Here is a 71,236-nt window from a genome sequence, read left to right as displayed (position 1 = left end):
AGTAGAATTAGCAGAACAATGACAACTAGAGGGATCGAGACTTCCACAACTGACAGCTTTAACTGAAGAAAACCAGCGGTCAGATTATTACTCTCCATCACCCACAGCAGCTACCTTGGCAACATGGTTGGGAGCCCTCCCATAAAAACGTCCTCCTCGTCTACCCTGATTGTGTCCCCGTTCACGGTACTTTGAAACTACAGGAGCTTGTGAACCAGTATCCCGTGTGTCCTCCACTTCAGTGGAATTGTGCTGAAATGAGCTTCCATGCCTATGAGAATCACCACGCTGGTATTCAGGTGGCTTTCGCTTTTCACTGTGTGGAGGTACTTGATGCTGCTGCATGCTGCTATCTTGTCCCTGACTCCAGTTGCCATCATGAGTTTCTTCAAGTGCTCTGTTATGGAAACCTGAACTATGCTGTCCATGTCTGCGATTGCCTGCACGGACTGGCTGCTCCCATGTAGCTTCAGAAACTATAGTAGACTGGTCAGGCATAAGTTGTCTTGTAGTTTGTTGCCGACCCTGCCCTCCAGTGGAAACATGATCATGCAAAACGGGTCCCTTCATTTCTTTGTCGCTCTCCTGATGATGAATATCTGTGGGAACTCGGGCTTGATTAGGCTTTGTTTGAGAAATATTATCCTTTTCAATGTATTGTGATTTTGCATGTGAACCATGATACTTATCAACATGCTGAGAGAAGTATCCTGTACCCTGAGATGGAACCTCCTTTCCATGGGAAGGTGCAGCTTGTGCAGTAAACTTTTGGCTGCCCATGCCTCTGCCACCAGCCCGGTTGCCTTTGTGAGAAAAATGAGTCTTAGGCTGCCATTGAGAAGTCCTGTGCTCAGGAACAGAATGAGGATTAGCTCTTGAGCCACCTCTCCCTTCAATTTCTGTGGCCTTGAAAGCCGAGGATTGTTTATCAATTTTCTCAGACGAAGTGTTCTGAACCACCTTATCCTCTGATTTTTCATTATTATCAGCACCACTTTGCAACCTTGTTTGGGGTTTCTTCTTACCATCTCTTGAGATGTTAGAAGAAGATTCCCCCCGTGGAATAAGCACATCAGGGTCGTGACTAGAGCCAGAACCTGAACCCAGGTTATTCAACACTGAAGCATCACCAGAGCCCCCAGAATATTGCACCAATTCAGTGGAAGAGGATGTTTGAGGCTTAGATAAATTATGCACATCCGCAGCCTTTGAACTGTTCTTACCTTGATCAGAAGCGACATGTTCACCAGAGGAAGCTGACGGGCAGTAAGATTCAACTGCACCACGCTGACGCCAAGATGTATGAGTTTTCCCATGCTTGTGCCTGCCCTCACCAGTTCTCATTTCAATCCCAGATCCTGTTTTAGCAGCATTGGCATCATTTTGGTGTCCTCTTTCACTATCATGAGCACTCTCTATCTTCAGGGCATGCTGACTTGATGCAGTCTGCGGAGAAGAGGAACCTGAAGGCTGCTGGAGAATCCCTTGCTGAGACAGTTCTTTGACAACAGGCTTTGGGACATAGCGCTCCATCTCAGCCCTCTTACTTTTGAAAGCACTTTGAGTATTGACATGAACAAGTTTGGTTGCTGATTCTCCTTCATTATTACCAATATTCTGCTGATTTGCATCTTCAGACAGCAAATTTTGACTAGTCAGACGAACAGGTGCCCAAACAGCTTCACTTCCATGTAACCTCTCACCTTGTCTTACAATTTGGGAGCTTCTTGATGGTCGTCTGGTAGTTTGATTCCTCCAGTTATTAGTTCTTGCATGGGGTTCATCAGAAGCATGTAAAAATCCTTGATTTTCTGATGTCACAGACATTGGCATGTTTTTAGGTTCTAAATCCTCAGTAATATTCTTTGCTGTTAGTGACGGCGTGGAACTAACTTCCTGTGGGCCCTGAGATAACTCAGGTCTAATAGTTTCAGATGTAGCATTGGATGCAGATATATCCACCACCCCAGATGTGGCCAACCCCGCCATTGAAGCCTCATCCAGCTTGTGCTTGTTCTTCAAGGCCTTGCTGCCTTTACGCTTATGGGAAGTAATGTGTTCTATATTATTGCCAATCACGTTGGGCAGATTACTAGAAGCACCTTCATCTGCCACCACCGTTACCCGAACATCACTTGTGGATCCATTAACAGAAGGTTGGCTTGAAGTACTTCTGTCATGTGGTAAGTTTGGCCTTCTTTTGGCACTGACAGGCCTCTGCCTGAACATGCCATTTTCCTCAGGCTGCATAGCATCTCTATTGAGTGGTAATTCATTAGAACCAGTCTCCGTTGATGTTATGATGGATGAAGCACATACCGCCTGTGGCCCTTGAGCAGAGGTTAAAGTATCAGATCCCACATCTTTAGATGCATGACCAGTGGAATCTAGCCTATTAGCATGATCTGCACTTATCCGGCCCTCCTCTTTTGTGTTCAGAACATCACATACAACTGGAGACTCCTCCAATTTCCCCCCCTGACAATCTTGAACTTTCACAGTTGCTTTTACATCGGCTTTCACAGACATATGGTTGCCGGATTGCTCCACTATTTTATGTTTTGTAATGCTGCTCTCCCTTGAAGTTTCATCTGCATTCTGAGTTGAACATTCTGATGCAGTACGCCTATTCAATTCTTCCAACTTTGCAAGTGCCTTAGCCTTTTGCTCTCTTATTCGTTCCTCCTCCTCCTCCAGGCGTTGCTTAGCACGTTGCACAGCAATCTCCTTCATCCTAGCACGCTGACAGGCAACCAGAAGTAAGGGTATAAATATCTAAGGGTCAAGTGAATAATATCAGTGAAGGAGGTCATAAAAAGAAGATGTACCTGTGCTTTGTAGTCAATTGAGTCATTAGAGGATGTGATATACAGTTCTCCTCCTGCCTTGACATTTGAAGGTGGTTCTCCAACCTTGGTGACAGTACTAGATGGCTTTTCACTAACACCTTGAGAAACTCTGTTATCTTTAAGAATCTCAGATGTTACAGTGTTGGACTCCATATGCGTGCCCGGTGTCTTCAGCTCCAAAGCCTTCCTTCTCCAGCCCTCACCCTCCTGAATATGGAACTTCCCTTTTGCACGGTGATCACCTCTACCATTTGCACCATAGTTTCTCTTATAACTTTGAAAATGAGCCCTTTCAGAATTTTCTGAAGAATCAAGCACCTCAGAAGTAGAAGATTCGATCTTAGATGGTTTCTGGTCAATTGGTAGACTGCCAGGCAAGTCAGATCTCTTAACCCAAGATGATACTTCAATAGTTTTGTCATGTGAAACAGCCAGCCCTTTACTAGAAGTTACATTGGCAGAAACGTCTCTGGATGGATAATCTCGCTTAGCTGTTGCAACCTTTGGTTTTCCTGAATTATCTTCCTTGGAAAATGAGGACTGTACATCAGAATGCCCATCAGAAGTTCTAGATTTTACATTTATATAATCTGTTTTGCCTACTGATGTATCATTTGTTGTGGAAACTGGGAAGGGTTGATCGTGTGATGATGACTTCTCAGCCACAAACTTGTCACTAGCTACATGCTTGGTACCTTCATGTGGATGGGTAATCACAGCATTATCTTTGGAAATACCAAATGAATCGTCATCAAAGGCTGGCTTTGAGAAGTCCATTGGTTCATTAATGCTGGCAACTGAATCCCAATCATTTTCACATACAGATGATGACTGTGAAGTAGGTCTTCCAGAATGCTGGCTGCTTACCTTTAAATGGTGATTTTTCTTCTCCTCCGCATCCTTCCCTACCACTTCGTCTCGTTGCTTCAGAAGGACCTTGTAAGGACCTTGGGTTTCCTGTGCACGTCCACCATGTTCCCTGGAAGTCATCACATTAGGACCTGAGGGTGCCGGAAACCTTGCATTGGCACTGCCTAGATCTGGCTGTGTACTTTGACCAGGATACCTGGCATCATGTGTGCTAGGTGCAACACCTGCCTCCATTACAGAGGCATCTGTCTCATCAGACTTGCAAAACCCAGGGGAAGGTCCATAATACCCCGGTGCTGGACCAGGATACATGCCTGGCCGAACAGGGATCAGAGGGTGACCAGGCATCATATAGGGATCAGGTATGAGAGGACGATGCACTTCCCCATTTTTAGAGTAGCCAGGACCACCTGGCCTTGCCATTGTCGGTGGGTAAGGAACAGACCTTACAGCCATTTGAGGATGATAGTATGTCGATGGATCAAGAGGATAGCCACCTGGGCCTCCCATTGGTGCGTAAGGAGCAACAGGAGTGGCACCACGGAACCAACCTCCCTCAGGCTGGTTTGGAATTGGACCAGCATACCAAGCATCGAAATGTTGTGGAGGCATGTGCATGTTAGCATATGGTGTTGTATGCTGAGGCTCCCTCTGCCATTTCTCAGGTGCAGATTCGCCTCCCCTATATGGAGAATGATCCCTTTTCCATGTATTCACGATTCCCTTATCTGCTGCCACATCCTTTGATTCTTCTGAGAACAGAACAAGATAATGAAAGCTTTAGCCATTGTATCACAAAGGAATAGCTGAAGGCAAAAGCAATTCTTCTCTTTTTTTTTCCCCTTTTCAACAGGAGAAAAGAAATGGCTAGGATGATCATACACACCACTTGGAGAGCCTTTTTGTGTTGAAGGTCTATCAGATGCAGAGGAGGGACGCCCATGAGAGTTATTCCCTTCACAAATATCATAAAAAAGACTAATATAAAAAATGATGAAAACTTTTGTAGGCTTGCAATTTGAATTAGATGAAGAAACATGCAGAGAAAAAATCATCAAATGCAACAGGGAGAATGCAATTAACGCAAAAAATTAAAATCACAGTGCATTTAATCATAAACAGGAATAATTTTTAGTTGGAATAGAAGTGAAGGAATGCACCTTGTTGCCCATGCAATTCAGAAACCTTCTCAGAACCTAGAGTAGGAAAATCTCCAGAGGAAAGTGTGAAGCCACTTGTTTTTGGGGCTCCGATTCCCTGAAAGAGACGGCAGAAGGACAACTTGTTACCATGGGAACAAATGAAAATAACCTAGGACCACCAAAGAGGATAGATTGAGGAAATTATATTCAGTTGAAGGAGCAAGATCTTTGAACACAAAGAAGTTCAGCTAAGTAATAAACAACGCCTTACCAATCTTTCTGATGTCCCTGGCCCCCGCCATGCAACTGAGCCCTCGGCTGAGGAATCAGCAAATCGAGAAAGTTGAGAGCTACCTGGCCTAGTATCAGCACTTCGTGGACGAGCAGCTGCAATTGTATTATTTCCTGCCAACACTCCTGATGCTGATGAAGGGCGGGAAGAAGAACTCCATGCACTGTGTGCTGGTTCACATGACTTCTCACTACCAGCAGTCGATGGACGTGTGCCACTTCCTCCTGATGAAGGACGACCAGTTAGATGGCTTCCACCTGATGAAGGGCGACCAAGTGCAGAAGCAGTTACTTCCGCATTAGGAGAGGATACCCCAGAGGAACCCCAGGAGTCAGCTGAAGTTGATGAACGATTAGCAGGCCCCCAGCTAATGGTACCTCTGAAGAGTGGAGACAGAAAAATATTTAATCCACTAAAACAATAAATTGAATAAAATTTATCCAATAAATTCTTTCCAGGATTCTGTGGATGCAGATGCACCATATGCCATAAGAAAGGCAGGATTGTGTAGCCTATTCTTAATTATCAGAGAAAAAAAATTAAGAGAAAACCAGCAAGGGCATTTAATATGAATAAGCAACTACCGGTGCTATTGTTGAATAAAACAATCAAATTTTAAAGAGCATAGCTGCAATCTGGAGGAACCAATTGTTTGGCTTCAACTCGTCTCAACAGAAAAGAAATTAACACATAAATGAACTCAAAAATTGCCATACAAGGAAATTTTCGAACCTTAGCAGATCCCTCTTCAAATGTGAGCCTCAGCGGTTGCATGAAAAATGACATAGCTCTTATCAACTACGCATGTGGCTTTGTGCCCCCTTCACATATGCAAGAGAAGAGACTTTTCCCAATACAATTGGATTAATAGTTGGATTCAGTTTATCTGTCTTTTGTCATATTTGCTCCATAACATGATAGGTATAGGCTCGACATGAATTTGAATCACTGATATCACGATATTTTCGAAAATATCAAGATATTATTGTCAAAAATAAGAAAAAGCAAAAAAAGGTAAATTATGCATCTGATGACACATCTCCAATGGTCATTTTTATTCTCTCCAGCAACAAGTAAGCCAGTTCTTCTTTCTCTCTCCCTCTTTTCCTTAGTTTCTTCATCTCAGGTGTCTTCCTCCCTTTTATCAATATTTCTCTCCTTCTTTGTCGTAATCCTCTCCTTTTCTTCTTTCTCCTTCCACTTCTTTTCTCTCTGACTTCGTGTCAATTCTCTTTTTGCCTTTTTCTCTCACTGCTCTCTTTCTCAGTTTCTCTCTGTTTATCTCCCTCTCCCTTTCTCAATTTCTCTCAGCAAGCTTGTGCTGATCGAATGGATGAATATGCTTGTCCAGCCCAAATGGGAAGCTGAGATGCTAACTATATATATCACTCATTTATAAATGATATGAAACCAATATGGCATTGCTCTTTTTTGTGCATTTATTAGTTTTTTTTTCATGGCATGCAAATGGTATGCTATGTTACACTTTCGTGTGCATTAGTGTATACACAAATATGTTCTTGTGTAAGTACATTTAAGTGTGTATAGTGATTTATGTTATACGTTTACTGCTCTAGAAGATTGCACTTTGCAGTTGGCAGATCTGCTGATGCAGACTGGTAGGAGTTGAGTGATATAAATTTGAAGTGTATTAAGTGATGTAATTTTCAAGTGTGCATCTGTGTGTGTGTGTATGCACACATGGTCGTGTCCCCATACCCAAATTTATTTGAAATTGCTTTGCACCCATCTATGCACATAAGAAATAAAATTTTTCATACAGCATATTTCCGAGAACAGACTAAGCACATCTGACTGCAGATAGATTAAGATACACACTTCACAAAATAAATACAACATTATTATGATGACTAGAAGCACTTACTTGGGAACAATCTCGACATTTGGGTCTAGACCATGATTCTCTGACTTTTGGCTGGGTAAATTGACAGGCTTAGGAACAGCAATCTTTCCTAAGACTGTCATGCCCCCTCTCCGTGCAGAGACCCACCTAATTCAGTAATAACAGGATAAGCAGAAAGGCGATCGGATAAAATAAAATATTCAAGTGAATGCGTTAGTTGACAGTTTCAGCAATTACTATTCTAAGTAACAAAAATAAAGTCAGCTAAGTACCTTTTTCAGCTAACCTAATAATACACAATTTACACTAAACTTTTGACTGATACAAATGACTGACAACACACACAAAACATGCAGCATGTACAGAACAATTTTATAAAGTGACCAGTACACTATGAAGCATTAGCTAATGATAGCTGTTGATTCATGCAACTATCTATGGAGGTGATTATATGTATTTGTTGGTGGCAGAAATCGTTAAGATTTTATGGTTTAAGAAATTAGTAATGATAACCATGAATAGGTGACAATGAGAACAGAATGGTGGCATCTATACAAATGCATCAAAGAAGCTCAAATGAACTACTGTCCTTTCCTTCTGTCAGTAATAAGACAGCAAAGCAAATAACAAACTAAGCTAGAGAGGGCATAGCAAGTTGAAGGTAGAATAGGATTCCTCACTTGGCATAGCTGTGTTATAATTGAGCTTCCAGAAGTGGGACAGTTGTAAGACACACAAGCCCACTTGATTAGCACCAAGACATTGCACACAAGCTTGTGAAATTAAAGAGGAAGGTGCAAACAGACCAGCAATCCATCTTGAGTGTGACACATTGACATGAACTATAAGCACTTGGATTGATCGTGTTACTTTAAGTTTCCTAACATCTTTGCTTGTATGTGCTAGTTAATCAAAATGAAAAAATGAAAAAGGAACACCAAAAAGAAGTGATATTTTGGAAAAAAAACCCATAAAAATAAATATGCCATGTTTTTATTGTGTTGTTTTCGCAGTTTTTTTTTTTTTGATACTTTGGTTATAACGCAAAAATTTACTATTTACCATGGATACTTATATGAAACTGAAAGATGCATAAAATATCAAGGTATCACTAACTGGGAGATCCACCAGATTCCCAGAATAAAGGATTTATTTAAAGCTTCCAACAGTGACTAGCAACTACCTTAACTACTTATAACTATTTAATTGTTGAAATTACTGCACTTCACATTTCAGCTCCAGAAATGCTGCATAAAAATCAGCATGTTTTACAAGCCAAATTTCTTGGAAATACATGGCTTCAAATGTGTAATGAGCTAAAACTAGAAGACCAAAGAAAACAATTATGAATTATGTACTAAAATGTGAAGGTACGTGTGATTAAACGAAGATAACAGTAGCCAAAGGAACAAAATATAAACAAGTGAAACTCGCTATAATGAACTATAAGAAATTTTTGGGCGTCAGAATGTGCAACTTATTATAATAAAAAACAAATGAATCCAACAAAATACAGCTACTGTGATAACAAACATGCACAGTTGACTATTCAAGAAATCTAAAATTTCATTGAATGAAGTTTGATTCTGACATTTGAAATGTTAATGACCATTAGATCTTCTGTAGTCAGGCACCACGTAGATTTTTATCAGATTCTTAACTCCTTAAAAACAAAGGAAGACCATGACATTACTAATCCATACCACGGAACATTGATCAGAGAAGTGCATGACATAGTTCAGTATTACCTAATATGAAAATCTCTGTACTCCTTTTATCATCACAAAATCAAAGGAAAAACAGAGGGAATATGGCAAAGTACCTTCGCTCTCCTGTCATTGTACTTGAAGCCATCTTCCTTTGGCAAAAGTTGCAAGATCATTCAACCTTTTTAGTCTAGCATGAATACCTAAGGCTGGAAAAGGAACTGCACCGTTTATAATTAGTTGTTAGACAATACTGGTAATGGCACCAAGCGAAAATTATTGAATTCCATGTGGAGTACGAACAAAAATAAAACCTGTTCCAAGTTACAGGCCGAACAGAAACGAACCAACATTTTGAAAAACAAGAACCATGTGAGTCAGTTTCTAGAAAGATAAAGGGCAATTCAATGAACCAATAAGAAATAAAATAGATACCTTTCACACCAACTTCAGTAAGAAAATTTTCCAATTCTAGAAAATGTTACCAAAATTGTTAATCTAAAATAGTGCAGCACATGAGCCATCAGAATCTTATCAATTAGTAATGATTTTCCAACACAACAACCTTGCATCAGTTAACAAGATCAAAGTTAATAGAATTGAGCTTGCTAAAAGATAAAAAATCAAAAGAAAACGCTACATTAAGAGCCACAGTCACCAACATCCTTTTCGCAGCTCAACAAGAAGGTATTCCACAGAGTCCGGTTTAAAATGTGATTTTTTGTGAAAATCAAAAAAAACAAAATGTACACTGTACAGATCACAAGATTATGAGTTCTCTAATATTTATTTACGACGACATACACAGACATTCACAAAGTCAACAGATAGATAATGATGCCGCTTGATCGCTGCTGAAACCTTTCAAGCTTCAACATCATGAAAAATATATAATGCATTTAAATCTGTTCTACAGAAATATTCACATGTGTACTATCCCCCCACAACTCTAAACAGTGTTCGACCTTCAAAAGTCTGGAATCAACATATACCGCAAAAGCAATGAGCCAGCTGCACGGTTGAGATTCCGGGAGGTATCCAATCTGCCGTACATTCAGGTAGATTCAAGGGTTTCCATGGCAGAAATTGGTCAGATTGGTGACACAATAACAACCATGCTCGTTTACAGCGCAGCCATCAAGAAATGGGATTTGAAACCTCCAGTACACAGGCACTCTCAGGTGTAATTTTGTCTTTACGAACAGCATGAACGTTAATACATTCTCTAAGTCATCATATGAGGACAGCGTAAACACTTTCTCTAACACAATTAAGAATCAATTCATATGGAAATACAAAAAGAAAGGAAAAGATAACAATGTTGGATTTCATGAGATGAAGCTGATTGAGACGCCAGTTAGAACTTATAATAATATGATCTGTACGAACGATCCAGGAGGTCAGAGAGTCCGGAAGGGTGGGGGGTGGGAGGGGAGAGAGAGAGAGAGTTAATTAAACAGACGGCCAGACCATAAGCATGCAACAGGCTAGCGTGTTTGTTACGTACATAAACTGTAATGAAGTTTCTGCACGAATCTCTTGACAAACAGTAGTGGCCAGATCAAAAGAACGATAGTAGCCAAACTCAAGTTTCATCAATCGCCAAAAAGTTCAAACTATTTAATCAGAAAGAAACAACCTTCAAACTATAAAAACCTATGGAGAAACAAAATGTCCGTCAACGAATTTGTCATGTCTACCATTGCTCGGTTAGACCAATTTCTAACCATCGAAGGGGGGGAAAGAGAAAACTCCGGAAAGAGAGAGAGAGAGAGAGAGAGAGAGAGAGAGAGAGAGAGAGAAGACAACACTTTCATCCACCAGATTCCGCAAACGCATCCCATTACGCAAAAAAACAACCTTTGTTAATTCGCACGTTCTTCGCGACCCTAATAGCTCCTATAGAAGAACCGAAAGTACGAAACGAAAACAATCGCCCTTCCCTCCCTCCCAGAATGTGAAAATAGCCTAAAAATCGCATCCAAAAGCAAGGAGACACAGACACATCAAACAAAAGAAGAAACCAGAATAAACTTCAGAAATAGCAACGAAGGGGAGAAGAACCACTCGCCTGGATTGCCTTCCAAGTCCTACGTTCAAAGAAACTCCTACGAGGCCCTGATCCCAGAAAAAACGAATAACAATAAGAAGAAGAAGACTCTCTCTCTCCCCCCTTCTGATGAATCGAATCAACAACAGTAGAGATCGCAATCTCTGAGCGATCGACGGAGAAGGTGCCGGAGGGTATCAGATTAAGGGGAAGGGTTTTCCCCTTCTCAGGATGATTCAATGTCTCAGAGAAGCGAGAAGCCAACAAGATGAAAAAGCCCCAATCGAGGACTCGCACGATTTAGGGTCTCCCTCTCCCTCTTTTTGCAGGAAAATAAGAAATCCAAAATTTAAGAAAAAAAAATGCAGACGTCCTCGCATCTACGGCCCGAGGGTCAGGGGGCAACTCCCCGTTTAATGACGATAATGCCCATATCTTGGGGCAGTATTACCTGCATCGGACTTTCTTGGAAGCCACGTCATTTGTTTCCTCCAACGTGACCAGATAGTGAGGTTGAAGATTAAGCACCGCCATTCTCTGCCTGCCAAGCTTAAAGAGATTGAGATTCTGTCCCATCAAACCTCGCACCTTTTGCTTGTATTCCCCCCAGAGTCTCTATTGTTGCTCAAGTCGTGAAGCAAAAAATTAAATTTTGGACGGAGAAAACAAGCCAACGATAATTCTGCTGCCACGTGGAAAGCACGGCTTGTGAGCCCGCTTGTCTCCTTCGGCATCTCCTCGTTTACGGCGAACCGTCACATGCCGAGCTCGGTCACGATTCGGCAAATCCGATTTCCGAAGCGTTGCAAGTCTCGTAACGTAAATGTAGAATATAATATATTCTTCTTACTATTTAAAATCTTATATAATAATTTTGCTTTATATAATGTAATGATGTATTAAAGGTATATAATATGCATGTTAACTAAAAATAGATACTGTGTAAATTTAAAGAAAAATTAGCATTTTGATTATTGAAAGTCATTGTAAATTATCAAACAAGTTAATTGAGCAACTCATAATTAAATGTGCCTTGTCTTTGCATATAAAATGGGTTGTCAATCAAACATAAATATTAGTTAGCTTAAGATAATTGGATCTTGTGAAAACAGTTTAATTTTCAGTAGACAATTCTTTTTTACAATTCAAACCCACCTAGGTTGAACTTCGGTCTGTTTTCGGGTATATTTGGATCCAAGCCGGGATTTGGACAGTGATACTTTATTATGTGGAGTTATTGTTAGCTATATACATTTATATTTGCCGAATGGAATCTCACATAATTTGATTAATGATCGTGTATATATATATATATATATATATATATATATATATATATATATATATATATATATATATATATATATATATATATATATATATATATATATATATATATAACCGGGATTTGAACGGTAATACTTCACCATGTGGAGTTATTATGAGCTGTATACATTATATTTACTGAATGGAATCTCACATAATTTGATTAATGATATTATATATATATATATATATATATATCTTTTAACATAAAGATTAAACATGATTAAAAAATTACTCGAATCATGAGATGACATTGATTTTTCTTATAAAATAATACATTACGTCTGATATGCAAGCAATAAATTTTGATTTCGTGTACACATTCCCATGGATCATGCTATTTAATGAATCTTACTACTTTGATTATTTAAAACTGCTTTTATTGAAATCAATTCATGGTCAACTGAATCGAACCAATTAAAAGAAGATGCAAAGAATGCATTTCTTTTATCCAAGCACCATTTTTTATTAATTGTTTTAATCTAATCGACAATGTTTCTGCTGTTATTTCAATAGTTAAACAATTGTCCTGCTTTTACTTGACTGAACATGAACATTATGAATCTCTACTTATTTTGATTCCATGAACTTTAAAAGTTTAAACAAGTCTCGTCTTACTAATTTTGTTCATATATGAACATTTCATATTCATAAACGCGTCATCAGTTCCTCTTGACCACAAACTGTGTGACATTTGTGTTAAATGGTGTACCACAAACCACCTAGGTCTCGAAGCAGCCATAAACCCCAGAGGCAGGAAATGGTCGTACAAACTGCCATTCTCCGATCTTATCAAAAATTTGTTTCATTTTTTAAATTTTACCTTGACCAAATTAAATTTTATATATATATATATATATATATATATATATATATATATATATATATATATATATATATAAAGTAATTTTTTAAAAAAAAAAAAGAGGGTGGGGGAATCGCTCGCCCGGGCCCGGGCCTTGGCTCTGCCCCTGCTTGCATAGGACCCTGGTGAGTCGACCAGTCACAGTTTTAAGTGACCCTTTTGAAGCTTTACCTCAAACATTGTGATTGTGATCTCGATAAGTAATACGGAGAGGACAAGTTAGACCAATACTGTTAGTCTCTCACCTTTGAGAGTGTTTGGGAAGAAAAACTAGCGTGTTCTTGTAACACATGTTTTGCAAACATAAATTTTAAGAACAACTTGTAATTGCCTCAGGGAACATACAACGATCATAAGTGTTACATTTAGATCAAACAGTCAAACATACAGAGTAAAATGTGACTGAGTGCAAGCATGTATCTTCACCTTAGTATGTGCGATATTAGATGTCAATCTTTAAGTTTTCAAACGATCGGTTCGTCCAAGCAAACGCACCCTAAGACTAAACTTTTCCGTTCATGGGCGAAAAAAAAAAATATCATGCCCAACGTACATGTGAGCACATTTTGGTTCATTTACAAAAATTATATATATATAATGTCAAAAAGGCTGGTGATATGGTTTTGGATCTGATAGGTCAAAGTCCCATACTTTCCAATCCATGTAGCTGAGCAACATTATGTCTACAAAGCACTCAGTTTGGTTTTCTTTAAAGCTTGGATTCCAAAACTCCGTTCACATGTGATCCGGATCCAAATATGAGATTCAGATCCAACTACTCCGACTCCAAGTCTCCAACTGGATCTGAGAGGTTCGGATCCTGGGTCCGGAGGACGTGGGGCCTGGGCTTTTCACTTTCTAGAGAAGAACAGGGCGACCATGTGATGAGCTGATCAAGACGACGATGCTTCGAGTCCACTCTTCCTTTTGGGACCACGGATCCTGTTTGGTGGCCTCTCCCATTTATATGCCCGAGATTTTGGGGGAAACAAAGTCTTCTATCAAATTTCTACATTTTTGCCCCCCCTCCCCAAAAAAAAAAAAAAACTCATATTGATGAAACACTAAATGAATATATATATATATATATATATATATATATATATATATATATATATATATATATATATATATATATATATATATATATATATATATATATATATATATATATATATATATAGGGAGGGGGGGCGCCTAGGCCATGGCCCCACCCCCGCTAATGAAAAAAAAAATTACATTGAAAAAATAAAATTTTTTAGTTGTCCCATATATTTTTTGTATTTAAATTCAGTTGGCCCTCTCCGGATTCGACGTTGGACTGTAAAGCAAGATATATTCGAACTGATACAGAAGATGGACAAGTAGAAAACCTTTTATAAGAAATTTCAACCTAAATTTTGAAAATATATGTGTTAATATTTGTAATTTTTCAACACCAGAATGTAGTTCTAATGGGCAACCTGAATATTGGACACTAATAAAGAAAAAAAAAACTTAAATTTTTTCACATATATTTAGAAATCCCCAGAGGTTTTTTGTCAAATTAGTAACAATGATCATGTTGCACTCATTTGAGTGCTTTTCAAGAAACTCAACGCTTAGGTTACAAGTACAGTTTAACAATATAATCTACCCAATCAATTATGTAAACAACGCATGCTTCATATGTTTTTTTCTGAAAACATCGCTAATAAAGGGAAGACACTTTCCATGTTATGCCATTAACATAGGAACGAAGGTTCCCACATATTATAAAGGGGCATTTAGGTAATTTTGGTAACTTTAAATTTCCACCTTTGCCCTTATAAGGGCAGGAGTATTCCATTAAATAGAAAGACCACTTTGGTCATTTTGAACTCACAACACACGACCCCTTGTTAGGAGCCATAACATATAATCGGCTATATAATAAAAGATGAACCTTTTTTTGAGCATTTCAATTAAAAATATGTACTTGAAAAAAAGTCGTTGGAGAGATGGTCAAATATCTTAGTGACCAATATGCATTGTATTTTACTAAACTAATTTTTTGCATAGTCACAAATAACGTTTTAGAGTTTTAAATGGTGAGGTTTTTTTCGAGTATAATATGACGAGTTTAAGAAAAAAAAAAACGTTATGGTAAATTTTTAAAATTTTTAAAAATAAGAAAAAAATAAACTAAGTAAGAAACTAGTAACACAAACATCATGTACGTTTACAATAAATAAAAAATGAAAAAAAAAGTAGAAGTAAAAAAAACATGTTAAAAAGCATTTGTTTTTCACATTTTTTTCAAAAAAAGCATTTTTTAGTTTTAAATGGCAATTTAATTTATCACATTTTTTTCAAAAAACGCGTTCTACTATAATTTTTTTGGAATGGAGACCTTACATTTGTATATAACAACTAGCTTCATCATTGTTTTATCCATCCATGGTTGTGTTATGGTGGCCCAGGGGTGACCATGGCTAAGAGGCAATAGTAATAAACTTTTAAGTTTGTAAAGGCTTTTCATATGTAAATAAAAGAAAATGACTTTGAGATACCAATAAAAAAAAAACACTTTTATAGATCTTTGTGGGTAATTGCCCACACAGGCTCCAAGAATGAATATATGTTTTGGCTTGCACAAAACTCTAAGTCATACGGATACTGGTACGATACGGGTACGGGTACGGGAATACGAGTACGAATACAATAATTTTTAATTTTTTAGGATAAGCGGATACGACTAATTTTATATTATCAAATGATAAAATGAAAAAAAAACATTAAACTAAAACTAATAGTTCATCACAAAAAACATTAAACTATCCGCCATCTTTGCTCATGATCTGCTGCAACTGCATAAAACCTAAAGGCACAGACCTTGTCGGGTGAAAGGGAGAAAGAAAGGTCGATAAAAAAGAAATCGGGTTTCCTTTAACGGGTTTGGATCGGGTTTGACCCAAACCCGATCCAGACGTATCCAAGGAGTATCGGTATCGGGATTCAGGTATCGGAGTATAGATACGGATACGTGGGCCAAACCCAAGTATCCGTGTGACATAAGATTGATGCCCATGAAAATCGAACCAACAACCAGCTATGTCAAACCCCTTACGACTGAAGAGATGCATTTTAAAAATTGAACTTTTAACTAATTTCAACTTAAAGTCTTAAAACCTACCAGTCAAGTAGGAGCCTGTATTCCTTGCAACAGCCATTAACTAAAAGGAAAAAGAGAAAAGGAGAGGCTTGTTTTGATCACAAGTCATATGAGTCCGATTTAAATCCTCAGAGTAAAGCAAGTTTTAAATGAATGAAATGAACCATGATCGGCAATTAGAGGCTTAAAGATGTAACATTTGTGAAAGGGGTTTCCTTTATATTAAAATAGAGAAAAAAAAGGCAGAAAAGTTTTAAAAGGAGAAAAAGAAGAAGAGAAGTTTACAACTCAACTTGCCAACACTTTAATACATTATTTAAACATCAAGGAACCATTCTTAGGTCCCATTTGACTCATCTGACCATAGCTCTCATACCAAACCCCTCTATTAATTCTCAAATTTAAGATGCTTTAACATAGGAGGGCATTTGATAGCCTCGGATTTGAGAACTCAGGTGAGTTGAAATAATTGAGAATCTTATATCCGTGCATTTAAGGTCAAACACCAATCATTCAACCTCTAATTTTGAGGTTTTGGTTATAAACTAAACATGTCAAAATTCAAATCCTCTTTACCACACAATTGTCAAATACATTATTTGTTTATATTGTGGACAGGGGTGGAGCGGGGATTTTTTTTCAGGGGTGGGCCAAACAGTACAACCAACTTATTCAGGTAGGACCAAACTAAACTCGAATCCAAAAAATACATTATGCAACTAAACATTTAATATTTTTTTAATATTTTTTTTTTTCAATTAGCTAAGGTGGGGCAACGGCCTAGGCGGGCCCCCCTCTCCGCCCCTTATTGTGGATCTCACATAAAAAAGATCATAGATCAAACACACCCATAAATGGATTTGAAAATCATGGATCTGGAATCGACTGCTTGGTAGCGACATTCTTCATTTGAGAATCTCTCTGATTTGGGTAGCCATATCAAAATTATTTAGCCCGATATCCGGGGAAATTATTGACTAAAGAGTAATTGAACTCTAAAAACATTTCTAAGCAAGCTTGGGGGCATAGTGAGATTTGAACTCATGACCAACCACTTATTTTTACATGCAGAACAAGAGCCAGTCAAAAGAGATGCAATGTACCATCCACACATAAGATCCTACAAGTTTTCATTTCTTTGTGGGTTCAAGTGGCCAAGTGTAGGGAACAGGCGAAGAAATCACATAGAGGACAAAGGATACCACCAACAAAGATGAGGTCCCACATCTTGGTTTTGGTGGGCATGCACCTTTGCCTTGTAGAACGCACCCACCTAACCCAACAATGGAAGACCAACTAAATTCAAATTGACCGGCCGCCGCGAGATCATGATCCTTGCATGAATCACAGTTGAACCCGATCGAGATAATGTCTATGAGTACTTTGCCAAATACTGTTAACTTTTGGCTTTCAAGAACTCGGAAAGTGAGTAAACGTATGGTGCATTCTGAGCTACGTAAGGGTCGTTTGACAACAATAACAAGAAGTTACTTTTCCATACTTCTGCTCCAAGAATTCTGACAGGTTCATGAAACATTTTAAAAAGTATATTATGAATTTGCCCCAAGTACATAAAATAGTAACATCTAACCTGGGCAAGGGTGAAGCAAGGATTTTTTTTAGGGGCGGGTCAAATGGTCCGCTGGTCGAGCCAAGTGGAGCGAATGGTCGGGCCAAACTTAAAAAAATTGATTTGTTCAATATAAACTTTTTTTCTGCGCTTACCCGGGTCATGACCTGAGGCACCCCCTCCCCCTTCCACCCCTAAAGCTGGGGCAACCGGCTCGAATACCCGATGGGCACTCAATATATATTTCATTATTTAAAATGTATTTTATATTAAAAAAATATTTTATATTAAAAAAATATTTTAATCTGGCCGGGCTAGGCCAGGCCTAGGCTCCGAGAACGACCCCGGCTTGGGATCGGGTTTCGTGCTTCAGGCCAACCTGGCTCGACTCTTATCAGGCCGGCCCAATCCGCAGGTCTAGTAACGTCTTGTTATTATTATCAAACAGCCTCATGGCAGTTGGTGCGAATGACTTTGTAATCTCCTGTTTCTTTCTGTCTGAACTTATCTTGCACGTACCATAATAACTAAACCAAATTAAGTATTGTATATATACAGAAGAAGCTTGTCGACATGTGCAGCATAACATAATGCATATGGAACACATTTTCCTGCATATTACTGAGGGGCAGATGTTATTTTGTGGAATTGAAGGCATTCAGCATCTTAGAAGTCTATGGAGAGGCAATGGACCAGATCCATATTAGGTAATATTTGGTCGATTCACATGAGATACCAATAAGCGTGTATCTAATTCTTAGTTGGATGTTTTTTTTTTTTGGGGGGACATGACCAATAGATTTGGATATGGATCAGATCCATATTAGGAAATATTTGGTCGATTCACATTCACATGAGATACCAATAAGCGTGTATCTAATTCTTAGTTGGATATGGTTTTTTTTTTTTTTTGGAACATGACCAATAGATTTGGATATGAATCAGATCCATATTAGTTAATATTTGGTCGACTCACATTCATACGAGGCACCAATAATTGACTCAGCTACAATAACGTACCTCCACTCATGAGGTTCTTCTTTTTCCAATGCGAGTTTCTCACCAAGTTCAACCAGGATCCAGGATCCAAGATCCGCAGACCTTTTTTTTTTTAATGTTTATTTTATGGAAACCTCCTTTAATGTAAAACTTCCCAAGGCTATACCCTTATAGATCTAAGGTTCTAATTTACTTTGGCGCTTGGATTCACCTACAGTAAATCCTTCAAATGGGATGACGAATTTGCCGTAGTTTGCGGCCTAGATGAATAATAGTGACCACGAGGACCAGCAAACATTCTATATCAAGTTGTTCGCAAAGGTCAACTTGATCATCTTTAGCCAACTTAATCATTCTTCGATGATCTCAGGCAGGGGCGGAGCCAAAAGAGGGGGAGGGGGGCGCATGGGCCCTGCCCCCTTCTCAAAAAAATTTAAAAAAAATACATGTAAATTTTAGAAAATTTTATTTGTTCTATATAAAAATTTTGAAAATGATATTTCGACTCCTGCCAAAATTTAGAAACTTTAATTCGACCCCCTCATAAAAAATTTCTAAATCCGCCCCTGATCTTAGGCAAGGTAACCCTAAGAGAGCAAGTCTCTCTGTCTATCATCCGTATACGATCCATACTAAATCTGACCAACTATGGGTACTGCCTCCTTGACAGTCATTTTCATAATTAAACCATTCCTTCTTGTAATGGCAAATGGTTAGTATATTTTTAGGTTTATATAATATTGCAGACTTGAAAATTAAGCAGGTGGAAAATTGATTGGGTTCAAATGTCATATCTGTTCATTCTATTAGTTATTAATATTTTAAGATGCCTTGTTTTCCTCTTTTTTAAAAAATATGTATAATACATAATAATTTGTTTCCTATTCACAGTCGATTCAGCTGAATGGCTGAATCTGCGTCCTTATTCAATTTGTTTTTTTTATTTTGGTAGTGTCAATACATGACTCACTCTCTCTAACTCTAGACTAAATTAAAAGACAAATACCAGTATGATTTTTTAACGAATTTGAAGGTCACAAGAGTTGAAAAATTAATATTTTGTCCTCTAAAAGGGATCTAAGAAACATTTTTTTTTGCATAATTTAGGGAAACCATATTAGATGCAGTTTAAAACACTAAATACTGTTTTGGCATGATTAGTGAGGTTGATAGAAAACAATGAGCACTAATGAGAGTAGCTTACATCTTGAGGTATTTTGGTCATCTTCACATGATCAACTGCACTTGTTTAGTAATTGGGACATGTTTTTGAATAAGGTGCAAAAATTTAGCTGGTACACAAGAGGGGCCAATTGGTAACAGGAATACAATGTTCATGAACTGACCGAACAGCTATGTCACCAGGGTGCGGCAATCCTGGTGACGCACTCACGTCGACGCGATGCGGGTGCGACCCAGATTCGCACCCAACCCACAGCGCACGTTAATTTGAGTTTATTTTTTTTTGTTTTTTTAATAAATTTGATATTATTAATATATAATAATAATAAATTAATAATAATAATAAATATTCTTGTCGTATCGTTACACATAATTTTTTGAGATGTACCGCACCGACATTCATATTAGCACCTGCACTCGTACCCACACCCCGCATCTTAGTGACATAGCAGAACAGTAACTTCTTTGGAACGTAATAATTCCCATTAGCCAATCCCCCCAAAAGGTAAGATGCATTCATCTTTTCTCATGAAACCGTGTGTCCTTTTTGAAAAAAAAAATATTACAAGGGATACAAATTTATAATTTTTTCTAACATATGAATGGTTCATAAGATATACAAGAAAATTCAGTGACGGCATTATTTACTTGCAACAATAATTTGTGATGGGCCTTTTTTTTTTTTTGCATTGAGAGCAGCGAGAGAAAGGCACTTCAAAGAGGTGATAATATATTATATTTTTTTTTATTGAAGGGGAAACAAACCCTTTTATACACGAGTATTGTCAAATATATATACCCAACGGGGTGATCTCAGGATGCATATCATGGGCAGCTTTTTTTTTCATTTAATTTTTTTTAAAATAATCTTATATTATATATGCATAATAAAGCAAATGATGCTGGATTTACTTATTGCAAATTCAAACCTAATCACAAACAAAGTTAAAAAATAATTTAAAGACAAAAAAGGAAGAAATCGGTTCTATTGATTTTAATAATTAGACACAGATTTAGTTAAAAATATTGATCAGATTTGAATTGGATGTACCACTCACTGTATTTGATTTTTTAGATGTTGATATATTTATTCGAACGAAGAAGGAAGGAAGTTTATGTTATGTCCAACTCTGGTTTTTAAATTCATAATTTGAATTCGATTTTTATTTTCACATATAAATCCATATCTAGCTTTCAGGTGCATAACGGAATCTAAAACGCGTTATGATCATATATTAAGAACACTGACGACTTTCAACACATACGAATATTAATATAGGATATTTGTGTAAAACTAAGCGTGTATTAAGATTTGATTAAATATTTCGCTAAAATCAGATTGGAATAAGACTGGATGCAGTTCTTAAATCCTGATCTGATCAGATTTCTTAGTCAAATATTAGGTTTTTTCTTCTTTTACATCTGATTGTTTGGAGAAATGCAGTCAATTTATTATCCAAATCTAATCTATTGACGCCCTTATTAGAGAGGGTTTGATTACTCCCAATTCAAGTTACATGGATCTGATGTGAAATTGACATGACATACTGCTATGGTAAAATTCATGATTCATTCAACTAAGGATCTTAGGTCAGACTTAAGATCCACATTAAAAACCTTTATGTTACTTCTCTGGATTGAGAAAATGTCAGAATTAAGATGGAAGCAGGGGCAGAGCCAGGGGAGGCCCGCATGGACTCTGGCTCCACCTCAAAAAAATAAAATAAAATAAAAATTTACATGTAAATTTTAAAAAATTTCACTTGTCTAATATAAAAATTATGAAAAATGATATTTCAACTCCTGTCAAAATTTTAAAACTTTAATTAGCCTCCTTTATGAAAAATTTCTAGCTCCACTCCTAAATCGGATGATGGAAGGCTTGATGAAAAATTTCTAGCTCCACTCCTGAATCGGATGATGGAAGGCTTGATGAAAACTCAAATTCGAAGCTATCAAACACTCTTTTTAGATTTGACACAATCTATTAGCAAACATAGATTTGGGATGCTGTAGGATTAGATGGGATCTGCACAATTGGCACAGCAGATAAAATATCACATTGGCATCACTGTAGATCCCGTCGAAAATGTCATCTTCTCCTATCTTTAGACAAGTCACCTGCGAGGACATGTCAGCAAATGGGCTTTTAGCTGATCAGAGCCCATGGAAAATCCACAGCAAGCCATAATGGGCCGACAGATGGGGCCTTCCCAATGAGAGACAGTCAACCACAACCCTGCACATTTAGCGTCTATATTGTCTACCACTTTGTAGTGGCCTGATACTGTCCTTGTCCGAAGCTGCAACTCCTTTTCTTCCTCCCAGCGCCCTGTTGTCTGATGACCAGGGGAACTTGTTTCCACTCCCCTTCATGGACTGCTGTTTGATAGGAAAAGTTTTCTATGACTTTCTTTTCTCTCTTTAGCTGAATCTTAAAGCGTCTCTATCTGGCTCTTTCTGATCTCCATTTTTGGGGCAATGCTTGGAAAGGGCGTTGGTTCGGAGCGTACATCATCTCCTCTTCTTTTTAGCAGTGACGTGAAAAGGCAATAAAAGAGGAAAGAAGAAGAAAGCAGCGAAGGGGAGAGGCAATAAAAGAGTGAAGCCCGTGGTGGCACATGGACATGAGTTTAGTCAAAATAATGTTCTTTTGAGAGACGTCTGCTTCCTTGCTCTTCTTCCCCTTCTCTCCATATATGTAGTCTTTTGGGAAGAGACAGAGGCGCCGTGGCTCATCCTTCAAAGACCATCTTCTTTATGTGCCGTTTGACCTCCGTTCGCCCCAACACCAAGCCCTAGATCTCTCTCTCTCTCTCTCTCTCTCTCCATCTCTCTTTGTCTCTCTGTCGCTTCGAAAGAGGTTGAAGACCCATACAACAGAAATCGCAGAGGGTCCCTCTTCTCTCGAGCCGTAGGCACGGGTCGGGTGACAGGAAAAAGGCACAGAAGAAAGGCCGACTCTCTTTTATGGAGGCGAGGAAGCAGGAGGTGGAGGACGACGAAGATAAGGGGAGATGGGGAGCGACGACCCATCTGGAAAATATGGCGGCGGCTACCACCACCAACGACGACGGGGACGCATTAAGTGGAAGGTCCCGCAGCTTGGTCGTTCACCCCAAGCCGGAGCCTGACTCTATGGGGGACGAGGGCGGAGAGGATGAGGAGCGGAAAATGTATCAGGAGGCGGCGCTGGTGCCGGCGAAGAGGCCGGGAAGGCGGGGGCCCAGCCGGGACCGGCACACCAAGGTGGAGGGCAGGGGCCGTCGGATCAGGATGCCGGCCACGTGTGCGGCCAGGATCTTCCAGCTCACCAGGGAGCTGGGTCACAAGTCCGACGGCGAGACAATCCGCTGGCTCCTGGAGCACGCAGAGCCGGCCATTATCGCCGCCACCGGCACGGGAACCGTTCCGGCCATCGCCGTCACGGTGGATGGTACCCTCAGGATTCCCACCGAGCGCCCCTCCTCCTCGACCCCCGCCCTCCCGTCGCCCTCCTCGGGAGACTCCAACAAGCGGCGGCGAAAGACAACGCCCGCTACCACCGCCGCCGGCACGGACACCACTACCACCACGACCGCCGGCGCCTCCAGTGCCACCACCAACGGTCACCAGCCCCTGGTCGTTCCGCTCTGCTCCTCGATGATGTCGCACAGCATCTGCGGGCCCGTGTGGGCCGTCGGCGGGGAGAGGGTCCTGCCCAACGCCGTAGCCGGAACCGTCTGGATGGTCCCTGTCGGCGCCCACGCGCCACCGTCCTCCGTCCCGCCGGGACAGCAGCTCTGGACCTTCCCGGCCCCGCCCGTCCCCTCCCTCGTGAACATGCCCGGCCGCCCCATCTCCGGCCTGTTCTCCGCTGCGGCCAACGGCCTCCTGATGCCCCACCTCAACCTCGCCGCGACCATCGACCCCTCCATCTCGCCGCCGCCGCCTCCTCCTCATTCAGCGTCCCCGCCCTCAGTTGCGGAAGATTCCGGGGATGGCGCAAAGGCGGAGCTCCACCAATTCATGGGAGAGCAGCAGGACGGGCGCAGCAACGACGGCCACGAGCCTTCCGAAACTGCCCTCCGGGAATAGACCTTATTTCTTTCTTCCCTCTGTAACCTAACCTCTCGTGTAAACAAAGAAAAAGAAAGGCCTTTTAAGCTATTAACCAGAAAAAAGGTGGAAATTCCCGAAATAAAGGCTTCTTCTCCTTTCTCTCTTCTTTATTTTTTTTCCTTTTTCTCAAGTATTGCTGCAACGGAATGGCGTTTGCGAATGGCGTTTAGGTAATATGAGGAAATACGAGGTCCTTTGAGTTTTTCCCTCATCGGTTCGGGGAAGCGTGAGGGCAGTGCGCGTGGGAGCGGTTAGATGGGGTCCGAGAGAGCGCGAGCCGACACGCGGCGGGTGATGATTGGATGGACGGACGGGAATAAGGTGGGGCCTCGGGGGTGGTGTACGTTGTGGAAAAGCGGGGTTGGAAGGGGTGGGGCCCAGCTTTTGCCCGTGCTGGGTCTGGTCGGGTGGGGGAAGTATGTGGGGACCACAGAGGAAAGAAGGGGGGGGTTGGGGGTTGGCCATTTTGCAGTCACGTGACTCGCTGATTGGAGGGGCTTTCCCAAAGGGCCCCACCTTCTGGGTCCCACAACATATCCACGAAAAAAAAAAAGGGAGCCAGGCCAGGCTAGCGGCCGGACCCCCCTCGTTTAAACTAAACGTCGTCTCCTTCGGTTCGGCCTTTGCGTTTTACCCTCCCACGCGTTGCTCCTGGTCCCCCATCGTTTCCCCTCCTTTCCTGGGGCCCACACGGAGAGGCCGGTTTATAGTTGGCTCGTGGGGGCCACTCTCTGCTGCGGGGCCCGCAGCAACGCTCCGCTGTTCTTTTTTTCTTTTCTTTTTTTTTAAGCTTTTTTTAATTAGTAATTAAAAGAAAAATTACTCTACAGAATATAAAATCGAATTTGTTATGGGATAAATGTGCTGTAAGGAGGTTCACATTTAAGAGGTCTGGTTCATTACTTCTTTTGGACTATAAATGCTGACAAGAGCAAGTCCCAAATTAAAGTATGTAGTGTAGTATTCAGGCTTCGAAACATTTTAATTCTAAAACTGGTTTCTGTATTTTTCATAACAAAAGTTATCGAATAGAAACTTAAAGTAAATTATCGTTGAAAGTGAGGTTGAAAAGAGCTGCGGATCTTTTTTCTCCGATTACAAGAATTTCGCTTCTAAGTTTTTGTTTAGTAAACTCCAAAGTCCCACCGCATCCAAGAGAAGGGCAGAATGTCGTGGCCTTGTCGTGTGGCATGGTAAGAAGGGTTTGATAAGAACTTTGTCCTTGCCTGCTTCGAAAACACCGTTCTAGTACGATTATGTTCAGTGTTTGATTATTGAATCTCGAAATGATATTCATAATCATACTATGTTTCTTTAAATAATGAATTATAACACAATGTTCTTCTTATTAAATGACCTCATATGGGCGCAAACAAACACTCTACATATAACATGGAACAATCCATTTTTCAGCATTCCGCCATATTTTATTTTTGCATTGTGATTCGAAGGTGAGAGCTTCATCTAAAAGGAGCTATGCAAAGAACCAACAAACATGAACCTCCACCGTCTAGGGAATTCGAAAGGTTTCATGATCTCCCCAACCAAAAAAGAAAAAGGAAAAGAACAAGAGGAACAAAGAGTAAACCACTCTCACTAATCAGAAGATAAGAAGGTCCCATGTTAACATAAATTAGTTTGATATTTTGGAGCAGTTCAGCGACATGTTTGAAAAAAAAAATATATTATCAGCTTGAGCTACAACCTCTCTAAAACAACCTCTCTAAAACATACATGAGCAAACTAGTACCTCCACACAGCCAACTGTAGACCAAGGGTGGTTCAGTGACCATTGGCAATGCCATTTTCATGGATGGTCGTTCCATTTGCAACCCCAGTTTCCGACTTCTTGGCGTAAAACCTCCGGTACGCAGAATCGACCTCCGTTAGGTAGAATGTTCCATTGGACAACAAGTTCTTGTCGCCACCCGTAACAAATCCTTTACCTCCATATCGGTGTTCCATCAGATGCATATTTTCAACAAAATTTTCTGGTGAAAACTGGCCCCCAAGATAAAAGAAAAAAAGAAGAATAGCAACAAAAGAGGCAGTTAAGAACATCAAATTTCTAGACAAGCAAGACAAATTAAACATGAAAACAAGGAAATATTACCAAGTGTAGATGTGGCTGTGTTTTATGGTGCAGCGAGGCAAATTGTGTACCCAAGCAAATATGTGCACTATAAAGCAGAAAAATCCATGTACGGACTATTGAACAAGACTAGAATAGGCTCCACAGGAATGGGGGCAGAGCAAGAATAACATAATATTATGGCCTGATACAGACAAAATTTATGGTGGTAGAATGTCCGTCCATAAACTTTTGAGAAAGGCTGGTTTTCTGAAAGACGCACTTGACCAAAAGCCCTTCTCAAATTTTTGCTTCCAATTTGAAATACGGGATGGAGTGATGGCACTCATACTTGCTGAGAACTGACAATTCCTGGTGCTTTTACAGAGAAGAACCAAACCAAGGATGAAATCTAACTTATTTCAATTATGTCGGTTTTGCAAGAAAGCCTAAGTTGACAACCGACTTGTCCAGCACGTGGAACAATTCTGCTTGCTTAGGTTTATAACCAACAACAAAGTACTAAAATACGAATGTAACAAGGGAATACATAGATTCAGGAAAAAATGAAGTTGACGAACCAGTTATGTACTCAACCAAAACTTCAAAGGGTATGCTACCACTAAGGAAAATTAGCATGACGAAATGTATGCAGATAGTTCTACATGACTAAGAAGAACCCAACTCATTGCTTGTCAGACAGCCCATTCATTTCTTGACCAATCTCAGACCACATTCAGAATCAGAAAAAAAGAAGTTACCAAAATCATCTTTAAAATTGCAGTGATGAACAAGTATGAAAAAATGAACGCCCCAATAGACAAACAAGTGATGGACATACCACATGTCTGGACTCCAGCTTTTTGGAGAGACCAAGCACATTGGCAATGTTTGATAAACTGAAAGGAAGTTCACCATCATGTAATTTCAAGGAGAACATGGTTGAAGCAAGACCACTGCCATAGGAGAACATCAAGACTCTTTGCCCTTCCTGTAGATATTGCAATTAGTTAACCAATTGTAAGCACACTGCATTCATGTCCAAGAAGAGAGAGAGTCAAACAAAAGATTTACCAAGGATTTGTGCTTGTTATGAATAATAGATGCAAAAGCTGCATAAATAGATGCAGTATACATGTTGCCAACTTGCTTTGGTAACAAGGTTGATGGTTGCACTTTCATATCATATAGTTGTTTGGCCACTTGTTGAGATACCTAAAAGGCAACATGGAAGGATATCAATTTAGTACAGATAAATGAAACTATGACTATCAATGTGATCTCTGGGAAAAAAAAAAAAAACACAAACGTGACAAATAGTAGAGCCATGGATGGAGTTCAGCCCCACACAGTCTTAAAGTCTATAAACTTATAAAGGTTAAAAAAAAACCTTTTCAAGATCACGGTTTTGATAACTCTCATCACCATTCAGAGCTAAAAATGGTGCCAATTTTGCCTTCGCATCCTCCCCCACAGACCTATGAATAGATGAAGAAGAATGAACTTAATAATGCAGTCTAATACTACATTTTGCAGCACAATTAAAAAAAAAAACATTAAAGGCCACATTTGACATTCGAATTCTCTGCTAAAGGCATCATTCAAGAATTTCTCAACAAGGGGATATCCATGGAGAAATTTAAGTAGATTCTGCCAATAACTTGGGGCTGCCTTAAGAGAAGAAAAAGTATCGGTTGGGAAGTTCTCGGCAAGGATACATATTAAGAGATCCCGAAATGGAAATACACACATATTTAAGAGTTCCAGGATACTTTAAAGGAAAATAAAATTTAGGAACTAATCGGCAACCCCACATATTCAAGTGCATGAAACCAAACTCAGGATAAAATCAAATGATAATTCAAGTGAACAATGTTCCGAATTTCTTTTTTCCAAGATCTTGTTGTTTTGACTAACTCTTGATAGAAATCTAGCACCAATATCTGTAACCAGAAAACAGCACTCACGCAGGAAGATAGAGATAGAGAGAGAGAGAGGGAGAGAGAGAGAGAGGGAAAGAGAGAATGAAAACAAGAAGAAACTGAGGAGAAGAAGCCGTAGCCAAAATGGTTTGCACGACCTCTATTTATAATCCCATTTCCAGAATTCTAAGAGTCTCCAATCGTAGAATCCTAGGAGATTTCACAAGCTCCAAGGACATTAATTACATCATAGAAACCTAAGAGACTTCACATATAACAAGGATATTAACTACAACATAGAATCCTAGGAGACTCTTCACATGTTACAAGGACATTAAATATCTTAACACATTCTACAAGGAGGTGGAATCCTAAGAGACTCCTCTTCAACGTGCTGGTGAAGGATTTATATTTTAACACCCTCCCTCAAGTTGTGCATGGTTTTGCACCATGTACAACTTGCCTTTTAGAAACCAGAATCGTTCCTTTGTTAATCCTTTTGTAAATAAGTCTGCAACTTGTTCATCTGTACGAACATAAATAGGCTGAATCTCCTTGTCTTCCACCTTTTGTCTAACAAAGTGTTGATCAATCTCAATGTGCTTTGTTCGACCATGTTGTACGGGATTAAAGGCAATGTTAATAGCGCTTTGATTATCGCACATTAACATTGATGTTTTAATCTTTTCTCCAATGTCTTCTAGCAAATGTCTAACCCATGTAACTTCAGCAGTACCTGCAGCCATGCATCTGTATTCAGCTTCAGTGCTGGATCTTGCTACTGCCTTTTGCTTTCGACAACTCCAAAACACAAGATTACGTCCAATGAAAATACAAAAACCAGAAATGGACTTTCTTTGATCGGGATCTCCAGCCCAATCTGCATCTGTGAATGTCATAAGTTGATGTCCAGTAGTTATATTTTCACTCTTACCATAAACTAAGCCATCTCCTGCTGTCCCTTTAAGATATCTTAATATTCTTTTGACAGCATCCATGTGAGTATCTTTAGGTGCATGCATAAATTGAGATACTTGATTCACAGCATATATAATATCTGGTCTAGTAAATGTAAGATATTGAAGTGCCCCAACAATACTTCGATATTGCGTAGGATCTTCATATAACTCCCCATCTTGAGCACTTAGTCTTTGATTTAGAACACTAGGAGTTCCAACAGGCTTACAATCAGACATACCTGACTTTTTCAGCAGATCCAACGTGTATTTCTGTTGTGTCAATGTGAGGCGATTATTGTCCCTATCAATCTCCACTCCAAGAAAGAATCGTAAATCACCAAGCTCTTTCATTTTGAAGTTTTGCATCATCAAAACTTTAGCTTCTTCTATGTGTTTTTCTGAATTGCCTGTGATAACAATATCATCAACATATATAAGAAGTAAAGTAAATATGTTTTCCTTTCGATAAATGAAAAGAGAGTGATCTAGAGGACATCTCCGAAAACCACATTCTTAAGTCCATAAATAGATTTTCTTAGTTTGCAAACCCATGCATGAGAGTCTCCTTTCGTGTATCCTGGAGGTTGTTCCATATATACTTCCTCCCTTAAATCACCATGAAGAAAAGCATTCTTCACGTCCATTTGATGTAGTCTCCATCCATATTCAACTGCCAATGATATAATCACGCGAATTGTTCCCATTTTGATCACAGGACTGAATGTCTCATCATAATCTTCTCCATATTGTTGTGTAAACCCTTTTGCTACTAACCTTGCTTTGTGTCTTTCTATGCTGCCGTCAGGTTTGTATTTAATTTTGTATACCCATTTGGAGCCCACTACGTTCTTTTCGTGTGGCCTCGGAACGATCTCCCATGTTCCACATTCATGCAAGGCATCCATTTCTTCTTTCATAGCCTTTCTCCAATGATGTGATTTTGATGCTTGATCAAATGAAGTAGGTTCTTCCTCCTTGCCAACTTTTGCCATGAATAACTGAAAATCAAGTGATAAAGAATCATAGCTAACCCACCTGTGAATGGGATGACGAATGCGTTGGGATCTTCTAAGGTGGGGCATGTTGTCTTCTTCACTGTGAGCATCTCTGTCCCTTAGTCGTCGACTGTAGATAAGACCCGAATACCGATGTGCATCGTTGCTCTGTTCTTCATTATTGTTTTCATGATGACTTGATGACTGTGTTGGATCTTCTTGATTTTCACTTTGAGCCATATCCGACGGTTGTATTGCTCTCTCTGAATCTTCACTTTGAGGCACATCATTTTCTATAACAGGATCTGCATTAAATAACTGTGTACTGGTCCAGGGATCATAAGATTCAATGGTCATAGGCATTTCATTTGTATTATCAAAACTATGTTCATCAAAAATGACATTTCTTGAAGTTTTGATACGTTTAGTTGTTGGATCATAGCATCGAAAACCTTTATATTCATCAGCATATCCAACGAATCTACATTGAATAGCTTTGTCTTGAAACTTGTTCCTCAAGGCAGTATCAACGTGAACATAGCATACACAACCAAAAACCTTCAAGTTCTTGTAATCAGGTTGTTTGCCTAAGAGTGTAAAATATGGCGATTTAGACATCAAGAGTGTCATAGGCAAACAATTTATTATGTATACAGCAGTATGGAAGGCTTCAGTCCACAAGGAAATGGGCACATTAGTATCATGCATCATGCTCATGGCGCTTTCAACTATATGTCGATGTTTCCGCTCAACTACACCATTTTGTTGTGGTGTGTAAGGGCAGGAAATTTGTCTAGTTATCCCTTTTTCACGTAGAAATTCAATAAAATCAAGCGAGGAATATTCTCCCCCTCCATCACATTGAAAATGCACCACATTGGATGAAAATTTAGTTTGAATCATGGCATAGAAGTTTCGAAATATGTGAGGTACTTCTGATTTGTGTTTCATGAAGTAAATCCAGGTGAAACGTGAGTAAGAGTCAATGAATAAGACATAATATCTTGACCCAGACATGGAATCAATAGGGGCTGGCCCCCATACATCAGAAAAAATAGTTTCAAAAGGTTTGGAAGCCCTTTGATTTATATTATGGAAAGGTAAAACATGACTCTTACAAAGTCCACAACTTAACATTTTTTGACACTTGAAGTAAGAGGTAAACTTGATCTTGGAATGAGACTATCTGTGACAAGTTTTTCAATGAAATGTCGACCACAGTGTCCTAGCCGACTATGCCACAAATCAGACTCCAAAAATTGGTTAGGGCCCCTTACTTTTGATTGAAAATGGCAAGAACTTGGCACTGATGACGCATTATGAGAAAGAGAAAATGTCTTCAATCCTATATCAAAAGTGGATGAATCCTTGGGTAGACATTCCTTGAGGACGTACATATTCCCTTGACGCTCCCCTCTAGCGAACATTTTCTTCGTTTGGAGGTCCTTGACATAGACAGAAGAAGGTGTGAATTCAACAGAAGAGCTTGTATCATCAATGAGTTTAGAAATGGATATGATGTTCTTTTTGATATTGGGAGCAAGAACAACATTAGACAGTGATAAAGACGAGGATGACAATGGAATATGTGCATTTCCAATATGTGTAATAGGATGAGATTTTCCATCACCTGTTATAATGCAACTTCTACCGTAATGAGGGGATAAGTTAGTCAATTTACCTGCATTTCCTGTCACATGGGTAGCTGCACCTGAATCCAAGAACCATTCTCCTTGCTCATTTTGCTTTATAGTCATCTTTGAGAATGCGGTCATCAATAGCTGTTGCATATCTTCAGCGGTGGATTTAGAACTTTGTCCTCCTTGTTTATAATCATGGCTTACCCCTTTGTTTTTATTTTGAGGATTAAACCAACATTGTGCCTTCATGTGTCCTTTCTTGTTGCACTGAAAACAAATTGGTATTTTTCTTGAAGTGTCCAAAGGAGACATACCTTGGTTATGTGGTGTTGGTAGAATGCCACGACCACCATGGTTGGAGTTCCCATGGCTCTTACCAAACTTTACATTCATAGCCAATACATTTTGGGAGTTCCCTTGATCAGTCCTTTCAATGACTCTTTTCATATTCATTTCATGTTGGAGAAGTTTACCTTGTAGTTCGTTGAAGGAAGGCAGAACAGGAAGGACCTCAAGAGCTGTAATAAAAGCATGATAATCATGCCCAAGTCCATTCAAGGTTTGCTGCACCTTTTCCTTATCAGAAATGTTATTCCCTGAGGCAGTAAGTTGGTCTGCGACGGCCTTAATACGCCCCAAATAATCCATGATAGACGTTGAACCTTTGCTCAAATTCTGAAATTCTTTCTTTAAGTACATAATTCAAGCTTCTGATATTTGGGAAAAGGTATCAGCAAGGGTTTCCCATAATTCTTCTGCAGTACAATCATCAGAAACTGAAAGTAACACTTGTTGAGATAAAGTGGACAAAATATACGCAACCAGACTTTGATCACGTCTCATCCACATAGCATGTTCAGGATTGTTGTCTTCATGAACAGCAATAACTTCTCCTGCCTCATTTTTTATTTCCTGTAAGACGGATATTGGTGGAGCCTTTGTTGAACCATCGAGATGTCCAAAGAGGCCATGACTTCTTATGAAAGGCATGATTTGCCTTTTCCAGATCAGATAATTCTCATGGTTGAGTTTTTCGGTAATAAGGTGAGGAAGAAAACTTGAGGACATGCTAGAATGCGAAAGGTTTTCCATGACAGCAGAAAGGAATGGTATATAGGTAGAAGATGAGAGGGAAAGAAGACACGATATAACAAGATGTGTCCTTGGGTAAGCAAGAAGAAAAAGGAACAAGAATTGCGCAAGAAAAAAGTAAATTCAGGATAGAGACAAGATGAGAAAAGAGTTCTAACCAGATCAGACCTGTTTGGGCATTTCGTTTGGTAGAGATAACGTAACCTGGCGCTCTGATACCATGATAGAAATCTAGCACCAATATCTGTAACCAGAAAACAGCACTCACGCAGGAAGATAGAGATAGAGAGAGAGAGAGGGAGAGAGAGAGAGAGGGAAAGAGAGAATGAAAACAAGAAGAAACTGAGGAGAAGAAGCCGTAGCCAAAATGGTTTGCACGGCCTCTATTTATAATCCCATTTCCAGAATTCTAAGAGTCTCCAATCGTAGAATCCTAGGAGATTTCACAAGCTCCAAGGACATTAATTACATCATAGAAACCTAAGAGACTTCACATATAACAAGGATATTAACTACAACATAGAATCCTAGGAGACTCTTCACATGTTACAAGGACATTAAATATCTTAACACATTCTACAAGGAGGTGGAATCCTAAGAGACTCCTCTTCAACGTGCTGGTGAAGGATTTATATTTTAACAACTCTCATGTATCACAGTAGAGTAGTTATGACCTACAGGAAAGCAAAAAATTACCGAGCAATGCAAACTGCATAAATATATGCAGTAGGGCAGGAAAAAATGTCTACAAAGGCAGGCCGCAACACCACCTACTAATTAAGCATATATAACCACATAGACTATATCATCCATTTCAACCCATAGGTAATGAAAACTGGATGCATAATAAAAGGCTTATGTACACATGGTTCGAACCTGGCATTCCGCAAGTAGTCATTGAAAACAAGTCGGGCAAAGCTTTTCTGCACAAGCTGCATCAATATTTTACCACTAATTTATACAAGCTCGGAAACTTAACAGATAAAAAATGAACAAGCTACAAAGAAATATCATATAAGTTAACAACAAAATACCTTGTTGTAGGGAGAATGGAAGGCTACGTAATCTGCATCAAGAACAGAGAACTGTTTCCCTTCAAATTTCTCGTATCTGAAAAAAAATTATAAGCAACAAGATGATCATAGTTCGAAAATGAGGCGAGAAACTAAGAAATGAAACGTCCAATAGATCCTATCAATTATCATACTTGCTGCAAAATCTTTTATAGCAAGAGTCTACTGCCATAAGGTAGCAAGTCTGTGAAAGCTTCCCATCCACAACCTACACAGGAAGAAGCAACATAGTATGCCTAAACAAATAACAATATAAAACGTATATCAAGTTAAAAAAAAATGTACATGCAAGGAAAGCTTCACCAACAACAAAAGATAGAACAGAAAAGTGTGATTATATTTCAAAGGGATGACTCTACAAAACTAAATTCATTCATTGTACATATTCCAATTTCCATATACATTTCCACTAGAGAAAATTATATTCATAAGCATCAGAATAAGTTAGATAAACCAGTCATTCCCTCACGAGGTTCTATTGTCAATCCATACTGTTCAAAACTTCAAACAAGCTATTAGCTAAAAGCCTAAAACTCATAAATCTATCTCGGCTAGTATAAAACATTTGTAAAGCAAAGATTGAAGTTGCTAATACCAATAAGAAATTTCTTAAGTTATCGTTCAAAATCCTAAGTTAAATTTCTGAATTATTTTTCAAATCACAACCAGGTTGACCAGGGCCTCTCAAGGGCCTACAGCTACCAATAACCAGCATGGGTTGATAACAAAATCAAAATTCTAAGTTACTTCAAAGAATCACCTTTTATAATTAGCTCAAGAAAGAAAAATCAACAAAACTTCCAAAAGCACACACATTTATCTGGAAAAACCAGAATAAGGAAAAAAGATCAATTAATGTTTGAGAAATACAGCAGTGTGGTCTGTGCAGTAAAAAAACCTTTTTCTTATTAGAATTAGTGTGCTTGAATATGCTGATGTTGTGCCGCTGTTTTCTTTTCGGTTGTGCTGATGCATTGTTCTTTCTCATATATATAATTCCTTTGCAATAAAAGGGTGGGGATCCTAAATCCCAGCATCTTTCATTGGATTATGCTGATGTTACACTTCTATCTCATGAGGGCTGCTAGATTGCAGATCAGGTGACTTGGTGTTGTGCCTTGTGAATGTTCAACAGCATCGGGGACTATGTACATGTGTCTGCCTGGTCAGTGACCACAAATGCATCGCCTTGACTTGTCCATGACACATTAAAATCCCTAAAATTCAGTCTGCGATTAATAGATAGCAAAAATTTGACTTTCTAATACTATATTTCTCCACCTTATATGAGTCAGCAAATTTTATTTGGCTCAACACAAGAGCTTGTTCAAAAGCTTAAGCAGCATACTATCAGCCAAACTAAAGGCATCAAGCAGAAAATTAGTTGTCATGAATAGAGGTATATTCGACAAATTAGCTTCTTCCTTTTATTGAGAATAAAACATCAAATGAGGTTTGACGACAAGACTAATAGAACTGAAGAACAATAAGAGAGTTTTTGCATATCAGAAATGATAAATCAACAAGTGAAATATATATGTGCCAAGAAAATGAAAATGCCACTTAGTAGATCAGAGCAGGTCCTATATGAGTGAACAAAACATAAATAAAAGCAGCCAGCTCTAAATCCAATCATGCAGTTTAGTCTTGTTTACTACTAAAGGTTCCATAATGTTCTCCAGTAAAGCATTTGGGAAACCAAAAATAAAGATGGGTGCCAAGGACAAAGTATTTTCAAATGAAATTTCAATTATGCCATTCTGAGAAAAGAATAAATGAAAATCAGTATAAACTAACAGAGTTTTATCCTGGCAAGCCAGATTCAACAATCCGAGGATGTTGAAGAACAAATTAATTTGAGCATAATCACAATCAACTCTGACTAGATATACACTGATGAACGGTAGAGAAGCATACTGGGTATTCACTTGCAAGATTGGGCTTGTAGAAATCATAAACATGAGCCATGTGGGTTCCCCTGTATTTACTCTCAAACGCGATAGGAGCATTGGGCCCAATCAACATTGCAATTGCAGCAGCACCCCCTGTGGGTCTCGCAGGCCCTTCTGCATAAACCTAGAAGTAAAGCTGCAGTTAAGTGCAGAGTACGATATAAAGGCAAGATGCAGAGGAAAGTCAACAGTTTTTCACATAGCATCTAACAAGCAGTAGGCGATTGAGCAATGAATAGCAGTTCTGCACAGACAAATTTGATTTGACATGTTGTATATGCAAAACATATCATTGAACTACACCAATCTATATACATGACAAATTTAACCATTCCATGAATGATAAAGCACTGTTTCACTTGGAAGTCATACAAAATTACAAATACTATGTGGTTGGCACTACTAACTGTGGTGCTCATGAGCATATTCAAATTGCTAGCTCATTTGGTGCTCACTTTTGTAAACAACAGAATCTGTGCCTGAACCTAAACTCATCAGAATAGGTTGCATGAAAATTTAGGCCTTACACCATCCAGATCCAAATTAGCGTTAGCGTATCTCTATTATCTCATGTTGCTGGACGAGGCAGATGAGACTGCCCAAGATATGATACTCATGCTTGGGTACCAGCATACGTATGGAGAGGCCATATACCTACTCCTGTTTCAAGCCTTAATGTATTCAAACCATGTTCGCCTATGTGCAGGACAGAACAATTCCCTACTCTCTACATCTAGATAGCAAACAAACAGTTAAAACCAGTGATCATCAAAGCCATATAGAAATTATCTGCCTTCATAGCTTAAGAGTTCATTTCATCTCAACAGAGGGTGAGCATCACTCTTCATGTTTACAGTTTAGTGACTGAAAAACTAGGGTTAACACAATAACAGAAATTAATGAAATGCCAAAAAATTAAATATTTAAAACGAAATAAGAAGTTCCAAAACTAAAGTCAATTACCATGAAAGAGCCTGTTCGTGAAGATACTAATTGTGAATCATATTTATGATATAAAGAACACACGTATGATATGAAATGGTCAGCATCATTGGGGTCTGAGGCAAGCTAAGCTGCCATACTTCGACGAAGAAGACCTCATGTCATTTTTCTAATTCATATTTATCTACATCAACTATAATTTTTATTTACTACTCTGATAACTTCAAGCCACAGTATCATGATTTACATTTTGACAGTCTTCACTTGCACGTGTGAATGAGTCGATATCAAACATTTCTTTCATCAAATTTTCTTTTGAGTTTTGAAACGATGAACAATAATACGTCATACAAGTAAATGCGCAGGGGAACTTGTCTTCTATCACTTACAGGTAGCATTCAAACTAAAGAATCAAAGTGCCACCAAGCATGAAAACCCAGAGCATCAAGTGGCTAACTTTTGAATACAAAAATGCTAACTGACAGATACACAAAAAGATTAAAAGTTTGTACCGCACTATCAGTGCATACTACAAGGCCATAGCGTCCATCCCATGAGCTACTTTCTACCCAGTTCACACAGTTGAATAAAGCTGCAGTTCCTCCATAACATGCATTTGTAGAGTCAACTCCTTCAACATCACTGTTACCACAATCCTGTTCATTTACATGGGCAATAAGCACTTTGGTCACAGAAATGAAAAAACTTATGTGCATGTGAAGGCAACAGGCAGTTGCTTACATGCAGTTTGAGCAAAGATGTAAAGGAAAACTTAAAGTAGTGCCCTAAAGGTTAAGAATACAACCTCAAATATGCGCATAAGCCATGTCTTGATGGACTTGCTCTTGTCAATCACAGTTTCACTGCCTACTTCTAGGCGCCCAATTTGTTTAGGATCAACCCCATACTTATCAAGAAGGGACGTGACAACTGTCAAACTGACAAGAGTCGTGTTTGAGCATGAAATCAAATGCAACCAGTTGAAAGAGGAGGAAGTTTGGTAAAAGCACAGCAAGTCATGAAAAATGTGGAAGAACAAACAGTAAAAGTGTAGATTATTTGATAATCAAGCACTAGCATCAGGAATATGCTCACCTAATGTGAACCATATTCCACCAACTTCAGAACACAGGGATTGTTCTAGAGAGAAAAGAACTGTTGATACTACCCCTCCAGTGATTAGGCTGCAGCTAGCCCATGTTAGAACCATACCTAGAACAAGAATCTGACATGGTTCCATACTTGCATTCAAATGTTGAGTTGAGTCAACAACCTAGGCAGTATTTATCAAATAGGCATAAGAACACCAAGATACTTTATGCCAAGTTGTAGTATAAGTTAATCATGATGGTGAACTATGTTTGAGTCCATGTTTTCCTTACCTATTTAACTCTTAATTTCAATGTGGCTACAGGAAGAATTGAGAATTCAAGTTTGTGTCCTACTCCTACCTCATCTAAGCACAAGACCTAGTTGATGCAGAACATAGGATCTAGCAGCGCATGCTTCATGTTTCATGCAGATCGCAACCTGATGGCCCAGAAATAGTGAGATACGACACTCCACAGGAGATTGATCTTTTATATAAATAAAAAATGGGAAGGGAATATTTTACCTATGAGGGAGGAGGCAAATCACATCTAGATGATCTATACTGCAGAGAGATCTAAAATTAAATTAAATCATTGTCACAAATATCGTATCAAGTTCTAAATGGCGAGGATTTTTCTCAGGAAAATTTCATAATTTTAAAAAATCTAAAAAATGGGTAAAAATCAAATAAATGAGAAACTAATAAGAAAACACAAAAAAAAACTAACTAGATAAAATAATGCTTTAGTAATGCTAGAAATTAAGATAAATACTTTAATTTAGCTTTTAAACTTCAATGCAAAGAATGGTGTAAAAATAACATGAAAAAAATGGAAAGAAAAAACAAGTTAAATTTATTTTGGTGTTTTTTTCCAAAAAAGCATTTTTTTTCTTTTTTCATTTTAAGCATTTTTAACATAAATATTGGGTTCCTTTTCGAAAAAAGGAGATATATGTGACAATGAATCAAACCCGAAATATGGACAGGGAATCAAGCCTGGGATCCACTCAAAATCATGGTAGGATGTTGTTGTGGATGGATACAGATCAAGATCAGGTTCACTACCTAGATTTCTATATACATCCATCCAAATTGATTGTACATGTCTCTAGACCGTAATTCTAAGTATCCTAAATCTGCTAAACTATGTGAAGTTACCTATTAAGAATTAACACTGTACACTGACTCACTGAGTGCAGAACACAAAGTAATTACTTGAGTAATTTTCAACTGCTGTCACTTGACACTGCCAGAATGGGCAGTAACAAACACAGATCCCACATTACAATTAAAATAATTAGTTCTGCAGGATCATAGTGGTTGAATGAAACAAACAGCTTGACATTCAGAAATCCAAAGAGTAGATATTCAAGCCTGCTAGATAAATATGTTTCTCCAACTAATGAATTGGATACTGAGTTGAGAGGATAAGCCATGTGATCAAGGTTCTATGTGACACTGCAGTCATAATGCCACATATAATTCCAAAAGTATGAACAATCATCAGAACTTGGCGGTCTGTTTACCCCTTTGTAAGATAGACGACGTTAGAATAACAACACAAATCCTTAAAAGAGCATCGGGAACTCACTAAAAGTCTAAAAGAATACGTACAGATGGGAGAACACGAGGACAAATTGATAAAAACATGAACTCTAAGCCAAATAGAAAACTAGAAACATAGATGGGTACAGAAACAGAATCCACCCGTGCATAGCAGTCAACTGGTCATATTTTGAGGTGATACTGAGTGATATTTTGGCAAGGAGAGTAACTACTGTACATATGCAGAACATTGTGCTTTAAATAATCAAGCTTCAATGGCAAAAAGTGAGGCTCTGCCACAAATGGGCAACATAAATCAGTTTGGCTGGCCATGATCAAGATACGAGCCCATTGATCTATGATTACAAGATCTGAACCTCAAGATACGTATCTTCCGAACTCCATAAAGTGGCCCAATTTTCAAATTCTTGAGCTGTAGTCCGCCTACAAAATGAAATTAGACGATTGTAGAAACCACAACCGCAAACACGAGTTTAGCCAAAGACATCTTCCCATTCGTCATTAAGAAGAGAGGCAGGATACTCATGTCTGTTTTCCGAGCTAAACACAACAAATCACCCCAGAAAGAGGACAGAGTACATCTGTATATTTTAGACTAAATCGAGCCAAACTTTTTCCTACCTCACCCGGCTAGAGTTCACGCTATTAGAAGCATTATTAGTGAAGAAAGCAATCCCCACGTGGAAGCAAAACGCAGAAGAAGAATAATAATAAGAAGTAGAACAGCTCAAAACCTCATGGAGATCACGTCCTCCAGCTCTGTGCAGAAGGCCATGCACTCTTGCCCCAGCCCGATCGTATACTTTCCTTTGCTCGCGCCATCGTACGTCTCTAAAGCTTCCTGAAGGACCACGCAATCCATCATAAGTCATCAGAAGAACAAATCGTCACTGGATCTAAGAAAGAAGGGGAGGACTGGTATTGCCGATACAAAGAAACAAAGAAGAGATGAGTATATTTTACAGGAAACGACCATCAATCTGAAAAAGCTACCAAACCAGCAGCAAATAAAACAATCAAAATGCAACAAATATGTCAAAAACGCGAAGACGGGTGGGGGGAGAGAGAGAGAGAGAGGGCTGCTGCCTGTTGGACACATGACGCAGGGAAGTATATATCCATTGCGAGGATCCCCACGTTCTGTCTCTGCGACTCCATTTCTTTTCCTCGATCGAAACCAGAAAATCACGATGGCAAGAAGAGAAGAAGAAGAAGAAGAGAAAGGTGGTTCTCCTCTTCCTCCTCTTCTGTGTGTGTGTATATATATATATATATAAATAAATATATATATACCAGAGGGAGGAAGGGAGAGAGAGAGATAGTGGCAGGCTGGCATCCGAAGAAGTAGCGAGAGTACACATAAATAAAGATGCAGGAGAGAGAGATGACAGTCAGACAGAAAGGGGTGTGGACAAAGAAGGAACTGCCACACCCCACATGCAAAGCTAAGAGAGAGAGAAGCCAACTAGCACTGCCAGCGTGCGTGGGGCATCCGCCCTCTCCTCCTTTCACGACTTCTCCGGAGGAGCAAAGAGCACCTTTCCCTCTCTCTCTCTCTCCCTCCCCACCACGGGAGACTGTTTGGTGCAGAGTGAATGGAAAAGGACAATCTCCGGCGATCTGGCTGGCCGACGATTTGGCCTCGAAATCTAGGAAACCTTTTGAAAAGACATTATTTTCATGGCTCGATGCAATCTTCCTGTCTTTCCATGAAACCATAAATTCCAACTACGACCTGCCACTGCCATAACTTGCTTGATTGAAAAATGACAAAGTCGTCCACTCACAAGGTTTTTTGTTTTTCTTTTAAACCAACATGGACCTTCTCAATATCATTTATCATTCAAGAAACCACCGTTTGTAATCTAAATTAGTTACATAGTGGAGCATGACAGCAACCACACAATTTCAACCTCGAATTTCCTGAATACATGTCACCTTAGCCTCTGATTGCGCTATGTACTGTCAATAATTTTTTGTTTTTCTATCCTTTTGAAGACAAGAACCACACGTTAACGTTATGATGTTCCAGCCAAAACCTTTCCCGAATACATTTTTACTTTCTTCTTAAGGTCCTCTATCATAGCTAGTTTCCAAATTTCATTTTTCTTCTGTTTTTAAATTGGTCGATACTTTTTCTTAACTAAAGGTTGTTTTTGGTCGTAAACGAGCAAAAAAGCTACCCACATTATGCGTTTCAAATAGAGAATTTCATGGAGACGTAGTAAACTTGTTTTTCACAACAACAATAATAACAATAAAGTGTAAGAACAGCCGCTATTGGGTGAATTGCGCAGCAATTCGAGTCACTCAATCGGCGGGTCCAAGTTGTCGATGTCCTAATGAAAGTAAATTCAACTTGTTGGATCACCTTCTAAAACCGCTTGAGACAGCCCTTGGAACTATAGATCCATGGTTTCAATAACGAAATGCGGATTTTAAATCCGCGGTTGGAAAATCTACTGTTTGTTTCAGCAGTGGGTTTCACTGTCGGATTTGAGATGATGAGGTTTGTCTCCCATATTCAAGGCTATCAAACATAATGTAAAAGACGTTTTTCTAGTTGTTAACTCAGGAACGTTCTTTTGCTTTGCATGTGGTAAAATCTGGTTTCTTTTGCTTTGCAGTTCGTAAATTCTGGTTCAAAAGATTCAGATTCAGGGTGTAAATATAAAAATCAAATTCGGATTGTAAAATTGGATTTTAGATTTGGATTCAGATGTCAGACTGCCGGCCCGCTCCTCAAGAAAATCCTGCTTGTTGACATTACCAACAAAAACAAAAAATTTCAACTCCCTCCACAGTTGCCCAGTTTCAATTGGTAGGAACATGCACATGAATAAGGGCAAAAAAAAGTAACCCATCTTATTCTGGTGTGGCTGAGAGGAGAAAAGTCTTCTTTCTTTTGACAATGATGTGGAAGGGGAAAACCTCAAGCATGAATGAGAAAGGTGACAGCAGTATGTATATACATATGCCAAGCAGAAAAGGCGCGACACTAAAGGCGCACGTGTCACTGTCAGGTAGGGGCGGAACTAAGGTAGGGCTCTGCATGGGCCCTGGCCCACCTCAATTAAAAAAAAAATTATATGTAAATTTTAAAAAATTTCACTTGTTCTATGCAAAAATTTTGAAAAATGATATTTTGGCTCTAGTCAAAATTTAAAAACTTCGCCAAAATCTGTCTGTCATGTGACTAAAAAAAAAGGGTTAGGCAGTGTTGGGATGAACTATTTTAAAAAATGATTCTTTGTTAAAACTTGGGTTTGTAAAAAACATTTCTTTTAATTAGTTTTGAAAACCTGGTTTTAGTGCTCGGGTAGCATGATTCTTAAAACTTTGTTTTTGTTTGGATGACATAAAATGAGTTTTGAAGGTGCTTCAAAAAATGAATTCGGCTGAATGGCTGTTGATTTATAGTTAGTTAATTTAAAAATGCAAGTTTAATAGAAATTGCACACATATTGGAGGTGGAAACTATATATATATATTTATAAATGTTCGATTAGATTTAGATTTGGATTTGAATCAGATTAATTTTTAAACAAATATCTTGTATCTAATGCTATTAAATTTTGAAAATTGGTAAAATCTGGTTCAAAATTCAGTTTCGCATTCAGGTGTAAATATAAAAATCAAATTCGGATTGTAAAATTGGATTTCAGATTTGAATTCGGATATGAGTTTTTTTATTCGAATCCGAATTCGAATTTGATTCTGAACATGTGAATATTTGAAAAAGCGGATACAATTAAGGACATATCGGATCCATTGGCATCCCTAATTGAGGCACATCAATGCAAATAATAAATAATAACATTAAATAACTGGGCCGATGAATGATCCATTCTCATCATCCATGCAGAGGTCCAACATCGATGAATCATCCATTCTTCTTGTTGGAGCAACACATTCCCACTGAAAACATTAATCACATTGCCTCAATGGAGTTTGGCTGCTCCAAATGCCCAAAGCATCGTTTAGGCCTGAAAAAAACCCTCATTCAGGTTTATACAAAACCTGGTTTTTTATTCAGATTTTCATGAAACTGGGTTTTGAATAAACCTAAAAACCATAACCAAAAACATCATTTTGCCTTTGAAACCCATTTTTGGGCGTGTTGGAAACTTTGGTAACTCGAGTTCAAGCCACTTGACCTGTTTTTATGTATTATTTGTATGTTGGTATTTTTATAATACACTCACTAAGTATTTTTAAATAAAAAAATATGATACGTGTATGGGCTGAAATGCCATATTGGTAAGAAAACCGTTACATTCTAAATGCATGAAAGGACATATGTTCGACGGTGGAAGATTGCCTACACAAAATATACACAAACTCGGTACTTATAATATTTATGACTCACAATCCTTTACTTATTCCATGTACTTGAGCTCCAAATTGAAGTGCGGCTGTCTGTCAATCAAAAAATGTTTACTACTTTACTTCTACAACTAGTTTTGAACATTTGTATTTGTTGTGGTAGGCAAAATTATCAATAAAAAAACTGAAGCCCTCATCATTTCTCTCATTTTCTATGATATTAAATATGCTTTCAGTGTTTTAAAGTGACTTTCTTGTTATTATGCTTCAACTTAAATATTCACGTAACACCTTTATCTCATTTTTTATGGTATTAAATATGCTTTCAGTGTTTTAGAATGATGCTCTTCATATGCCTCAACTTACATATATTGATAGTATCCTTTATAAAAATTTAACACTTGATAATTCAAAACCGACCCATCAGGTATATGTGATCTGTATGTGTAAATTATCGAAAAAAGTTGAAATTGTAATTAGTTGAATGTTATTATTGTTATTGCCATTATTATTATCCAGCCAAGGTGTGGGCCTGACAAGTCCGACGAGGAGGACAGATTTTTAAGACAAAATCTTTCAATATTATGAGAGAAAAAAAAAACCGTCTTATTCTTATGAAGCATACGCTCTTTTTTATCTATAAAAATTATCGGACAAGTTAATTTCCGGTGTGAGTTCGGTTTTTTAAGATACCCCATGCGCTTCGAGGAGTAGAGCATGCGCCTCTCGGAGCGCATCAGACACCAAATCGCTGTTAAGTGAGGCGCACAATCGCTTGATGCGTGCGCAGCCTCTTCGTTTTCAAATGATTTGTTTCGACTCCTGAACCCCTTTCCAAACTGGGAAAACCCTTCACTTTTCACTCTCCGACTGTCCGAAGAGAAGACGGCTACGCCGGCGCCCTTCTGAGTGAGCCCTCTCCAGTATGTGACGAACAACGGCCACGCTGTCCAATCGACGACGAAATCCCGCGATCCTCTCTATTCTACGATACCGGTTGCGCAGGTGAGTTGTTCAGGTTTAATCTCTCTCTCTCTCTCTATCTGCTGCAAACGTGTAACGAGGGCCGCTTGCTGGCGGCCGTCTCCTAGAGACTTTAACCATTGTATTTACGACTAGACACTTAATTCTGATGAATCCATGGTGGGTAACAGGCAAAAAGTTGTGAGAGATTTGTTGAGGAGAGGATGTGATGATAATCGATGTGTGTGTGTGAACATGCTTGTTAAGTACATTTGACTACATTCACCAGTTATGTGATTTTTCTAGTTAAATTGCTTTTTGTTTCATTCATCAAACCGAGGATGAACTATATATTTGTCATCATAACTAGAGTTGCACCGGAGCTAGGTCTCTACTGTTTTATCTTTTCAAGAAAAAGCTCCCATTCTTGATATGCCACAGCATATTGCTGAAGAGTAGGACAAGGAAGGTTAGAATTGTTTGCAAATTGCAAGTTTTTTCAACAATTTCTAGTTATTGACACCAAGTGAAACATTAGGGCAAGCATACTATTCGTAATTATCTACACAAATAACATAATTTTGTGTGTTAGTGCAATTACTTGATAACTTAATAGCTAATTTAAGAAACCGTTGTTCTACGAGAAAATTTGGACTCCTCATCATCAATAAATTTGTTTGATAAGTTTCTCATTATTCATTATTGTAAACTCTAAGATGCCATATGAAAACATGCATAATTTTCTAAGTTAGGAGGAATGAAGGTATTATAATAAATCTCCCATGTTGTCAGGCTACATCTTTTGTCCTGAGTCCTTTTCCAAGGGACCTTGAAGAAATTTTCTTGATATTTTGTGCAGAACTTTTGGTTCATGAAACTGAAAGCTTTGGCGTGGTCATGATGATAAACACTTCTTTCTTTAGTGACTTTCTAATTGGATATGATTTGTTTTAAATTTTAGGGATTGGACAATGGTGGTAATTACTGTTATGCTATGTTGTTAAGGTGCTTAAGTCCACCACTTAGGCGACGGGATATGTGTTGGTGCCTAGGTTCCCCTAGGCTAGCCTAGGCGTCAACATGCCTGGTCCATGGGAAAGTGAAAAGACACCTTCCCTTTCAATTAAAGTTTCTTAATTGAGTATATATTTTTATTTACTTTATTTTGTATTGATTACGTATTTTTATGTATTGTTATGTTGATTATGCTGTTATATGTATACTGTTATATTTATGTACTGTTAGTCACTTAGTCTGTTATATAGTATTGGGATACATCATACCTGTTATATGTATACATCAGTATAGTTATGTTACATACTTATATCATACAGGCATATGTATTGTTAATTTCTTATACCTATTATAAACTTATATGTATATACTATTATGTTAAATTGTATTGTAATATGTGTTATATGTATGTACTATTACGTACAGTCTATTGTACCTGTTGTATAGTGTTGCATGAACCTATTATATGTATATAGTATATACTATTAACTTGTTATATAATATGTAGTATTGTGGTACTTGTTATATGTATACATTATGGTTATGTACTTATATGTATTGTTACTGTTGTGTACTTATATGTATACTATTATGTACTGTTAGTATTTTTTCTTATATTATGTCTCTCTTTAAGTACAGATGGATTAATGCCTTCTTGTAGATTCACATTCCTTCTTCTAGAGATTAGATTTAGTTTTTTTTTTTTTGGTTTATTGTACTAATGAGTAATATTAAACTTCTTATACTGATTTTGCATATTCATTGAAGTCAACAATTAATTTTTGATTGTTTAAGTTGATTGTGCTTGTTATATTACTACTCTCCACGTTTCAAATATTAGTAATAGTTAACCAAAAAAACTTGACGTATTAACATAACTAAAAAAATTTAGAAAAATGGTCACCTTTTTTCATTTTTTGCCTAGGGACTAAGTGCTACCTGCATGGGTGCCTTGACAACATAGCTGCTATATCGTAGTTTTCCAATATGAATCGGTTATTTTTTTTTGTAGAATGGAGCCGCTTAGAATGGTTTTCAGTCAAAAAATATATTTTTTCTCTTATTCATTAAATGTTTGCTTCTTTCTCCTCTTTCATGTTTAGAGTTGATGTGGTTTATAATAAAATTTGTTTTCTATTATGTATGTTCAAGTTATATGCACACTAGGGATGTGTAAATGCTAGTAGATTAGCTTATCCATGTTGCTTGATCTTATTTGAATTATATATGAAGTTGATTGTATGCAGCTATGAACAATGATTAGCACGTTTAAATATGTTTTTTCACATTGTTCTTTACTTACATATTTGTTAGTTTAATACTTGTTCCCGATTTTGACATTATTTTTATGGATATTATATACTTCATGGTTTTAGTCCTAAAGCTTACACCTTGCTTCGCCCTGGTTCTTTTTGCCTTGCTTCATAGGCATAGTGCTTTGCGTTGCCTACATTGGTTCCTCCTTCTATGAATTGCTTGATCATATCATGAGTGGTGTTGGAGCAGCGATTGTTTGAGTATATGGCCGTCTGTTCGATTGCAAAGAGGAAGGCATGGCTACTCATTTTCTCATCTTGGTCACGACAGTTTCCGGCATCAAGATTTGCCACAAATTTCGAAAGAAATGATAGAGGTTCAAAGCTTCGAAGCTTCCATGATATTCTTCCTCCAAGGGCATTTAGTTCTGTTTCTCTAGTCTCTTTTCCGCCTTCGGATTGTTCGTCGAGCTTGTCCAACTCAAATGAGACCAAAGTAGAGTTTGATTCCCATCATGGCAAAGAAATGGAGGAAACAAAAGGAAAGAGAACCCAAGCAAAGTTGAAGAGGGTGGACTTCCGAACAATAGAAGTGGATATGCTCCCAACTGTTGTGATCCTTGGGCGCCCAAATGTGGGCAAGTCTGCGTTGTTCAATCGGTAAGAACTCCACTCTCTTGGCGAGCTCCAATTGCCAATTGTGGGCATTTGAGTTCCTCACCTTTTCTTAAGACCGTTGCAGTTTGATAAAAAGAAGGGAAGCTCTTGTGTACAACACTCCTGCTGGACATGTCACTAGAGACATCAGGGAAGGGGTCGCCAAGCTGGGGGATCTGCGATTCAAGGTGCTGGACTCGGCTGGACTGGAGACGGCTTCATCTCCTGTCGACATTCTCATGAGGACATCGGAGATGACACGGAAAGTCCTTCCAAAGTCGGCTGCTGCTATATTTCTGATTGATGCAAGGTTGGTTCGTTTTTTGGTAGCTGTATTTCCTGATTCAGTTTCTAACTTTTCCTAGTAATTCTGCTAGACTCGTGTTTGGTGCTACATTTGATCGAACTTTTATCCTGTATTGAAAAATTTAATTAAAATATAGATTTAGTGTAGCCGGTTTGATTGTTGGTATGGGGAGTTTTGCCAGTGATGAGTGGCTGCAAAATCTTTAGTTAATCATATTCCGGTCATGTTGGTAGGGCCGGACTGCAACCATTGGATATGGATGTTGGGAAGTGGTTGCGGAAGCATGCTCCATCTGGAACCCCGATCATCCTTGCGATGAACAAATCTGAGTTACTTGATGATGGAAGTGGATCTCTTGCTGCAGCAGCAGGGGAGGCTCATGCATTAGGATTTGGAGAACCTCTACCAATTTCTGCCGAGACAGGGTTGGGGATGGCCGATCTTTATGAGATACTTCATCCTTTGCTTGAAGAATATGTGCTTCAGAATAATCAGAACTATCACGGTAAGTCATTATCCACAAAACTCTGTTTCAATGTAGTCATGGCAAGGTATCGTTCACAAAACTGTGTTATGGTGGAAGCAGGCCTTGTGTCTGGAATAAAGCAAACACAGCAGAAACAGGATTATGCAATGTGATGCTCCCTTTTTCTTTTTGTTGTACATATTATGTAGTTATGTGTGGCACCATGTTTATACATGACAGTTCTTGATTTCTTGAATAAGAGGACCCTAGAAGCGAGCATTTTGGTGAAACGACTGTGTTGTTGTCAAGCTTACCATAGAGCACAAATTGCATTATTTGGTTTAGGAGGTGCCACTTATTAAGCTTCCATCATTTGCAAAATTGCTCTTATGTAATTCTGTATATAATTTGGAAATGTTTGTTACATTGAGTGTGGAACTTGAACCAGGTGCTTCATGCTTTTAAGTTTCCTTTATTTGCGATATATCTTTGGGAGATTTCTTGATATTGAATACCAGAGTCCAGTGGCTTGTGAAAGTGACAGTCATCATGCTAATTTGATTGTCACGTATATATACTTTTCCTACATATGGACATTCCTTCGAAATGTTGAAGGGTGCATTGGAGAATAGAAAATGGAATTTCTGATTATTACTATTCATGGTGTAATTGTCAGTTCAATGTCATGTTTGTGACTTTCTGAATTGATGTTTATGGACGGATTTTCATGAATAAATCAGACAGCATTTACTTACTACCCTTTTCTTTTCAATTGTTGGAGAATCCATCTTATTTCGAGCCTCAGTTTCTATTGAGGCCCTGCTAGAGCTTTATATGCTTGCTGTGAACATAATGTTTCATAATTTTAGTCTCTGTCAAGGTGTAATTGCATAATGCAATTGTATACCCTTTTTTCAATTCTGTTGTTTAGTCTTTTAAAGTTCTGTGTTTCAGACAACCTCACACCCCTGGACAACGTCTCAAATACTGAGGATGGTGATGCACCACTGCAGTTGGCAATAGTAGGATGCCCGAACGTGGGCAAGTCCACTTTGCTAAATGCTTTGCTGTTAGATGACCGCGTTTTAGTGGGACCTGAGTCTGGCTTGACCAGAGATTCAATTAGAGCTCATTTTTACTTTCAGGGGAGAAAAATATACTTGGTAAGACTCTACAAATTGTTATGATTAACTTGTGATCTGGTTTGTCTCTATTCTTGGAGCATGTTGCACTTCAGTCCTTGTACTAAGACCTTTTAGCAATAAAAAAAAACTTCCTCCCTTTCTCTTCGTTTTTTGCTTGTCAAATTCGGCAATGGTGTCCTTCGTTCAATTCTATTCTCTAGACAATCTGCAAAAATTTCATGGATGCAGTTAAGCTACTATTCATCATTTCCTTTTACCTGAAGACACTAACATGGTTAATCTATGTACTTTACATTTTTGAAAGTACCAAGGATGTCTTGGAGTGTCGGGCACTGTTACATACATTTGAAATTCAAAGACCTAAGTAAATGCCAACATGCTCTATTTTTAAATTGCCTTGTCTTTCTTTTTTCAGTCCATATCTGTAGCCAAGGTGGACTCGATCATATTCAACTAAGATATTGCATATATTTGATAAAGAGACATGATCATCTGCCTTTTATTCTCATCAACTTTTGAAACATTTTGTTTGGGCACCTGCCTGACTATATTTCTTGTGCAGCTTCGGCATGCACCATTCATTTGACCTGCACCCTAAAAGCTATTGCTCATAACCCGTGGAAAGGGATATTTTTGCTGAAATATGCCTAAAATGTTGTGGACCATCTGATTGTGGTGAGTAGACAGACAAACACCCAACTCATAAAATAAATTGGTGATAAAGTAACGGAAATAAAGAGAAGGTTTTGAATTACTATGGACATGCTTTCTTTATTTTCTTTCTCTGTTCCTCTATTTGTCCCCCTCTTTTGGTTGTATAGGTATCTTTTATTGCTCTTATATGTCCATTGCTGATAATGGTACAGGTAGATACTGCAGGTTGGCTGCAGAGAACAAAACAAGAGAGAGGACCTGCATCCTTGAGTATTGTACAATCAAGAAAACACCTTATGAGGGCAAATATTGTTGCTTTAGTGCTTGATGCAGAAGAGGTTTGCAACAATGATTTCATGCTTTATGGAAATGCTTTTGGGCTTTGTTGTGATGGAAAAAAGTAATGAGTTACACCTGCTTTTTGACAAGGAATTGATGATATGTATTGCAATTAAATTTTTGTTTGGAAGACTATACTTTTTATAATCCCCCCCCTGCTAAATATGGCTTCTTCTAGGACAATTAATCCATTAGTAGTTAGCAGCCCTTTCTTAAGTGAACGTGTCAGTATGCACCTTGTTTTCACTATAGTTTCTTTAGTTGGTCTCATTCTTTTGAGTTAATAATTTTTTCTTTTTGCTAGAACTTTTGGATACCAAGGAGCTAGGTAAGGATGGGTTAATAAGGAATAGGAGGGGCCAGAAAGTGTGGGCATGGAATATTTATATGACAATTTATTTTTGACCTTCTATGAAAATGTAAGTGCCTGGCGAAGATGGGATGTCCATGTTAAATTAGTGGAAGATCCTATTGTTGACTTTGAAATATTGTGTAAGACTTAAGAGTTCATTCCAAGTCATAGCAAGCTGGTGTACTGTGGTCGTATGTTTCTGTGTCATGGTCTGAAGATGCATTTATTTTTATTCTTCCATAATGTTTGGATTTTGGAATTCATGAATGGTACTCACCAAACAATATGCATGTACATGAATGGTACTCACCAAACAATATGCATGTAGAGACTACCCTATCCATCTAATCTAACACACTGTTCAACAAATGTGCAAGTGTGCATGCTCATAGTTTCAAGTGGTGGAAGATAATCTGGTTCCCATTCATACGGACAGTCTCTGCTTACCACAAGCTTATAAAAATGTGCAGTTGATGAGAAAGATCAAAGATGTGATGAGAGGTTCTGATCATCGTGCATGGAGTAAAACTTACATAAAGCAACTGTTTGTGATACAACTAAGTGGTAGTCATGCAACACCATAAGGAGAATGGGCAGGCACTTTCTATTTTATAATGCATTAAAAGGTACAGGCTCTAGCTATTTGTTGCATGATCACCAACAGAGAAGAGTCTGAACAATGGAAAGAAAACAAGAACATGGAAGCAAAAGAACAATATATGATTGTTATTTTGCTTCAATCCGTCCTTTAGGACTCCGAATGGCTGGCTTCATGCAAACCATCTTTCAGAAAATCAATAACCTTATGTTCTTGTTGAAGTGTATTTCTCCTTTTTGGCATTCATAACTGTCTAACTCTTATTATTTTTTTAACTTGGTAGTATTTTTATTTACGCTTTTGTAAAACTAGCAATACGTCTTCAGTTTGTTTTTGTTAAAATGGTTATGCTCCATAAATTTCTCCATGTAACTACAGGTAGAAAAGGGAAATGTATTAATGTAAATATTAATGTACCCTAATAAAGGGAAATTTCTTTATGTTGTTTTTTACCCCTTACGATCACATGGAAAAGTGAAAATTTCTTAGCTTTATAGCTTCCAAGGTGGCCATGAGTTGCTTGATTATAACAAACTGAGTTAGTTGTATTGCCTTGTGAATGAGTATTCAACAGCAAATAAGGAAAAAATTGTGTTGCCTAGTTAAATACAAATTGTGGAATGCCTAATATAAATTTCGATGCATTCATTTGTATCCACCATGTTATAAAGTTTGCTTGTGCACCTATGCAGATTGCTAAAGCCAAATGCAGCATGAGACATGCTGAAGTCGTCATAGCCCGCCGTGCAATTGAAGAAGGAAGAGGGCTGGTTGTGGTTGTGAACAAGATGGATCTCCTGAGAGGTAAAAAAGATCCAAAGTTATCTGAAAAGGTAATCACAGCTGTGCGTGAAGAGATTCAGACAGTTCTGCCTCAGGTTTGTTGATTTCCTATAAATTGCAGCATGCTACACTCCATGTTGCTTCTTACTGTATATGATTTTTCTCCAAATTTTTCCTTGAATCATTTTTTTTATGTTTGTTATCTCTTGTAGATGGTTGGTTACTATACACAAATGAACATTGTACTATGATTAGATATAAATGAGTGGTAATGCCAGGACTAACATGTTATATATGAAATCTATTTTTCCAGTTTGGATGTATATGATTCTATTTTTCTTTTTTCAATTTATAATGTTTGTGTGATATTCTGTGGACCACTAACTGAAATAGTGGACAACATAGGTTCTCTATGGAGCTGACTCGGTTGGAGACTTTTTGTTGCACTGCAAATGCCTTGCAGCTCATGTGCTGACTGATATGAACTGAAATCAGCTATGTAAAGCTAATGGCAAAAGAAATTACTTTTTTTTTGCCTACTAGGCTTGAACCTAAGACAGTCAAGCTGTAGACTTGTAGGACATTAAGAGTTGAGTCATCGGGGTGCATTTCTTGGCATAATCTGGTTGGGGTCTTCCTTGCTGATAATAATAGAAAAGGGGACCATTTGAAAAGGGAAAAAACATCAATGACAAACTTTACTGCCTTTTTGAGCTATATTACGAATGAAAATTTGAAAAGATGGCTGAAGCTGTAGTGGTTGGCGATATTTTTGTCATAGCAGTGAATATCGTCAATGTTCTCTTGGAAACTGCTCTGATAAAATTTTGCAGGTTGTATACAGGAAAAGTCATCAGGAGAAAGAGAAACGAAAGATGTATGATCGAGTAGAAAAATTCCCTCTGTATGGGTGGTTTAAACTTTAAAAGTGCTTAGATCTGGTTTCTTGAAAATGAAATCGTAGATTTTGTTGGAGCTAGCTTTGTGATACAAAGGCGCCTTTCCCTTCATAAATAGAAAAATAGAAAACCATAATATGATCCCTTTTTTCCGTTTTCCTGCTTGATTATTAATAAAGTCACGATTATTCTGATGTTATAGAACAGAATCTGATTAGCATATATTCCTTCTCCCATCTCTCTCTTCCTCTATTTTGCAGGTCACAGGCATACCTGTTGTGTTTGTTTCAGCGTTGGAAGGGAGAGGCCGAATGGCAGTTATGAGAAGGGTAATTGATACTTATGAGAAATGGTGTTTAAGGTTACCAACTGCACGCCTTAACCGTTGGCTCCGAAAGGTATTTCTTGGCTTCATTTTGATAAATTCCTACATGTTCATGTTTGCATATTTATTATCACTTCTAATTTCTTATGTATTTCCCTAATTGGAAAACAATATGCAATTCTTTTCACTAGGATCAGCAGTAATAGCAGCAGTATTACTAATCTTTTGCCATGTGTAGGATTTGTGGGAGATTAAAATTATGGGCGTAAGCAGAGAATCAATTGAAATTGGTTACGCTTGAACAAAGATAAATTCAGTTTCAGCAGTTATTAGTGCTGCAAACTATCGTTGTTTTTGCTGAATAACTCGGTGACTGGAACTATGCAAGTTAAAGATTTCCATGACACTCCTTTGTTATGATATACATCACTATCCAACTATGTCAGTCAAAATGCTTTGGCATGAACAATGAATATACTTTTGAAAATAGTGCACCCGATTCTTGTATGAAAGTGAAAATTGAACTAACTAGAATATGATTATCATGACAGTGGCAGTTATCTTTGTTGAACTGGTATCACTAGAGCGCTACCATGCCCATGACATCCTGTGGTGTGGAATTATTAATGCTCTCCAGAGCAACCGCAAAATAGGAGCTTTATTGTTCTACTTTAACTGGTTCTAGTTGCTTGGCCGCCACATGAAGCAGTGCACACACCTGCATTAAAAGATACAAAACAATCTTGTTGCTGTTTAGAGGTTCATATTGTTGGTCAGGAAGATTGGCTTTTCGTTCACTCTATTACTGTTAGATTATGATATCTTATTTCACATAAAGAGTTGCGTTTATCAACGCTGCCTCATGATTTTGAATGTTGTCTTGTCTGTTGTGTTGGTTTCATAGGTCATGAGCAGGCATTCATGGAAAGATCTAGCTTCCCAACCAAAAATTAAGTACTTCACACAGGTTAAGGCTCGTCCACCTACTTTTGTTGCTTTCACAAGTGGATCAGTACAGCTCTCAGACACAGACATCAGGTTTTTGATGAAGTCTTTGAAAGAAGACTTTGACATGGGTGGCATTCCTATCCGCATTATTCAGCGAAACATTCCCCGGAAAACGGGACACACCTTTAAGGAATCAGGTCCTAGAACGACAAAGTTTGTAAAAGCTGTTGCCTCAGACAAAAGAGTGTTGTCCAGAGAATCACCTCTTGAAGCTGCTTAGTTTTTCTCTTATTTATTTGTCCAGATTTTTTCTTTTAAAGTGTAGAAGAGGGTGTTTTGGCAGGTGAAAACCTAGTTGTACAGCATGAAATGGTGTCACCTGATCCCCTCTCTGTGCGGGAGGCTATGGTCATTAGCTCCTCATTTTTGTTGATTGTAGCACATCTGCAGATGCGAACGAGGCTGTCTACTGCGGTGATTCCCTTTTCTCCTTATGACAGGTGCCTTTGGATTTTTACCCAATACTTGAACTGGCACATTAGTACAATTCCATATCCGGCATGGTGTTGGTGCCTAGTTTGGTGCGAATTGCAGCTTCCTCCATTTGAAATGATACTGTTTCTTGGGAACAACGTATATGTTCTGAGAGATGACAAATAATGAAAAACTCATAAAAGGATGTTCTGGTTGTACCGAAACCACCTTTGTACTTGGAGAAAGAGGCATTTTCATAAATTTCTACAGACGACGTTGTGATAGGCATCACACAAACTGGCCGTGTTGAAGTCCCACAATTCAAATGCCGCTTCTGCAGAGACTCTTGGTAATCTACGAAAAACTGCCATGCTTATCATCCCTCATGAAAGAACTGCCTACGTTAAGACTTGTGAGCTATTAGCATGAGACTCGTTGCTATCTGTGAATTTATTTATTTTAAAGTCAAAGAACAATTTGCTGTTCATCTTTCTTAAAAAATGATTTTATATGTAGAATATGATCTTTGCCAAACACGGAAACTAAAGTGTGTTTGCCTCAAAGTGTTAGATTATTCCAATTGGATGACTCAGTAGTAGATGTGTGCAGAGCAACTCTCTTAAAAGAAGGAATACGTGCATTTGCCTTTTTGAATTGGCAGTCATCACAACCATCGATTCGATATAACCAGATCGACGTTATCCGACATGTCAAATTCCCATCGCTCGCTAAAGGTGGTCACCTTTTCCAATTGCCGTTAAAGTTCGATGACCATGCATATAAAGTAGCCATGACATGAGAACAAGCTGGCTCATATGAAAAGTTTGCCAGTTCTTTTTTAAGATAACACACATCGAATTCTTTGATTGCATGTAAACAGTTTTCTGTGAGCCAATATAGGTTTCATCCTTGTCTTTTCCATGTATACAAGAAGAGCTTAGTACCATGGTTAGAAACCTGCTTTCTTTGTCTAAATTCACTACCATTTTTACCTGCTGATTTGCACTGTTTTCCTGAATATCATTGTCTGTAAAGAATGGGTATTTTCCAAAACACTCTTTTCACCACCTCAGCTGTCCTATCGTTTCTGTATTCTGTTTCATTTTAATTGTGCTTTTGACAAGAACGACAAGCGTCCTGGCATTGGCTATCATATGGCATCTGTATCCAAAAATTATAAGTGGAACCCGATTATGTGTAAACTTTAGACCTTATGCTAGTTGGATCAGGATTCAGTATAAAATGGGGTCTGAAAAGTCTTAATCTGCATCCAGTTTTACACAGAATCTGGTTAAGCGAGTTTTATAAAGGCTATATCTGACCGGACTTTGAACTGCTTAGTGTTTACATCCCTAGGTAGTTACAGGGGCCTTGGTAACGGAGACATCATTGACAGCTGCGGGAATGAAGATAAAGCTGGTCTTTCCATTTATTTCAACTAAGCACCCCAAATATGAAATTAGTACCATTAACAGGAGGTGTAGCTTTCTTATACGTAGATGGCTTCCATGGGGGCCGAAATTGTTCATTCTCCAACTGGGCACAGTTCCTGACTTCTTTGCAGAAACTTGGCCAGAAACAAAACAAACCAAAGGAAAGAACAGTTGAAGCGAAGAAGAAGAAAGGAAGATGAGGAAGAGAGAGAGAGAGAGAGAGAGGTTGTCGAAACTATAACAACAAGGGTCCAAGCCAAACACAGGGCGCTCTAAGTCAGGACTCAAGAACCCTTAAAGGCAGAAGAATCAATGCCATTTGCAGCATTGTTCCATTGCGTGAGGCGTGCGTTGGATTGAAGCAGAACATAAACACGGTTATAAAAAACATGCTTCGGCTTCTTTTATTCTTACTGTTTTATTGTTCTGCTTCCTTTATTCTTATGTTTTATTATTCTTTGGGAGTAAAACTGCGATATAAGTGATCCTAAATATTCATTTTTTTTTTCTTTCCTGAATTTTTGAAATGAGTGAAAGGTAAACTGAAGGCTAACCTTCTTGAGAGCAGCTTAAAACTCCTTAGATCCACCTCCCCAACTCAAGACTGTTTCCACAAGTAACCATCCTTGTGAGAATTGAGGCATAGGTTACAGCAATACAGCTAGGTTCGCCCCATTATGAGAATCCTGTTGGTACCAACATCAAACATGAAAATCTACACCAAGGATGTACTAGAAATAAATTGAAACGGGACTTAATTTGCAGACAATATGCTTAAGATGTCAGAAATTGCTCCACATTCAAAAAGAGTCCAGATGATTCTGGGCAGAAGAATAAACGTTCATAAAGTTAATGAAACCAACAATAGCAAAGATCACCTTTCGGTTGTGGATCAGGAAACTTGACATAGAGGAGATAGCTGGCTTATATGCCTATTAGATCTCAATCTGCGGAGGTTTGAATCGAACGCATTGCCCTAAGCCGCTGAATTAGTAGCTTCACATACCTTGGTGATGGTGATCATGTACCCATTTGAGCAAAACAAGTTGCAGGGCAACTCTCCTTTGGCAGATGACTTTGAAGTATTCTACATATATAGTATGGATCATGGACATACTCTTCCAGTTATCTGCCAACAGAGAGAAGCCCTGCAATTAGTTTGCTCACACAACCGAGCTGCTACACAAAGAGAACCCACCCACTGGTTGGTATATAAACCCTCTTCACCTTCAACCTTTGTAGAGAGAGAGAGAGAGAAAGAGAGAGGATAATGGCATATGCTGGGGGGTTATACCATGGATATCCTTATCTTCCTTTGATCTTTAGCAGAGCCGAGTCGCTGTTTTCAAGTCGAAGGGGTCGCCACCAAAGTGCTTATTCTCTTGACCATTAATGCGTACGATCACTTTCTTTCTTTTGGCGATGTAGCCGGCCGTCAATCTCTTCTGTTCATTTTGTCTACTTTAAGGGCCTCAGTCTCCTGCGTGTTTACTCTCAGGACATGGGTAGAAGAAGAAAAGGTGAGAATGGAGATGGGGAAGAGATGCAAAGGCATGAATGGACGTGTGCGACAACATGTAGAATCGCCTCGATAGGAACCCGCACCAGCATATCCTTGTCATATTCTCAACTCTCTAGGGACGCTCTCTTATATATATATATACACACTCTTGGCATTCTACTATTTATGATTGTCTAGCTGGTCCGGTCATATTTCTGCCGGTATTATAAGTTTTACTTGATGAACTTAAAAAGTTCCAAGTCTGTACAGGTCTAAAAAGAATGATCAATATTTGATACAAAGATTGAATTTTGTAATTAAGATTAAAATCAATGCGTTTAAAGTGTTTTAAATTTCTTGAGGATATGTCGACAATTTTTTAAGACTTAGAACAGGCTTTAGCCTTTTGAGTTCATCAATGAAATTGGATTTCAAAAAATCAGCTGGTTCAATTAGCCGGACATTGTGTATAGGATGGTAAAAGGTAGTGAATATACTGTTCTCTCTCTCTCTTTTGTACTTGATCCACTTGGTGCCATGCATCTCTTAAGCAATGTGCTCTTCAAGCCGCCGGTAGGCTCAAGTTCCTTTTCTATACAAAACTCCATCACGAAGTTGGAGGTGTTTGTATTTTTCTTTAATTTTGGTTACGATCTACCAATTGTTAATTCCACTGCTGGGCCAACAGCAATGGCTTGCCTTCAGCGCTCCATCTGGTAAATTACATAATGCTTTAATAGTTGCATACGGCCACACAGACTCCACCCAATTCAATGCATCCATTAGCTAAAGCTATATATTTACATACATTTATATATAGATAAATCAAAATCAACCACCTATGTCTATGGCTGGATGGTTATTTTTTTTTGTTATTTTGTGTCACTGAAAACTATCACAGAAGGTGCAATTGTGATGTCTAGTTACTTGGCCACGGTTTTTAACGAAGGAATGCTTTTGCGGCAGTTTTAATGATACTAAACAAAAGAATAGCCATTCGGCTACAAGGTAGCCAGCTGATTTCAATTTATATATATATATATATATATATATATATATATATATATATATGTGAGTGTGCGCGTGTGCGTAGCTGGATTTTTTATTTAGTCACTACCATGTGTTTTTTATTATAGCGGGAAGGAAGTTGCTTTTGAAGATTTAGAAGTACCTGCCTCTCTCTCTCTCTCTCTCTCTATATATATATATATATATATATATATATATATATATATATATATATATATATATATATATATATACACACACATACGCACTCTCTCTCTCTCTCTCCCTTTTTTTTTTCCAAAGCTACAGTAATTGTTATTAAACAGAATTTGATTTGAATCACATCCGTGCTGTTTAAATTCTAAAAAAGAAATGTGAAAAGAAAGAAATTTGCGAAATTAATATGACCCATGCACTCCCCTACCATGAAGAGGGTCCGATCACATTAAAGAGGTAATTTTTGGCTCATTTATTATTCCTAAATGAAAACAGTTGTTTCCTTTAACTAGCTAAAAAAGGGTATGACACAGAAAAATCAAATTTGAAATCATATTAAAATGAAAGTAGATGTTTTTCAGCATTGAATTAACATTTAATTAAACCTGAGACCCTGTCCCTCGGCTTCCAAAGTTGAGTTGTGTTTCGGCTTGCACAGAGAGTTGATGCTCACAAAACTTGAATCGCGGGTCTAGTAGTTGAAGCCCACTAGAGGGTAGTGGGATGCTTATATTCCTTTCTGAAATGGGGACATTCCCTTGTTCCCCTTAATGAAATCTCCGAGAAGGTCAGCATGAGATTTGATGCCATAGAGTGGGTCATATCCTTCTCGCTATACAGCTTTTTTGGTAGCCAGACTGAGTTGAAGGATATGGTGCTGGGCTCCATGGTGTGGGCTTCATTAGATGCACTTGGTCCCCAACCAATTAGCAATCTTTTGAGAATGATCATGATGTGAGAATTCATGCAACATATTCAATCTCTTACTCTGTACACCAGGTCCAAGTCCAATACGATTCACTCCAGTTTTCTTTACTTGGTCCAATTAATTGGATCCAGTTTCAAGTCAATACTTGGATATGAGAGAGAGAGAGAGAGAGAGAGAGAGAGAGAGACTACTGCACTCAAGCACTGGAACTTATTCCTTTCCTAAGTTCAGATTTCAGAGTTAGTACTGCAACCAGTGACCTATCATGTCAAAATTTTCCCAGTATTCTTCTCTATATGTATTGTCTAGTTGATCGTGCTTTTGTGCCTTAGGCATCTAACATTCTTTATTATAATCTGGCCCGGCCCTTGGCATTTGCGTTAACTTGGCTTTGCCATTTTGTGTTCAGTTCCCTTTCTCATACTTCGGAGTCGTTCCTGCTTTTCAAGCATAGAACAGACAAGCTACAAACGCATCATATTTTTATTTTTCAAAAACTCCTTCACAGTACAAAATACAACTGGAAAAGAAGAATACATTTCCTTCAATTTTTCTTATTGAAGGCATCTTCAACTGAAACATTCACTAAACTCGGTAATGTATTTCTAGTTGCTCCCATGCATACCAAGCCTTTCTCTCTCAATCTTCAGCCCCATGTATCTGTATTGTAAGAACAAGCTACATGTTAATGAATGGTTTATTATATGCATGCATACATATATGTATGTTATGTATGTTAATAGAGAGAGAGAGAGATTTTACCTTCCAAGCATCATAACTGTGGCCTGCGGATTTGTACCAGGTGAAGCATTGAAAGTTGAGCCATCGATGACTCTAAGAGCATCAACTCCAAGGACTTTGTAGTCATGGTCGACAACCCTACCCACTTGGCATCCTCCATGGTAGTGCCAGATGGTCATGACAGTGTCCTTACAGTACTGCTCCATGGAGGAGGAGTCGTTGGCCTGCTTGGGAATGAGGTTGACAGGGAAGTTGACGGTCATGTTTATCATCTGCCCCACTGTGATGTATGGATACCTGAACTTCTGAAAGGCTTTGGAATCTACCATTCTGGTTATAGTGTTCAATCCATCCACGCATCTTTTCAGATCCTCAGGCTCCTTGAAGTAGTTGAAAGTGACTCTTGGGTTGCTGTCAGGGTTTCTGTCTTTCAGCTCAAGATGTCCTGTGGATAGAGGGCCCAGGATCTTCTCGAGAATGAAGCCGCCCCTGAAGTCGGAGTCCTGCAAGCTCTCCATGGCTTCCACGGCCTTGGCTATGGCTTCTGGCGTTCTTTCCTTGGGTGGGACTATGCCCAACTGACCTGTCTGCAAGAATCAATGTTAATTTGTCATAAATGTATTTCCTGCTGCCTGCCAGGATCAAGAGAATTTGTTACAAGTGTTTTTGCTGCATGCAGAGTTAGTAGTTCATTGAGAGAGGGAGCTTGATGGAGAAATTAAAGAGAGAGGGAAGTCCCAATTACATTTCCTTTTCATTAAAATGATGAGAAGACCTGAATCACCTGATTGCTGAGGAAGAGAGGGGAAGCGGATGGGAGAGAGGAGGTGGAAGGTGAAAGAGAGAGAGAGAGAGAGAGAGAGGGAGAGAAATGAGAGAAGAAGGGAAAACTGGGGAAGAGAGGGGGAGTGGATGCCAGAGAGGAGGTGGATGACGAAAGAGAGAGAGAGAAATGAGAGAAGAAGGGAAAAGAGAAAGAGGTGGGGAGGGCAGAACCAGATCTTTCCATTCCTATTTCCTAATATATAAAAGGGAGAAAGAATTGAATAATGTTGGCCAAGATCGTATGCGTCTTGCCCACTATCAGTTAACTTTTCTTCATAAAAAATTATCTAATCATCATTGACAGGTGATTCTGCCTGTTCAGAGTTATCCAGCCATTTAACCACAGTTGTTCCAGCCAACAGCCAACATGATGATGGCTAAGAAAAAAACAAGAAAACAGCAATCTCATATAAGGTCGCCTTCAACAAATGGGCATAAGTTGACATCAATCAAGCAGATAGTAGTTGTATCCATTCGATGTTTTATAATCTTAAAGAATTCAGTATAGAAAGCGATTTACTATCCATGCGATATTTTATAATATTAAAGAATTCAGTATAGAAAGCGAATGCGCGCCCGCACATACACACACATACCTTAGGAGAGAACATGCCAAAGTCCCTTCTAGGTGTGCCCGAGGAGGCAGAAGGGTAAGCAAAATTGGCGCCACTAGCAGCTTCAATGTAGCTTCCGAAGTGAGTGATGCCAACCACCTGAATCAGGGAAACCTCCACCGGCAACGGCGACGGGATGTAGATGGCGTTCATGGGGTTGTCGGCCATTCCTTGACCCACCAGCGGCTGATCAACCACCACTCCGATCCCCTGGGACTTCAGACTCTGTGCTCGACCGATGCCACTGAGCATTAGCAGCTGTGGGCTGCCAATGGCTCCTGCGGACAAGATGATCTCATTTTGGGTCCCATCATTGAGATACGCCCGGTGCAGGGTCCCCTTTGAGTCCCTAAACACCACTCCGTGAGCTACGGGCCTTCCCTTCCCTAAAAACCAAAGAAGGAATGACCGCCGTGACTATTTTTAATACTTTTTACTCATTATTTCTTGTAAAATCTGCGCACGAAAGTTATATCTACCACCAAAACATCACAGATTTATATAAAAATGACATTATTTTAAGTCAGAAAGTGAGATTTTTGTAGAAGTTTGATAACCAACGGCCATAATTTTTTTTACTTATAAAAATGATTCCATATGTCCAAAACGTATGATTTTTTTTGTGTGTTGACCTTTATAGTTTTAAATATGGAAAAACTCTAAATTTCCATCCATTTTTCTTTCCACTCCCACATCCTACAAACGGAACATTTTGCAGAAATATAAGTAAATTCCCCAAGATAAATGTTCTTGTTCTTCTCCTGAAATTTTAAAAATAAAGCTTGTCTTAAAAGCTCTTAGAAAACCTCTACATTTCAAAATTTTGAAAGGAATACTATGGCTCTGCTAATTCTGCCTTTGTTTCGGAAAGATGGCGCCTCTGTTTAGGAAAGATGGCATCCCTATCTTCAATTTTTAGTTCGTTTTCCTGGTTCATTATATGGAAAAACTGAAAGAATGGGAGTGATCTGCCATCTTCTTCTCTCGATCACAGAACAAGGAGGAGAGAAAATGAGGCAGTTGCAATTCTTCTTTGTTACTACCTTTAGTTCTGAACAGTATGCGGGAAACAGTAGCATGCAGCAGAACGGTGAGGCCGCTGGGGTTGGCATACTCGAGCAAGTTGGCAGCGGTGTGCCGGCGGCCGTCCTTGTCGAAGATGGTGCCTCCCACTTTGGTGCCATACAGGTGATCGAAGGTGAAGCCATTGTAAGGCAACACCCCAACTTCCAGAAGGGCATCTCTTACAGCAGACTGCCATTGAAGCATGGGGGGCTCGAAGGCCACAATCTTCTCTACCCACTCATAAGATTGGTTCACCAAGGCCCCGTCCCAGCCGACTTGCTCGACGTATTCCCGGCCGGCCCTGGTGTAGAACCCGGCGTTCAGGCAGCTGCCGCCTCCCAGGACTCTGGCTCTGGCGTTTATGACACCATCTTCTGAGATGAACCTCTGGGAAGGCGAGTCGGGGGACAGGTCGGAGAGGGTGTCCCCAAAAGACCCGAGATTTGTTATGTTGGCGTTGCCATATGGGGAGCCTCCTCTTTCTATCAGTAGCACCTTGAACCTCTGAGAAAGGGTCGCTGCTAGTGGGCACCCTGCTGTCCCTCCACCCACGATTATGTAGTCATAGTGGGAGATTGCAGGTGCAGATATCGCCTCTTGCATAAAGGAATAATTGGGAGCTGCGATTTTTCAAGGAAAATGTTAGAAGAAAAGGGAAGATTCACACAAACTGAAAGAAAGCTTTCTGTACACTTCAATTTGTTAAATGGTCTGTTCAGCCTCAGACTCTAGTTTCTGCTGGATTAGAGAAACCTTTAGTTGCATGATCCTTTGATTAAGATGCAGAACTAATTGGTACCTGTAATTGTTGGCTAAATCTCAAACAAGGACATCTTTTGATGATATAAAGCAGAAAATCTAGTTTGCAGAGCAAGATATGTTTCTTGGCGCCGCTTCAGTTGTAAACATATGACAAAATGACGACCTTTTTCAGAAACTGGTTAGTCTAATCCATGGAAATGAGGTTGCCTAATCCAAATTGTCAACTGTAAACTAAAAGAGACACAGAGAAATGACTCAGCTGGCCAATGAGCATGGAGAAACTAGTGCGCAAGAAATATCGAGAAGACAACGAAACGCAGAGATCATTACGCATCTCAGAGAGGCAGAAGCCATGGAAGCAGAGGATCCCGATAAGCGCAGAAAGAATCAATCTCCCCAAGAAAGCCATGGTGAAGAAAGCTTGAAATGGAACAGCCAGAGTGCAGAACGTGATGTTGGTGGTCTGAATTCACCGGCGAGAGGGCCTGGCATTTAAATTGAAGAAGCCAACGGCGGGCTCGGAGCTCAGCTAGCTGAGCATGCAGTTGGGATGGGCCTACTTGAGTGGAAATTCAGTAGCTGGGGCCGGTAGCATTTAAAGATTCTACTCCTAACTCCTTGCTGAAATGCACAAGGTGTGAAACCAGAGAATTAAAGGATAAGCGGCAGGATAATGGAGCACAAACACAACAAGTTATCTCCTCGGTGTCAGATTGAAGATTCAGAGGTGCCCACAAGTTGGTTTACAAGTATTTAATTTTTCTGATCTCTGACAGTAGAATTTAAAGCAGTCTGCTTGGTTGTTTCAATTATTTATGTGCATGCGCTGTAGACCCTCTAACCTACAAAAAAAAACCAAAGATTTTGCTTTTCTTAAGCGGTTTATTAGCAAAATAGCCCCGACCTAATAAATATGTAGCAAAATAATGGTCGCCACCTTGTACCTTGTTTTCGACAAGTAGTTAAGACAATTTCTTCACACACTCTCAAGATTTAAAAGAAGAGGAGAAGAACACAAAGACTTGAGGTGGTTTAGAAAGGTTTTGGACTGTTTGGGTTCCATGAAAACTAGGTTTAAAGAAAACCCAGTTTTAATAAAACCTGGTTTTGTGAAAGGGAGTGAAAAACTGGTCCCCTTTAGCTTATTCAAAACCAGGTTTTGGACGTTTCACCAAAACAAAAAAAAAAAAACAAAGTTTCTAAAATTCATTAAAGAACTTTGTGTTTATAAATCTAGTTTTTACAAAACTGGATTCCAGGAGGGCGTCATCCAACACACGTAATGTTTTTCCACATCCATGGCTGCCTTGAGCCTTCTCTATTTCGAACTAAAATAGTTACTGGAGACACTGGTCCTCTAATTAGACAGGACTCTTAGGGCAATGTCTTAAAAGCAAAAAAATTAAAAATAGTGCCCTTGACCAGCAAATTTCTGAAGTTAAATAAGGAAAGCCCATTAAATTAGGATCATGATTTTCTAACCTACCCTAGGCAGAAACAATCAATAAAAGTTTCTGCCTGGAAGAGAAGGCCACTTGATAAATGGCAACTTTGCTTGGAGACCTTCTGTTGGATCCACAATTTTTAGAAAACACTGGTGATACTGTTGGTAGTCATCATGTCCATGGATTTTAAAATGAAGCAGACCTGCATGCTTTCAAGACGAGGGCGATTAGCAACACAGCGGATCCTGCAGTGAAAGCATTTACTCTACGTTGATTTCTAAAAGAGGGGGAGGGGGTGGTTGAACGACTAATTAAAACCAGGTTTTGGAAGATAAAACCTGGTTTTATCCCAAACCACCATTTCAAGAATGTTTAGGGACATTCCAACTTGGTTTTGCCAAAACCCAGTTTTGGCAAAACTTGGTTTTCATAAAGGGCCGGAACCTGCCTCCCCCAGGTTTTTCAGGCAAAACTGACTTTTGCCTCTAAGTCAAGTTTTTTAGTTGTCATCCAAACATCCAAACCAATTTTTCAAAACTGGGTTTTTAACAAGGTTTTTTAAAAAGTCGGTTTTCACAAAACCAAGTTTTTGGAGGGTGTCATTCAAACACTCCCTAGCTTTTTCTTTTCTTGGACTGAAGCAGAATTTTGGTTCCACCAAAAACACAAAGTGTTCAAGTAGTATTAGCTGCAGTTATTAACACTTCAAACAGGATTGATATGAATTATTAGTATAAAATTGGTTACTAATTAATTTGCAAAGGCACTTATGACATAGAATGAGCCCAGCACGGCCTATTGACATAAGTACATAATGCCTTGTATGTAAATAAAATAATTTCAAAATTTTATTTTTTATTTTTCATAAGTCACCAGTACGATGCCAATAGTTCGTGATGGGCTCATATTTAAGAAATGACATCCAATCAGATTCAAATTTGGATATAAATAAATATCCAACCTGATTTGGATTCATATTCAGATTGGATTTAGTATAACTAAATGTCGTATATCCATGGCCCTTACATTGTGAAAATTGGTCGGATTAGTGACTTTAAAAATCATATTCAGATTGTAAAGTCAGATTTCAGATTCGAATTGATATAACTTTTCTTTCTTCGTATTCCAATCAGAATAGAGGAACATCCAAAATCTTATTATTCTGAACATCCAAACTCTTATATACGGTTAAGAGTATATATATGATTGGAATACGATTAATTGACATCTCGATCGATGCGCCTTGTATGCCAGGAGCTTACAAGCCGCAAGTGAGGAACCAACTGGGGAGTCTTCCTGAGTAGTTGCCATCAATGAAGGCGACTATTAAAATAAAAAGCATGCGAGTTCCGTTTGGGATGTAACTTCTATTATTAATTCGAGATCTGCCTTGATAAAATTGAAAATCCCTCTATTATATATCAACGGCGCCATTGACCTCACTGAATTATATATGGAGATGAAAGCTAAGTTCTACCAAGAGATATTGGCAGATATCATAGCCAAACTTTCGAGCCCGCACGCAGAGTTGAAGGTACAAACAATATTATCATTATGAGTACGCATATGAGCCATATGTCCTCCAATAGTGGAAGCAAAAGTTATAATCAGTTTAAAATAACGTAAAATAAACAATAACAATTATTCAAGTTGGCCAATATCAATAGGAACAGCATTGGGTGCTAAGAGGGCATTTAGGAAAAAACATTATGTGTTTAAGATACATGAGAACATCATATTGTGGGTGAGCGTGAGGGAACCCACCGGATGAGTGAGAGGTCAAAAACCCCTTTGTTTTCAAGGTTTAGATATGCACCAAAACCTGCACAAACTTACGGTTACTCATTTCAACTCGAGAATAGCGGTTGTCATCTTTATATTTTGAAGGAGTAACAAACACGTGATGACCGAGCTCTCGTTTGCTTGCGAACCCCACCAGCTATGCTATGTCTCTTGAAAACATGACAACATCATATTTTTATTTCATAAAACATGATGTAGTTATTTCAAGTATTTGACTGTTGGTTTAATAAAGAACATGTATGATCACATCGTGTTTCCTCGAACAAGAAGATAGTGCTTTAACTTGAAGCCTGCTCTGAGATCTGGGTGATCTTACCACTCGAGCACGCCTTAACTTGGGTGTTCGGCATGCATGCCACCATTTTCAATCCAAGATGCATAGCTTGAAGTCTAAACTGTATATTTTTGTTTTACTTATTTACTTAATTTTGTAGATGGAAGGTGGGATTTGACCAATAAGCCAAAGCATATTCAGCAAAAAAATGCCGTCGTTGGGAAAAATTGATTCAAGGTCAATAACTTTGATGTCATTAATTCCCGCAAAAGCTTATCAGGTGCCTGCTGAACGATTTAGAAGAGTTGGTAATAGCAAATAAAATATTGCTTAATTTGACTCGAAATTAGATACTATAAAACTATATCTAACTTTTTACATATTATTTTCTCAGCAAATCCATCTATTTGAATCTAGATTACAACTAAATGCAGGATTATGTTCAGATTATTGAGATCCTTAGGGCTTGTTTGGCAAATAAAACAGTTTGCAACTGTTGTAAACTGTGTTTTATGAATCTGCTCTGCTCTAATCTTTGGTTCATTTTAAGTTACAATTACATAGTGTTTCGTTCGTCAAACAGCCTTTTAGAAGTTAGTATAGATTCTTTAAAGAAGCTTTGAGTTCACATTATGATCAAACGTAGGATTATCTCCAACATAACCATTGCCTGGGAGCAGGTAGATGTAAGCTATCGTTTTCTTGCAATTAGAAAACTCACTTATATTGCAACAAAGTCACTGTGGCCGCTTTACATTAAAAACAGTAGTAATAATAATAATAATCATGATAGTGTCATCAGTATTGAATGCGGTCTACCTTGTTGTTGTGGACCTTGCATGTGGTTGTGGTGGTGGTTGCTGGCCGTCTTTATTAAAAGTTCTCTTTTTTTGAGGGAATATTGATACTGAAAGATTTAATAATTGAAATAGAAGTAAATATGTTTTTTTGGAGTGTAAACTATATTAATTACACAAGGCCTAGGGTTTCATAACAAGTCCAGCCAGCTCGAACTCGACTCATTTATAAATAAGTCGAGCTCGAGTTCAAATGTATATGTATCCTCAAAATGTTAAAGGAGTCTGCGTTCAAAGTGAAAGAACTAGACTTGTTTAACTCGTTTAAACTCTACTTGGCTCGACTATACAACACATTGAATTATAACGAGAAAATAATTAAACAAGTAGCAACTAATCAAGTTAAACAAAACAATACTTGTTTAAAATAAATGAGTTAACAAGTTGAGTTTGAACTTGACATTGTGTCGCTGAGTCGAGCACGAGCTTGTTTTGTTGAGTTTGACTCGAACTCGAGTTGAGCTCGAGCTGGCCCAACTCAAACTCGACTTGACTCGTGTGCGCTAACAAGGCCTAGTCAGCATTTTTTTTTTGTCTAATCTAAAAAGTGAATGGTCTTGTTGAGAGGACATAAACGTGAAATCTATGCAATCAACAAACGAGCCTTTTATAAGGACAAAAATGTCGCTTTTTTTTTTTTTTTTTTTTTGATGGCCCTTTCACTGCCAACCTCATTAATTGTGTTGGAAAGGTCACACCACAAGTGATTGTGTTGTATAATGGTTGTTAATCCTCGATAAATCTTCTGGAAAGGTGCCCGAAAAAATATTGATGGATTGTGGCAGTAAAAAACACTAAGCAGGGAGCGTTCTGCAATATTTACCCACATGGTAGGACTATTTCTGAAATAGACGGGTTGATCAGCCTGTTTTTTCTCTTCTCTTTTTCTTCTTTACTTTGATAGTCCAATTTCTTGATATTTCTCTATCAGGTGCTTCTATGAGTTTGTTGATTGCGAACCAAATATTTGTCTGTTTTTGGGCATGCCTAGGCTCCACAAAGATTTACTGCATGGGGTTCCAAATGTACCCAAGACCTCAAATTGGCAAGAGCTTGGCAAATATATTTCTGCTTCTTATGCTCGATAAAACCTATATTAGTGAGTCTTTTCTTTTTGTATGAATCTTTTCTCCTTTCATTCACTCTAACCGATTAGTGATAAAACAAGTTTTCAGGAAACCCATTCGCTTTGAACTTTATTTTTCATTCCCCGTCTGTTTGTGCAGTTCTGTGTTAGAGAAGTAACTTGTAAAGAAAAAAAAATTATATCATGGGAATGGAAGTGCAGAACAATCCAAGAGTCTCTTTCAACTTTGTGTTTGTTGTTTGTATTTCTGTGTGCTAGAGTTGTATTAAATTTTTTTTATATTGGTATGAGAGTTGAGACAATGGTATTGGTAGTCATATATAGTGATATCAGCAGCAGAGTTAACAAAGCATCAAGCACAGTCGCAAATATCAGCTCTTAGTTTTTTGAGAAACGATTCATATAGAGTGGTATCAGCAGCAGAGTTAACAAGACATCAAGCACAGTCGCAAATATCAGCTCTTAATTTTGTGAGAAATGACTCACATAGAGTGGTATCAGCAGCAGAGTTAGCAAAACATCGATTACAGTCACAAATATCAGCTCTTAGTTCTGTGAGAAACGATTCATATAGAGTGGTATACGTAGCAGAGTTAACAAAACATGAAGCACAATCACAAATATCAGCTTTTAGTTTCGTGAGAAACAAGGGGTTTGATTTAAAGATTTTCAAATGGCACTTATCAGGTAACTATGTAGATGGGATTTTGGGACGTAAGAAAAGAGAGTTTCGAAAAGCAGAGTGGCTAGTGACTTCTCATCTGAACAAAATGGAACTTATTATTATATTCTGCAAGTTACTGACTAGTGAACTAAACCTTTGTCTTCATTTTTATTCATGACTTTCCACCAAATAACCATGAACTACTCTTCATGGTCACGCTAAAAGAATGAGGTAAAGAAGTCAGTTTCTTCTACTACAAGTAAGTTGGAAGTTGTTCTAGAGAAAGATTGGTGACATTTGAAGGATTTCATGCCTTTGATCATTGGAGATAGTCGCCATGTCTTCTTAATTTGCAACTGATAGGTCACAGTGTTCATGATTGAACATGAGCCCATCATTAGTAAGAACACTGGCAATTCCCCCATGAAGTGAGCTCTAAGATATCACATGAATGATGAACAGGGTTTGTATTTTGCATACTGATCTCACCCACTTTGGGATTGGTCCAAAAAATTGTAGAGAGTGAACACGGTAAGCTCAAGTTCTGGTCTGGAGGAGGTCATAGTGTTTGGAAATGATCAAAATGCCCTTCATGTGTGAAAAAGGGAAAGTAGGGTACATGTTATGGCTCCTAAGAAAGGGCCCTACGCCATGGGCAGGAAACAACCAAAATGCCCTTCTTGTTAGTTAAATAGACAACCCTCATCCTATAAGGGCAAAAGTGGAACATCGAAAAAATTTTCCTATAGAATTACCAAAATGCCCATTTGGTAAAAGGTGGAAAATACCATACTATGTTAGCTATATAACATGGAACGCACATTCTCTCGTGTGCCTTATGTAAGTAAAGAGCTTGGGGACGCCCCAAAGCGCTCATACTATCATTATGAATATACAAGCCAAAACTTTGAAAGCCTGGAAATATACACACCACACCGCGTTAAGATGTGATATGATTGCATCTCGGTGCCTAGGGAGACTATCTAATAGATTGTTGTATCTAGTAGTTGGATCATAGTCTCTTACCATAAAAATTGCTGCAAGTTGAAGGTACACTGACTCTATCTTACCCAAGCAACCATGAGGCTTGAGGAAAGAGAGGCTTCAACCTTTTAAAAAACCCGTCTCTTATAAAGTCAGAAAAAAAAGGCTTTTTTTTTTTGAAATGACAAAAATAACCATTCTTTTTTAAAAAATGTGAAAAACTCAAGCACGAGCCCAGTTAGGGGCCGAACATGCACCACCCTCTAGTTCTAATTTACCTGCGTTTGCTGCTTGACTTGATCGGATGATCAAAACAATTTGATAGACGTGATCCGACCAAGAAAGCCTCTACTTCATTGCAAGCAGTTGGAGCGTTGCTTGGGGTCCCTATCGCATCACACCTAAATTAGAAAGGTTCATTGATTGAATGTATTAGCTGTTCTTATTGATCGGAATTGACTCTCAATAAAATTTCGTAGGCTATGGTT

General features: G+C 38.6%; 5 protein-coding genes across 9 annotated transcripts in view; 2 read left to right on the top strand and 3 right to left on the bottom strand.

The window, feature by feature from the left end:
- The window catches only part of LOC116249197 (protein MODIFIER OF SNC1 1), a 12,384-nt gene extending 1,271 nt beyond the window's left edge, over positions 1 to 11,113 (bottom strand). For 2 of the 3 annotated variants that reach the window (XM_031622386.2, XM_031622385.2), the window contains exons 1-8: positions 10,795 to 11,113; positions 8,840 to 8,944; positions 7,039 to 7,164; positions 5,133 to 5,532; positions 4,880 to 4,976; positions 4,606 to 4,674; positions 2,829 to 4,471; positions 1 to 2,742 (exon numbers count right to left, since the gene is read on the bottom strand). The exon at positions 1 to 2,742 is cut by the window's left edge and continues 8 nt beyond it. In XM_031622386.2, coding sequence (XP_031478246.1) covers positions 88 to 2,742; positions 2,829 to 4,471; positions 4,606 to 4,674; positions 4,880 to 4,976; positions 5,133 to 5,532; positions 7,039 to 7,164; positions 8,840 to 8,871 — 5,022 coding nt within the window. In that variant the 5' untranslated portion in view covers positions 8,872 to 8,944; positions 10,795 to 11,113 and the 3' untranslated portion in view covers positions 1 to 87. The remainder of the gene's footprint in view (positions 2,743 to 2,828; positions 4,472 to 4,605; positions 4,675 to 4,879; positions 4,977 to 5,132; positions 5,533 to 7,038; positions 7,165 to 8,839; positions 8,945 to 10,794) is intronic. The other variant, XM_031622387.2, reaches the window with a different exon arrangement.
- A 10,738-nt stretch (positions 11,114 to 21,851) lies between these two features.
- On the top strand, positions 21,852 to 24,054 carry LOC116246863 (transcription factor TCP19-like). The gene has a single exon (XM_031618764.2). The coding sequence runs from the start codon at positions 22,819 to 22,821 to the stop codon at positions 23,923 to 23,925; it is 1,107 nt and encodes a 368-aa protein (XP_031474624.1). The 5' UTR covers positions 21,852 to 22,818; the 3' UTR covers positions 23,926 to 24,054.
- Positions 24,055 to 25,518: 1,464 nt separating this feature from the next.
- Positions 25,519 to 40,970, bottom strand: LOC116248050 (hydroxymethylglutaryl-CoA synthase-like). 2 transcript variants are annotated; one of them, XM_031620624.2, is made up of 12 exons: positions 40,721 to 40,970; positions 39,989 to 40,095; positions 37,401 to 37,533; positions 37,108 to 37,251; positions 35,619 to 35,777; positions 33,836 to 33,909; positions 33,663 to 33,738; positions 33,505 to 33,560; positions 27,411 to 27,498; positions 27,095 to 27,235; positions 26,862 to 27,011; positions 25,519 to 25,950 (listed from the first exon to the last, which is right to left on the bottom strand). In XM_031620624.2, the coding sequence occupies exons 2-12, from the start codon at positions 40,027 to 40,029 to the stop codon at positions 25,732 to 25,734; spliced, it is 1,281 nt and encodes a 426-aa protein (XP_031476484.1). In that variant the 5' UTR covers positions 40,030 to 40,095; positions 40,721 to 40,970; the 3' UTR covers positions 25,519 to 25,731. The 2 variants fall into 2 exon arrangements, with proteins under 2 accessions (XP_031476484.1, XP_031476483.1); XM_031620623.2 differs by lacking the exon at positions 40,721 to 40,970 and adding an exon at positions 40,341 to 40,706.
- Positions 40,971 to 44,281: 3,311 nt separating this feature from the next.
- Positions 44,282 to 55,021, top strand: LOC116248104 (uncharacterized). 2 transcript variants are annotated; one of them, XM_031620707.2, is made up of 9 exons: positions 44,282 to 44,585; positions 46,986 to 47,473; positions 47,556 to 47,780; positions 48,011 to 48,282; positions 49,198 to 49,406; positions 50,255 to 50,380; positions 52,024 to 52,209; positions 53,274 to 53,411; positions 54,243 to 55,021. In XM_031620707.2, the coding sequence occupies exons 2-9, from the start codon at positions 47,079 to 47,081 to the stop codon at positions 54,564 to 54,566; spliced, it is 1,875 nt and encodes a 624-aa protein (XP_031476567.1). In that variant the 5' UTR covers positions 44,282 to 44,585; positions 46,986 to 47,078; the 3' UTR covers positions 54,567 to 55,021. The 2 variants fall into 2 exon arrangements, with proteins under 2 accessions (XP_031476567.1, XP_031476568.1); XM_031620708.2 differs by lacking the exon at positions 44,282 to 44,585 and having other exon boundaries at positions 47,308 to 47,473; positions 47,546 to 47,780.
- A 5,071-nt stretch (positions 55,022 to 60,092) lies between these two features.
- Positions 60,093 to 64,200, bottom strand: LOC116248692 (protein HOTHEAD). The gene is made up of 5 exons (XM_031621623.2): positions 63,965 to 64,200; positions 62,851 to 63,492; positions 61,790 to 62,193; positions 60,390 to 60,955; positions 60,093 to 60,287 (listed from the first exon to the last, which is right to left on the bottom strand). Exons 1-5 carry the CDS (start codon positions 64,041 to 64,043, stop codon positions 60,233 to 60,235), a joined length of 1,746 nt encoding a protein of 581 aa, XP_031477483.1. The 5' UTR covers positions 64,044 to 64,200; the 3' UTR covers positions 60,093 to 60,232.
- Between the last annotated feature and the right edge of the window lie 7,036 nt (positions 64,201 to 71,236).

This window comes from Nymphaea colorata, chromosome 2, assembly GCF_008831285.2.
Source record: "Nymphaea colorata isolate Beijing-Zhang1983 chromosome 2, ASM883128v2, whole genome shotgun sequence".
Classification (NCBI taxonomy): Eukaryota; Viridiplantae; Streptophyta; class Magnoliopsida; order Nymphaeales; family Nymphaeaceae; genus Nymphaea; species Nymphaea colorata.
This window is presented reverse-complemented; position numbering and strand designations above follow the sequence as displayed.

Coding starts and splice junctions, on each gene's coding strand:
- LOC116248050 (XM_031620623.2), bottom strand. CDS start 40,412: ATGGAGTCGCAGAGACAGAACGTGGGGATCCTCGCAATGGATATATAC. Junction 37,534..39,988: donor GAGGACGTGATCTCCATGAG/GTTTTGAGCTGT, acceptor GACTCTTGTCAG/TTTGACAGTTGTCACGTCCC. Junction 27,499..33,504: donor GACTACTTGCGGAATGCCAG/GTTCGAACCATG, acceptor ATCTATTCATAG/GTCTGTGGGGGAGGATGCGA.
- LOC116248692 (XM_031621623.2), bottom strand. CDS start 64,043: ATGGCTTTCTTGGGGAGATTGATTCTTTCTGCGCTTATCGGGATCCTC. Junction 63,493..63,964: donor CTTCTGCCTCTCTGAGATGC/GTAATGATCTCT, acceptor GAAAAATCGCAG/CTCCCAATTATTCCTTTATG. Junction 60,956..61,789: donor TTGGCATGTTCTCTCCTAAG/GTATGTGTGTGT, acceptor TGATTCTTGCAG/ACAGGTCAGTTGGGCATAGT.
- LOC116248104 (XM_031620707.2), top strand. CDS start 47,079: ATGGCCGTCTGTTCGATTGCAAAGAGGAAGGCATGGCTACTCATTTTC. Junction 49,407..50,254: donor AGGGGAGAAAAATATACTTG/GTAAGACTCTAC, acceptor ATAATGGTACAG/GTAGATACTGCAGGTTGGCT. Junction 52,210..53,273: donor TTCAGACAGTTCTGCCTCAG/GTTTGTTGATTT, acceptor TCTATTTTGCAG/GTCACAGGCATACCTGTTGT.
- LOC116246863 (XM_031618764.2), top strand. CDS start 22,819: ATGGAGGCGAGGAAGCAGGAGGTGGAGGACGACGAAGATAAGGGGAGA.